Source organism: Micromys minutus (genome assembly GCF_963924665.1).
Source record: "Micromys minutus genome assembly, chromosome: 15".
In the NCBI taxonomy this organism is placed as follows: Eukaryota; Metazoa; Chordata; class Mammalia; order Rodentia; family Muridae; genus Micromys; species Micromys minutus.
In genome coordinates this window covers 14,098,653-14,170,741 of record NC_137984.1, presented here as the reverse complement: position 1 = coordinate 14,170,741, position 72,089 = coordinate 14,098,653, and the positions used below count along the sequence as shown (strand labels likewise).

The 72,089-nt window shown below is 46.5% G+C and overlaps 1 protein-coding gene across 1 annotated transcript; it reads left to right on the top strand.

Moving 5' to 3' along the window:
* Positions 1-16,819: 16,819 nt before the first annotated feature.
* PAG1 (phosphoprotein membrane anchor with glycosphingolipid microdomains 1) lies at positions 16,820-56,738 on the top strand (the record flags this gene model as incomplete). The annotated part of the gene is made up of 7 exons (XM_080929258.1): positions 16,820-16,886; positions 45,758-45,953; positions 47,256-47,307; positions 49,352-49,448; positions 51,902-52,488; positions 54,590-54,649; positions 56,376-56,738. Exons 2-7 carry the CDS (start codon positions 45,823-45,825, stop codon positions 56,736-56,738), a joined length of 1,290 nt encoding a protein of 429 aa, XP_080785384.1. The 5' UTR covers positions 16,820-16,886; positions 45,758-45,822.
* Positions 56,739-72,089: the final 15,351 nt, after the last annotated feature.

Below are 72,089 nucleotides of genomic sequence, written 5' to 3'. Positions count from 1 at the left end.
GAGAAGGCCGTAAGCTTATGAACTAGTACTTATTTTCAGTACTAGTAATCCTTTTCTCATTCGTGATGCTGAATTATGATAGTGGGTACTATCATAAACAACAGAGAAAGTTCCAAAGAAATGAAGTTTTGTTCCTGCTCTAGAAGTATGGTTTGTCCATGCTGCATGAGAAACAGTCAGTGAAGGCTGGAGAGACGGATGGACGGGTGAAACAGGAGGACCTAAGTCTGGGTCCTTGGCACCCAGAGAAAGAGCTGGGCAGCAGCACTGTAGCCCCAGCACTGAAGGCAGGGTGGCAGAGAGTAGACGGGCAGATCCCAGAACTTGCTGGCCGGAAAGACTAGCCTGTCTGCGAGCACCAGCTCCAGTGAAGAGAACTTGCCTCAAAAACTAGAGTGGAAAGCACAGGAAAGAAGGAAGATGGCTGCCATCACCCTCTGACCTCTCACACCCATAAGGAGGAAGACGGTGCCCATCACCCTCTGATCTCTCACACTCATATCCACGGGAACACACTGGCACATACCGTGCACACAAACACAAACACACAAACAGTCGTTGATTTACTGATTATTACCTAGTTCTGGAGTCACTACACTACACCGCACTGCCATGTTTCTCCGCTAACTCTAGGGGAGGTCTTCCCACGTAGCCTCCAGCTTCTTGATACTATACTACAGACAAGACACAGGACTATAATGTTCATTTTCTAGGGTAACCTTCCTCCTCCCACCAGTGTCATCAAAGAGATGACCTGCACTGCTAGGAGCAGAGCTGTAAAGCAGTGCCTAGGACAAACTGAGGGACACAGGGTGCCGTGACTATCTACATCCTTACTACACTCCCTCCAAGGAACCTGCTCCGGAGCCGGTGGGCTCTCTGCTCACAGCACCCCTTTCAAACAACACAAAAGGCCTGATGAAATGGCATAATCAAGTCCGCGGGTGCTCTGGGTCTGAGGTTCATTTTGCTACAATGTACCTTTCTGTAGTGGTTTTATATAGTCTTTCTTACCTTTGCTACTTCTTAACTACAACAGTTGCCATAGTAACACCTGTTGATGCAGACCAAAAGGAGAGTGAATGGCATTTGCAGAAGGAAGCTGCTGCTGTGCTCTTGCCTTTGCCTCAGACCAATGGATGCTTTCGTTTCTTTCTAATCCTGTGCGACACAGCTGTGCATGTTGGCAGGTGGTTGAAATGGTTCTTCACTGTTTCCACTTTACATGCTAAACTGCAACTGTGTCATCCTCCGGAATCCAAACAAGCTTAAAACACATAGTTTCCTTAGAGCTCTTTAGTCCACTTATTTATTGAGCTAATTTTTTCCCCTACAACTTTATTTTAAAAAGAGAGGTACATGTACAGATTTTTAAAAGCATTTTGGCATATCACTATATGAATATATTTTTGTCAGTACTTAATTCTCTTTTTTCTTACAACTTTATTTAAAGGAGAGAGATACATGTACAGATTTTTTAAAGCATTTTGGCAATTCTTTTAGAGGTTTGATAGCTTGCACTGAAATCCCACTAGCTACCATAAGCATAAAGTACATGTAGAACAGAATGTAACATGAAAATAGAGTTTTCTTGGTGTGTATAGATTAAACATAGTGATCTTTGAATACCAAAAATTGCCACAAGGCTATATTCTTAGCTCTTGGATTATTAATGATTGAAGGTCTAGGTGTACCACACTCTGAGAGGGTGCTATACACTTATTTTTTCCTAAGAAGGACTGAGGCTTTTACTTTTTGGCCTTTGTTATTCTTGAGCTTCATGTGGCCTGCGAGTTGTTTCTGGGGTATTCAGAGCTTTTGGAGGCTAGTAATCAATTATCAGTGACTGGATATCATGTCTGCTCTTTTGTTACTGGGTTACCTCACTCAGGATCTCTGACACTATTATGACTGTTGGACAGTCTGTTCCCAGGACAGTGAAAAGCAGTTAGTGGAAAGGAAGGTAGTGGGGAAGGAGCGCCATTACCACACATGACTGGGCAGAAGAGGGCAGGTCCGGTGAGTGTTGTCCCACAGGGCATGGGGAACAAGGATTTTTAAATAGTGGTCCTTTCTCAAGTTTGTAGAACCCAGAATCTGTGACTTTCTTTTTTATATACATTATTTATTTAATGTATATAAGTATACTGTAGCTGTCTTCTGACACACCAGAAGAGGGCATCAAATCTCATTACAGATGGTTGTGAGCTACCATGTGGTTGCTGGGAATTTAACTCAGGACCGCTGAGCCGTCTCTCCAGCCCCAACATGTGACTTTCAAATAAGTTGGGAATATGTGTCAGAGAAATGGACTAATATTCTTCCCGAGGACTTTGTCTGAGGCTAAAATGGACTTCCTGAAATGTCCTGTATGAGCATATTGCTTGTAGCCATCAGTTCTTTGGATCACTTTTTAAACCAAATTCTCTATATAGAACTTTTATTTGTTTTTTAAATTTTTGTTTTTGTCTTTGGGGGGTTGTTTTTGGTTTTGTTTTGGGGGGGATTTTTTGAGACAAGGTTTCACTATGTAGCCCTGACAGTCCTGGGACTTACTATATAAACCAAGGTGCCTTCAAACTCACAGAGATCTACCTGTCTCTGCCTCCTGATTACTGGGATTAAAGGTGTGTGCCACCATGCCAAGCTACAACCTATTTTTAATTTTCCTCTTTTATTCTTTATTTCCTCTGTCCCTTTTCATTTTCCCTCTTCCATGGTCATCTGTGATGGAGTAGCCAGGCACAGGACTGCATATAGTAAAACAATTTCATTTGTCATTTAAAATATCACCAAATAAGAAAATAAAGCTGGGCTTATTTATATGTAGTGGCCATTAGCTCTAAAGATGTAGTAGAAGAAATATGTTTTAGATGTTAAGTAAAATTAAAAATTTTTAACAAAACATTAAAGGGGCAACACATCATTAGAAGCTGAGCCACCTCAGAACCACACCCCACTGAAGTGGGCATTTGGGTGCAGCATTATAGATATCTTCGGGTGACTTTGGATGAGGGTCTCATCTGATTACAGAACAAGACCTCATCACTACCAGAGGTCATGAAACATGGTTGCTGAGATTTTGTTACTGGCTCTGATCCTAAAGTGTTATATGACCTAGGCCTCAGTCTCCTTATCAATAACTGAGTCTGCCCTCAGCTCTAAGATCATCTAACACTCTTGAATAACAGACACAAACACCATCGCACACGGAAGATGAAGAAAACATCAGGAATCTAGGTAGCCACCCTATGTGACTTTTCTGAAATAAGACAGAACGGGAACTAACTGAAAGGGAGCCAGGAAAGTGAGGGAGCCTACCACATGCAAAGCCTGGATTCAGTCCTGGTGCCAAAATAAACAAACAGTGATCCAACAAGGTTATCTTAACGCCGTGCATTCTAAAAGCAAAAGCAATTCTCAGAGAATTTAGTCAGACTTTCACAGCTACCTCACAGCTATAATAATGGGATTTTCTCTTTCCTTCTGCTGAGGTTCTTTTCTTAATGAGTCCTGAAAGCCATTCCTGAAAATTATGGTTGGAAGTGCAAGCTCCAGGAGTTGGAATGATGGCTCAGCAGTTAAGAACACTGGCTGCTCTTCCAGAGGACCCAGGGTCAGTTCTCAGCACTGACATGGCACCCAACAACAGTCTGTAACTCCTGTTCCAGAGGATCCAGCACCCACATGAAGACATACATGGAGGCCAAACACCAGTGAACATACAATAAAAATAATTCTTTTTTTAGAGTACAAGCCCCATCTTTGAAATGGTATAATGCATGGTGTGAGCCTGCCCGTAACTTCTGTGTTCCTTTCAATTCCCATAACTAGGAAATAGCAGTGACTAGGTTGCTCTCTCCACGTCGCTGTGAGAGCCGGATGTCCTGAGCATCCCCTGTCTTACCCTCCTCTCGCTGCCTCAAAGGCAGGATGAGGTAGTATCAAATGTGGCTGGTTTTCCCATGCACTGATTCTGATGGTTTCCCAGGGCCACCATAACAAAGAGGCACTGGGTGTGTAGCTTGAATGACAGCAATAGTTGGTGTCACCTCTCAGTGCTGGAGCTAAGATCCAGGTCTCAGCAAGTCCTGCTGCTGCAGTGGCTCCGAGAAAGTGCACCAGGCGGTGCCCTTGACGTAAGGCAACAAGAGCTCAGTGCTTGAACTGGGTTCTTCCAGGGTGTGTGTGAGTGTGTGTGTGTGTGTGTGTGTGTGTGTGTGTGTGTGTACTTAGACAATTCAACCCCTAATGTCTTAGAAAGCTTGCAGATAAGAGTGTATACTCAACTTAGCAATGTGAGTTACCACTCCGCAGAGGTATAGCTTCCTCTTCAATTTTTCTGACCATATCATGTCATGACACAGCCAGTATGTGCCAAGCTCCCTCTGTTTATTGCATGGTTCTATTGGGGTGCTGGGGCACACATTAGGTCATGCATTGTTTACCTTCAGATGAAGTTTCTTTTTTTCCTCAGAGATACTGATCCTGCCATCTTGCTCAGTGTCTCAGCGTTGGCAAATTCAACTTAGGTCATCAAGTGGTTGTCCCTTGTCAGAGAAAGGCTAGGATGTCCTGTGTGTGGTGGCATCTCATAGAACAAGCCCTCCATATACAGGACACCAATAGCAACATGCTATGTCTTTAAAAAGTATGCTAAGTGTGTGTTTGAAGTGGTCGTGTGTGTGTGTGTGTGTGTCTGTGTGTGTCATACAACTCTCCCTTGTATCTCACTGGGTTGCTTAGAGCACACACAGTCACAATACCAAATCTGCAGATGTTTATTCCTTATATAAAATGGCGTAGTATTTGCATAAAACTTTGCATATCCTCAAGGGTCCTTTAAATCTTCTTTAGGTATAAGACCTAGTGGACCATGAGTGCTCTGTAAGTACATTGTACTGTATTGTTTGGACAACAATAGCAAGGAAACAGTCTGTTCTGTAACAATGCAGTTTTTTAATGTTCTGATACTTAGTTGTCATTTAACAGATGGTAGAAATTGTGCACACACAGGTAGCCCTGCTTGGGCTGGTGAGAGTAGAGAGCTGTAGGAGTGGGTGTGTGGAGGAGGCAGGCAAAAATGACATTCTTTTCTTAGAAGTAGTGCAAGGTCAGGGTCAGGAGCTGGAAATCAGAGCAGGCATCCCTTTGAGAGTGTCAATGCCACGAGTGTCTACACACAAAGTTCCAGGCCAGGCTGTCCTATGACAGTTGGGCCTTGCTGCTTGGTCTTGAGAACCCACAGAGTTAGCTGTGCCAGCCCTTGGGTTTGACAACTGAAAACAGAAATTAAAGAGGTCATTTCTTTTTTGAGATGGTGTTGGTGGTGGTTTTGGTTGGTTTGGTTTGGTGTGGTCTGGTCTGGTGTGGTCTGGTTTGGTTTGGATTGGATTGCATTGGTATTTCAAGACACGGTTTCTCTGGGTAGCCCTGGTCATCTTGGATATTAAGTCTGTAGACTAGGCTGGCCTTAATCTTAGGTCCAACTGCCTCTGCCTCCCAGACGCTAGGATCAAAGTTAGGTACCACCACTCTCAGCTGAGGAGTTACTTCTTATCAGAACACATCTGAGGGCTGACCTGGGGCTATGATAGACAAGTCTATGACAAATGGCCTTTCTGTAAGATGCCCATCACAGTGAGACAGTCAGGGCAAAGCTAGAAGCTTGTAAGTGGCAGCACAAAATGCTGCTTCTATAATGTATGGAGTGGGAGACACTGGGAAATGAGAGATGTTTATATTCGTAAGAAAGATAATAAAAATTGACGGATAGTTGGATTGAGTTTGCCATCTCTGTTGCGCATGTGTTTTCGGGATCTAAAAGAGTAGTCAGTAGTCTTCTGAGTTGGGGTCCTAGGTAAAGCCTCATGACGTAGCCCAGACTGGCCTTGAACTCCCTATCCTCCTGCCTCAGCCTCCTGTATGCCGGCATGCATCATCATGCTCACCTTGAGAATGTCCTTAAACATTTCTTTTTGCTTCCGATTTATAAACTAGTCATGAGCAGAATTATTTTGTGTATTTTTCATTCTCCAAAGCCAGGTGTAACCTCTGAAACTAGTGTTTTCACACCCGTGTTTGAGCCACTCACGGTGTCAGATGCCATGGAAGTGTGCTGTGGGATGTCCTAACTGTCACATGTACATGTAATATGTAATGACTTACGTATTGTGACTAGTCTGTCCTTACCAGCCACGAAGACAGGCTTCCTGTGACACACTCTCTCCCCCATGACTTCTCTTCTGGTGTTAAGACGAGGGCCCATCTTCAAGCCACACTTGTGATACATGGTCATAGACAGGTTTGTACTCATTGGATCACTGTAAGCCTCTGTGCAAGTAACATGCTTATAAGCAGAGAGCGTTTGCTTATAAAATCCCAACTGTCTGTCACTCAGCATCGGTACTAGACTGTCCTCCTTAGGATCTGGAAACAGTATGTGGTTTATGACTATGTATCTAAGGATTCTTGTAATCGACTCCCTAAGATTCAGAGCACCATATTCTTGGAGAGCTTATTTTTTTAGCCAAATCTCCTAATAGGATTTCTGCAGAGAAGTATCTTCCTACTGTTGTCTTTATAATCTTTTTGATAATTTAAAAAAAAAACAAAACCTGACATTCCTAAGGCATACCCAGTCCTGGCAGCCTCAGCACTGTCTCTTTCAGCCATCCTTTTCTTGCGTCTTCCATTAGTTTGTTTGCAACAAGGAAAATAAAATACAGAAAGCCGTCCTCTTAATGGCCCGACACTCTGCATACATCACGGATCTCAGCTGTTCGAGTGCAGGAACAACGACACAGGGACATCAGCTGATGGGGTGAGAGTGGCTGCCAGGGACACCGAGGTGGTGGCTCAGGACTGGGGGAGGGGGAGAGAGCCCCAGAGAGCTGGTGCGAGATGGGGCCCAGGACAGGGAGAGCTTAGTGGGGGAGAAGCCAGCAGGCTGCACCAAGAGTCCTGGGCCTGTGCAGGACACTAGTCTCTCCACACTGTAGCCCCTGGCAGCCAGTCGGTCACTCTGTCTGAAGATGCCGCTGCACTGCTGAGCCACCGGCCAGCCAGGGCTGTGAAGAACTGGATGTTCAAATTTAATGGACAGAAGTATCTGTTCTTTGTGAGGGGTGATCTCTGTGAATTTGTTAAACCCGTCACAGAACGCCAGCGAACTAATGGGAAGTAATAGACAGTCATTTATGAACTCTTTTTTTTTTTAACCAAAAATCTGTCAAATTGCTGACGTTTATCATTTCTGACAAATTGGGGATGTGTATAATTAACTGGACTAATAGCTGACTTAGTAGGCATATCCCAGGGGAGCTGGTTATTAAATTGCTATCTTCCTGGAGAAAGGCTCTTGGGGTTTTATCCTAATCCTTAGTCAACATTAGGCCTCATCTGGGTGAAACTCTGTAAGGAAAGATGGCTGGCTAACATAACACATGCCAGGCAGAGCAGGAGACGGGAACACCCTGGCCTTTGACTGAGCACCCCAAAGCTGAGCCGCAGAACTGTCACAGAAGCTAGGTAAGCCATGTGACACAGGGGGCTCAGAAGAGAGATGGGGCTTAGTCAAGGCGGAGTGGAGGGAAATGCACGTTTCATTTTAGCTGCACGCTGATAGAGCAGGGTAATGACTGCAGGCCACACAAGGCAGGTCAAAAGTCTGTACCACCTTCGACCGGCCACATCCAGTAGAGAACTGCCTTTGAACTACCCAAGGGGGGAGGGGACAGAAAACTTGTGTTGCCTCAGGAAGTCTCTTCCTCTCTTCCTCCTTCACCACTTCTTCTCACACACATCCTCTTGCCTTCGCCAAACTGGATTGGTTGTAACTAAAGCATGAAGTATTTAGGCCGTTAAACATGCTCCACTAAGAACTTCCACCTGTCCCCGTCCACAGTGAAGGTTTGCTCAGCACTGGTGGGATTTGATTGTTCGATGTTTATCTCCCATGCTGAGATGCTACGGTCTCAGTCTGACCACTGGGATGACTTTTCCCTCTGGGCCAGGCAGGTCTCACACCACAAGTACCGGGATCCTGAAAATTAAACCATTCCCATTGCTCTGAGTGGCTTTGGACAGAGCAAGCTTTCGGGTGAGTTTTAAGCATATCATAAAATCCTTCACTCATCAACGTTCAGAACCTATTGCCAGTCATAAGGAAACCTTCGGTAAACATGATGCTGAGCCTCACGTTCCAGTGGCTCGGTAGTCACAGGCGCAGAGGCGCAGAAAGGTGAATAGAAGGCTGGTTTCCGGAGCCCTAAAATCCCCCACGATATAAGATGTTAAGTTGAAAGTATTGCACTGGCTTAACTCAGTCTTCATTTGCCGTGTGCAGATAGTCACACACAGAGCCCGAAGGACCACCAAGACCATGGAGACACCACTGAAGACAGCTCATAGGGATCGTGACAATGTGCCCTGAAGCCAGGTGTCCCAGTGATGCAGCTAGAGTGCCACTGGGGTTTGCCACAGTTCTTTGAGAGCAATCTGGACATCTTTTGGAATGTTCTTTTTTTCTTTAGTAAGAGCTTTACTGAGCTGTCATTTGCTTAAACGATGTTTGTGGGTTTAGCGTAGAGCAGGACACACATGCTTCACAGAACACTTCCATCACCCTCCGTCATAGTCTCTACCTCCCATCTTCCCCAGCTCTAAAAGTGACTCTTTCTCTATGTTTCCAGCTTTCGTTATTGGAGCATTTTTGGGCATTTCTTCTCAATGGGATCCTAAAATATATAGAACCACCAGCTTCTCTCCCTTACCATGTGTTCAAGGTACATCCATGTTGAACCTATGTCAATATGACATTCCAGTCTAGATTGACTAATACTATGAATGAATGTACCATTTTCATTTCCATTCGCCAGTTGATGGATACATGGGCTATTTCTGGTGTTTGGCTTTGTGCTTCTGGCAAGGTTTTGTAGTTGCTTCTCTTGTATTTTTAGGAGTACAACTGTGGTAGCCCTATGGTTAGCACGTCCTGAGAACATCTGGACTATTTGGGAAGTGGATGATCGCCTTACACTCTTAGCAGAGGGTCTGCGAGTTTAGATTTCTTCACTTCCCACCAGCACACAGTAGTTTTAGCTGGAGGATATGAAGCAACATCTCACTGTTTTACACTTGCATGTCTTTGACGATGACATTAGCCACAGGTGGTCCTATTGGCTATTTTCTAAGTTCCTGTTAGAAAAATGCCTATTTAGATGCTTTGCACATTTGGGGTTTGGATATCTTACTGAGTTTTAAGAGGTGTTTATATGTTCAGACTACAGTTTCTTTACCAGGTGGTTTGCACCTATTTCTCTTTTCCTTTGGCATATATCATCTTTAACATGTATAGTGTTTTCTAAGACTTCATCTTTTTGTTTTATGTTTTATTGTGTACTTGGTCCACAATTTTATATTTTATTGGTTGTGGACTTGATTGTGTATCAGTAGATTCCTTGGCCAGATCTGAGCTCATAGAGATTTACCAGTTTTCTTTTTTAGTAGTTTCTGTGGTTTTTGCCTCTTACATTTTTCATTTCAACTTAACTTTAGTGTGATGGGAGTTTTTTTCACTCTCTTCTTTTGTATGTGGCTACTCCCTGTCCAGCTCTGTTTTTTAAAGTAATCATTCTTTCTCCATTGAGTAATACTCACACTTCTGCTGAAAGGTAATTGACTGTGTGGATAAAGGAATATAATCCATGGCTTTGCTTGCATGGGAGGTAAACTTTGCCTGATTCGGTCAGTATGCCTGCCCTCCTTTGTAATGACCCCACACTGTCTTAGTCACCCTGTTCCCTGGAATACCTTAAACACCTGCTCTGCTTACTCTAAAATCATACACTGCTTCAGACTGCTCAGATTTTAGCCAGGCTCTTCTCGCAAGAAAAAATGAATATGGATTTTATTTGACTATGTGTGTCATCCTGAGGACTAAACTTAGACCCCTGGGCATGCCACACAAATGCTCTGCCACAACCTGCATCCCCAACCCTGAAATGCTGTTTCTAATATGACTGATAGAGTTTTACAAAATTCTATCAATCCAAAAACTAAAAAACCTGACCCGAAGCCATTGGCCTTGGATGATGAAATCCTGCTCGTCTCTCTGACTAATTCAAGAGTTCTCTGAGCTTCGGCCTTGACAGAGAAACCAAGGGGTTTATGTTTAGAACTCACATCTAAATAGATGTGAATGCAGGAGCCTGGGAGGAGGCCTGACCTGAAAGGGGAGAAAGGGTAGAACACTGGCATTCACTTACCCAGAGTGCTTCAGGAGCAAAGCCTGCCCCCCCACTCTGTGATTGACACAGAAAGACCTGGAGTTGGGTTAGCACAAGACAACCCATGATTGTGTGTCTCCTGATATTTGTAGACTTATTTTAAAAATAAGAAGATAACAGTGTAGCTGAGTGCATTGCAAACAAAAGGCAGCCATTCTCACTTGACAACTGGCAGGGAAAGAATGCTTGTATCTTAATGTAAAATGCTGAGTCTCCAGCAGAAGAAAGCAACACTCAGGACTGGAGACATGGCTCAGCGGTGAAGAGCACTGACTGCTCTTCCAGACGTCCTGAGTTCAAATACCAGCAGCCACATTGTGGCTCACAACCATCTGTAATGGGATCTGATGCTCTCTTCTAGTGTGTCTGAAGATAGTGACAGTGTACTTATATATAATAAATAAATAAATCTTTTAAAAAAGAAAAGAAAGAAAAACAACACTCAAAAATTATGACATATCCAAAGAGCAACCATAAATATACATCTGCATGGCTCGCCTTCTACTCACAATTGAATGTTAAAAAAACAAAACAATAGAATTTTTACCTCAGTCTGCTAAAATAATTGAGAAGTTCTGGTCTTACTCAGCAGCTATAATTCATTATTCATATTCATTAGAATATGAATAAACTCATCCTCCCCCATCACCATCCTCATCACAGTGTCATGTGTCCAGAAGTATTCAGGGGCTAGAGAGGCAGCTTCTTAATAAAGATGCTTGTTGTTCTAGAGGCCCAGGTCTGGTGCCTCAGACCTCCTCTAACTCCAGCTCCAGAGCCTCTAAGACTTCTTCCAGCCTCCACTGGCACCCACACACGTGACATACAGACGTGCGTGCACACGTGTGCTCTCACACATATCAATTTTTAAAATGCACTAAGTCTTCAGTACAGATGAGATTTGTTGTAGGATGTGAACTGGGGCAGAGAGGAATGTGAGGTGGGAGAAGGGCTGGGCCAGTGGGATGTGGGAGCTCGTGAGTCAGGGAAGATGAGGGGGTTGTCTTCCCTTCAGTTGGCTTCATTTCCATAGTAGGGTGCCGGCGGAATGAGAACCAGATATATCCGCATACCCTTGGGTCCTGATGGTCACAGCACACCACCACAGCCGCCTTTCTATGGGAAAATGTCAGAAGTGAGTTCTGGCCTACCATGCCAAAAGCAGGAATGTTCTTTTCATATAAATACTGAGTTTTTATCTCAAATGCAAGTAGTACTTACTTAACTTTTAATTGAAATACAGTAACTTACAGATTCATCTGTCACGAGCTAGAAAGACTTTGAGGAAAAAACAAGTGAATAGATTTATATCAGATTCAATACTAATGTGGCTGTTAGTTCAGAGGAGAGGGATGTGTATGTTTTGGCTGCTGCCAGAACTTTCACGGGTTTGCGAGTTAAAGCCTCTGTCCCTTTCAAAAGGAATGTGGTGTTCAGTGTCTGCTCCACGGGGCCAGCGTTTCTTACAGTGAGCTGGCAAGTGTCTTTCGCAGCCTGTCCACATGCATTCCCTGCCCCCAGACATTCTTTCTTCCTTTTTGGTTACAGGCCAAGAAGGAAGAGAGAATCTCAGCATATTAACAACTTGAACAGAAGATTTTACAGAACTTAGAAATATTTTTCTGGACAAATTTTTGGACTATTTCTCTAAGGTAAACATGGCCTCTGTAGGAAGGAGGGCTAGCGGTTCAGATGACAGTGGGGCCACACAGAGATCTGATGGTCTGGTCTAGTGCAGCGTGAAGTCTAAGGGTGTGAGTGAAGGGGAGAGATTAAAAAGGGGGCTGTTGCTTCTGTCTGCAGCCTCAGTAAATGTATCACCAAGAGAACACCATCTCACCCTGGGAGGTCGTGGGACTGGTCAGGAAGTGTGTGGGAAAAGAGGGAGGGAAGAGAGACCTTGTGTTTAGACTGAAAATAGCATTCATTCCTTTATGGTGAAATAGTTGAGGGATTCTTACTGGAGGTCAAATAAAACATCTGCTCTATACACGTCATAAAGGTGGCCCTGGACCATTGTGCTTTGCACCAAGACATAAGAAATAAGAGGAAAAAATTAAGAAATCTCTGGATTTTATTTTGAATTTTTCTTTCTGAAAATGTACACTAAGTTAGCCTTTCAATGCTTCATACAAAATGCATTATAAACTTCTCATTTTGGAAGATAATGTCCTAGTACCTCCTCTAAAGAAGAGCTGAGGGGGAGACATAGGCAGACCTCAGGACACGAGTGGATTGGGCCAGCCTTGTCTTGCATACCCACAGGAAGAGCTCCAGGCTGCCCCTTTGTGAATCGTAAGCTTGCCAAGCACGAAGACTTAAAGGCAGCAGCGAGCCCATTGTCAACGTCAGCACTCGTGACTCAACTCCCAGAACCTAACACAAACTGCGAGGTCGTTTCTGTGGAATTCCTCCTTTGCCGTTTAGTTTGCAGCAAAGGGCTATTTTCGGTAGGCCCTGAGACTTTATCTGATAAAGCACTTCCCTTCCCTTACAGAACTGTCTGTGTATTGACATCCACGGGGATGAAACAATACACAACCAGATCTCAAAGCTTCTCGTCCACTTTCTCTGGTTAGATCACACATGGCTGGCATTCTTCCACCCTTGGTGTTCTGGAAAGCGGTTTCAGATTGGCAGGGGGAGAGCCAGCTTCTGTCCTCACCCTCCCTGGCTGTTCTCAGAAGGGTTGGGGGAAGTGTGGGCTGTACATTAGAGGAGAATTTTGTGATACTATTCATTCTGGGCTCTGACAGAGAGGACATTGTTTGCTCTCACTGTAATAGTCTTGGCAGGGATCTCTGCCGTGCATACAGAATGGGAGTGAGCAGAGCAGTAGGAGCCGCTGAATTCTAAGAACCACATCAGCTTCAGGATCTTTTTTAAAATACATTTTAATAGCTTCTCATTACCAAATGCAAGTTATAATTTGGGAAAACGTTTTCCTTGGTTCCTTTCTTCACACTACATTATGCATGTATTACATAAAAGGTCCTTATGAGAGCGGGGTGCCCATCTAAACTGCAGCATCAAGCATTTCAGTCTTAGAAATTCAGAAAGACTTCCCGCGTGTTCCAGACAGACTCGAGTGTTGCCCCTTGTACATCAGCAGCCTGTCAATGCCAGTGGTATGAGCTTGGAGCTCGTGGGAACAATTATCTGCCACCAAATTAGAGACACCGAATATCTGAGATAGCAGAGAATAATCGGTGTGTGGCAGGGGACACAGGGAAGGTGCCACCCATGGTGCGAGGGACACCGAGAGTGCTCACAGCTTTAGAGATGCCAACTTCAGGGGGAGTCTCCACAATCTGGGCTGTGTAAGAGGGGGGCAGGATACGCACCTCACGTGCGTGAGGGTCTGTGTTTTATCCTGACAATTACAAACCACGGTGATAAGGATGATGGTGGGCAGGCTTAGGCAGAAGATAGAGGAGTGCATTGAATGACAGTGGTTGCAGCTCAGTAACAGACAGCAGTGAAAATAACTAAAGCTCTTCAACCTTCCTCTCTGTTTTTATTCCGGTTGATGCATTTACGTCTGTCTTTAATAGAAAAACTTTATATAGATATGCAGGACTGCTGAGGGCGAGATGTAGAAGATGGCATTGTATGAGGGCATCTGAGAGAGACTGGCCAGCCTCTCCTGCCTGTGTCAAGAGTTCTGTGGAGGTGCTGCTTGGGTAGCAGGGATGTCTGCAGAGGACCCATTGGCCCATTACTGACTCTGGCATCCAAGATAAACCCATTTGTTTCTCTTGAATATGAAGCCCTCAGTACCATTGGACTTCAGGCATAACCAGTGTCACTGTCATTGATACCTGGCTTTTCACACCTGAGCACAGCTCATCAAAAGGGACAGGGGTAGGAGCTCACAGGCAGCTAGCTCGGGACTCTTATTAACTGGTTAGATGCAGCTGTCCCGAAGGGAGAGAGTAAGGGTCTTGTGTGAACATCGGTAGAAGTCATCCTTATCCACTGTGAAGAGAAATGCATATGAAGGGAAGCTACCCCAAAGTGGGGTTTTCATGCTTAACAGACACATCATGGCTCCTGGAAAGGGAGAGGCAATCTGCATAACTACCCTGTTGTGATCCTTTTTTTTAACTAAATTATTTATTTATTTATTTATTACCTATAAGTACACTGCAGCTGTCATCAGACACACCAGAAGAGGGCATCAGATCTCATAACAGATGGTTGTGAGCCACCACATGGTTGCTGGGAATTGAACTCAAGACCTCTAGAAGAGCAGTCAGTGCTCTTAACCACTGAGTCATCTCTCCAGCCCCCCTATTGTGATTCTTAGGATGCCTGTTTTACTGGAGATAAAGCAGGAGTTCAGAGTATGTACGGACTTCAGTGGCTGAGCTGGGTCTATAAACATACAGTCACCTCCACAGTGTCATCCCCAGTATGTTACATCATCGTGTTTAAAAACACTGCCTTTGTCTGATTGTGTTTACCTCTGTAGAAAAATAATTTATAATCTTCTTCTGCATAAAGTGGGCACATGATAGTGATCATTAAAAAGCAAAATTCCACACATTTCCTTCATGGCCCTCATGGTACAGTGTACCACAGATGCCTGCAGAGGACGCCCACCAGGCCCAGAGCCCTCTCACTGAGAGACTGGGCTCCTTTCTACAGCGTGACATGCCACCTTCAAGAGCACCCTGAGCTGAGGCTGATGTGTCAGCAGATAACCTGTGGCCATTTCTGTCCCCTACCTGATTCCTGGGGTCTCATCTTAACTGAAATCCTCCCAAAGTGTGTTCAAATGAATCTTAATAGGTGTGGCTCCCCAACCAGGGCCCCAAAAGAGAAGAGAGAACCATTTTTGAATTTGTAATCAAACATGTTTTGCAGATATGAGTTAGAGAGTATCCACCTGCTATGAGACTTCTCATAATTTCCCTATGGCTCTCTAAAGTGAGGTATGAACTACAGGAGAGTCCTTAACCCTGTATTCTTTCTGGTGGGGAGAACAGTTACCAGCATCTCTTAGATGGTGCCATCTTTAGGAACAGAAGAGAAAAGAGACTGTCATGGGGTGGAGACAAACCATATGCTAACGCAGTGATAAACTCCTTTTGGAATCTTTGCTTTCCAGCCAGACTTTGTAATGATAGCCACTGGGACCTGGGGTTTCTCATCTGTAAAATACATCGGGTAGACCTGGATTGTCTCCGAGGTCTTTGCATCTTTACAAACTCGAGACTGTTGATAACCTGCTCTGTTCCAGAAGGACCGTACTCACAACACAGGGGAAAGAGAGCACGGAAGAGTAACTGAGGTACAGGAAATAAGATGAGGGCTGTTAGTACAGAGCTAAATTCTACATGGTCCTTTGTGCTGCATGGAATAGAACCAAATTGTATTCAATGTGTTTTAATGAACAGTTTGAAAAAGGGAATTGTGTTCATTCCTTGCTTTGTGATTAATGATGTTCTAAACCCAAGCAATTAGACATTCCCGGGAGAAGCAACTGTTCCTTGTTTCGAGACCAGAATTTTCCATGATCTTTTAGGCAGTAATTTGGGTTCTGCTTCAAGAAGATAAACGTGTCAGTAGATGTGAGTCATAGGAAGCTGTGTGCACATTGTTCCCATTCTTGAGCCATGCCAGCCTTGCTTGGTGTATGGGATCCTGAGTCTTGCTTGTCTGAGCTCTGAGGTGTTCTACGGAACCTGATTGGCTTTGTGATAGCAAGCCCCAGGTCCCTGGTGCAGTCCCAGTAAATGCCATCAGAGGTAAAGCCTGCTAGCCTGACTTTCCACCTTCCTACGTCCTCAAGACCCGTATCTTCTTTCCCTTCACCCTTATGTAGCGTCTTATAGCGTACCCCAGCCCAGAACAATGAGTTTTTCCTAGCAGCTGCAGCATGAAAGTCACTGGGTCTCAACATGCCCAGGAGTTGTACACATTTTATAGTGGTAAAGGTTCAAACTTCATTTCTGTCTTTACAATATTTGATAAATGAAATGATGAGCTAAATGTTTAAGACAAGAATAATGTGTGACAGAGTGTTTAGGAATGTGCTGAAAGAGAAACTCAGGTGAGCAAGCACACTTAATGCTTAGGATTTGTGTAAACATTTAAACTTCCATCTGAGCTTTCTGTAGTGTTCAGTATTAGTGGTTTCTTCATACATAGAATGGATAGTAGATTGTTGACAGTAATTTAAGAAACATTGCTGTCACCACATTAGTACTTACAGTCATGTGCTCAGAAGTTGTACAGACTAGCCACGTTACAAAGCTATAACCCTGCAAGTCAAAGTAAGCCATCCTTTTAATGAGGTCCAGGAAAGCTGTTGGAATAATGTTTATATTTGTTGCAATTGGAACCTTGTCATTCTCTTTGTCAGATTATTTATTTTTATTTTCTGGATGTGAGTGTTTTGCCTGCACATATATCTGCCCGACGTGTGCACCTGGTTTTCAGGGAAGCCAAATGAGGGGCCGCATGCCCTAGAACTGAAATCACAGGTGGTTCTTTTTCTCCTAACTAGATGCTGGGATTGAACCTGCGTCCTCTGCAAGAGCAGCAAGTGTTCTTAAACCCTGAACCATCTCTCCAGCCCTGAAATCACAGGTGCGTGCTTCTTTGTTGTTTGTACATCAGAACTCAGGTAAGGCAAGTACTCCTCTGCTCAGCTGTGGTGGTCCAGCTCCAGTCTTGCCAGTCCTATACTCCATAGGTGCAGTTGCTTTACTACTGTATACATATTAGTTGACTAAAAGCAGGTAGCCTCGTAAGCACCTGTTGTGGCAAATATTTAAAAGAGAAAACTTTTCATCCCACGCTAGTGCCAGCATCCAGGGGGCCATATGGCACTGCAGGGATCTCTAAGTTGGTGCTCCATGCCACCTCTAAGAACTCAGGTGTGGTTCACTCCACTGCCCCTGCTGCTCTGTCCTGGGTGGATACGACCTCCCCAGCATGTTGTTTTCACTCGCTTTGCTCCACCATTCAGTACAAATATGACTCTATATCCACTAACTTATCAAACAGGTTTATATGTTAAATTCTCAAACCAATGGACAAAGATACAAACTGCCCATATATATGAGATAAATTAAACCCTTAGAAATAATCATAACAACCTCATCAAGCTAGAGATACGCAGAGAGAAACATATACATTGGCTTCCATCCTCTTCCTCCCTCAATCTCTGCCGCCTCCCTTCCACTTTCCTAGATCTTTCCCCACCTACCTCTCTACTGTCCAATCATGCACTGCCTTAACATAAACCTACAGTAATCGGCCATGAGGCCCTGATAATTGCAAAGGAAATCTGGAAGTCTACTGAGAGGGTCATTTTACTAGAAGACAGTGTTGCAAAGCAGGGCTACACCACTCGCCCACCATGGTAGGCCTCCTGGAGCCTTCTGACCCTGGGGATTACCTCTTGAGATGAACGCCAACTTTAAATGTCCCTGCAAATCCCCATACTGTTTGTGTTCTCTTTACACACTGCATGCTAGAGAGCCACACCATTCCCAAACTGTCAGTCAGAAGCCAGTGACATTGTTCCATGTATTGTTCTTTCATATAAAGGAGATTTCTCAAGAATTTCTACTTTCTATTAAAATATCATTCTTCCCTTCCTTGTTTCCCATGGGTGTCGTTGCAATATTCTTATTTGGCACTCTTACAGTTTTGAAGTTCTGCCTTTATCTATTTCTTCCTTCCCAGCAGATAAAAATTACATCAACTGTTACATTCAGAAATCACTACCAACATTCAGAACTACTTAAAGTGAACTCATCGTTTTCCAGGGTTGGTTGGCTCTAATCAATGGTTTCGTTTGGTTTCTGGTGGTTTTGTTTTGTTTTGGGGGTAGCTCTTCTCAATGTTAATTTTAAAACCCACCTGTGACCACAACACTGTTTAACAAAGCTTTAGTAAATATCTAAAGAAGCATTCCCTGAACAGGCGAGCAGCAGACAGACCATTCGGAGACATAGCTCTTACATTGCATTAACTGATGAAAACTACAATATCTCTTGGAATCATAACTGGTTGTTATTTTCAAACTTTGAGAGAACAAGTCGTCTGCACTAGATAAAAAGCTGTCGATGCGCTGTGCTTGGCGACCTAGAGGACATTTTTGGCCTTTGGAGTTACCCATTTATAGTGCAGCTTCAATCAGAATTGAATGCTTGGCATCTCTATACGGGATGCAAATGCTTTAACATCCTCTGTTGTGATCTAACAATTCACTCCGGAGTAAGATGAATCAGCCTTGTTTGGGAAATGTTTCACATAAACATTGGCAGGAAAATGATCAGAGAATCACTGTGGGTTTTAAAAAATAATTTCCCCAAGCCAGTGATGGCAGATTATACAATATTCTCATGGTTGTTTGTGAAATGCCTGTTATTTTTAGCATTCTGTCCTGTCCTTTGCTCTTTAGGATTAATAAATCTGGGGTAAGAATCAGATACCGTGTGCTAGGCCCTTCCAAATGTCATATTCCTTTGAACTTAAGCTTTCTCCTGTGCACAGCATATTTCTCATAATTAAAACCTGAGATTATTTCAGTAACATATGCCCTTTTCCTTCATGCTAGAGAACAGGAGAGCAGTAACTATGGAATATGCCCTCTGAATCCTAGGGAGAAAATCCTGATGTCTGTTCATTTCTCTCTCCCCCCTTCCCTGTGGCTGGCCTTCTAAGAGTATGTGTGCCTCCCACTCCCTGGCCCTTCTCTCTCTCTCCTCCCCATCTCTCAAAGAAAGAAAAAAAGAATGCAACAATTAAATGTAACACACCGTCCTGGGTGGGATCCTAGGATGAAAATGCAATCATCAGAACCCCTGGGTGCTGGCTCATAACTCCCAGCATTTGCAAGGTGGAAGCAGGAAGACAGCTTCCAGTCTAAGACCAACCAGGGCTACAGAATGAGACTGTTGTCTTCAAAAGCAACTAGGTAAAGGCTGAGAAAATATGAATTAAATAATAACTGTGTATCGATACTAGTTTATTAATTATAGCATGTGAACATAAGATGCTAATGATGGCCTAGAAAAACCAGGGCAGATACACGTTACATGGGCACAGTAAATGACCTAATGTAGTTGACCTAAGCCCATTTGTAAGAACTGCTGTAGACAGTGGGCATTTCTCCCCTTACTAAAATCCTGCCCAGAACAGAACCGCATAGAGGTTGACAAAACAAAAGGTTGGAGCCCAGCCCCAGTCCTGCAGCCTGAGTCTGTGTGTGCAATAGAATACATTTTGCCCTTGCCCTCCAGATACCCCAGAGAGAAGATATAGGCTCAGAAATTCAGGGGTAGGTCCAGGCACTTGGAGTGGGTACACTGGTTAGCATGATCTACAGCTCAGATCTTGTTTACCTGTCTACAAAGTCAGGTCCGACCAGGTCTTTCTTTTGGAGAAACCTATGATTTTGAATATTTTCTTAAAAGTACATTTGTAAATATAGTCACAGAATCTATTATGTATGAAATGTTGGCATTAAAGTAATTCCTATATATTATATACTCTATAACAAGATTATTTACAATTTTGACACTTTTGAACTCTTGACCAAAAATAATCATAAGTTTGAAAATAACACTAGTGCCATGTGAGAGTCATTTGCACACTAGGAAAATGAGAGTATGTTCTCTGGCAGCCCCATGTTGAATTTGAAACTGAAATTAAAACCACACTGAAATAACACATTGTACCTTAGTTTGTGATAAAGTGATTTTATTCACACAATAATGTATATTTTCAGAGAAAGAGTTTAGATTAATGTGCCTTTAGACTATACACTTAAGTGATAATTAGCTCTGGCGTGTTATTTAATACAGTCTGAGGTGTTGTTATGTGTTATTTAATTTAGGCCAATAAAATCTTGAATGCCCATTTATGTTGAAGGCTTTTAGAACATTTTGGATTCTGACAAGTGTTCACATTATGCTTAGAGTTAATCATAGGGACATTCCTCATCTAGTAATTATTTTTTAGTTCCTTGGGATCCAGTCATTGCTAGTACAAGAAATTATTTCCTCGCTGCTGTACATCAGCACTGAGTTTTGATTACAAGCATATTAAGAACATTTTGTTATAATTACCTTGAAAGTTAATGACTAGGAGTGAGGGGCCATCTGGGGGAGAGGCCGTCTGGGGGAGGGGCCGTCTGGGGGAGGGGCCATCTGGGAGAGGCTGTTCTCCATTTTGACTCCTCAGTAAGATCACCCACAGGTTCTTAGTGTCCCCACATGCAAGCTGTACCCCAAAACTAATTAACCCAGTCTCTACAGGCGCTTATTCAGAGTTCCCAGGTGTTTGTAGTGTGCTGCTGATACTGAGACCACTGCCTTGGGAGGCAATAGGCCTCCATCACAGGACGCTCCTGCTGTTTGCGGTTGGGTAGACTGAGCCATGGGGAGAAGCATAGTTTCAAAGAGAATGAACAAACAGAGCAGCTTGTGGCTTACCCCCACTCTCCTTCCAACAGGCATAGAGAGAGGTTGTCCCGACAGACACGTCAAGCATGGCTCCTGGGTGATGCTGGCTTTGCCTCGTTCTGCTTGGCACCTTACTTCCCCGCACAGGATCAGTAGCAGCTCACAGTTGTACAGCACCTGCTGAGTACCAGGTCCCACGCAAACGAATGTTGGACTTACTGGCAGCCAGGAAAGATGAATAAAAAAGCCAGAGTTCTTGGCTTTTCTGAGTTTAATCCCCAGAGCCCTCATTATAGGGAGAAATCTGGAGTTCTGTTTTGTTCGGAACAAAAAAAAAAAAAAAAATCTTATTGTTTATTTTGTCATTCTCTCATTTGTTCATTTTATTGATAACTCAAATCAAAACTAAGGCTTAAAACTGCCACAAAAATACAAATGATCTCTTATCCCAGAAGTAAAATAGAAATCCCATATCTATCTCCCAGGGCAAGCTTAGGGCAGCCATTTGTCTGACTCGATCCTGTGAAGAGGTTTTCTGGCCTCTCTGTGTGATACAGGTTAGTGTGGCTTAGCTCGTCTTAGCTGGGTTCTTCTCCCATGCCTGGGTTTCAGCTAAGACACACTTGCTGACAGAACTCTGCTCTGTGATTCCCTCGCAGGGTGTTGTAGTCTTGCTGGAAAGGGCATCAGGTTTCCTCGAGAATTTAAGATTTCTCAGACTTCCCAGAACTGACGCTTTGCCACTTTTGCTGTTTCTTGGCCAAAGCAAGTCAACCAGTCAGTCTGTATTGAGATGGTGGAAAAGCGGGTTTCCTCTCTTGATAAAAGATACTGAGATATCACAAGTGAAGGGCGAGGTTAAAGGAAAGAGTGGGCAATTGTGTTCCTTTACCATCACCCAGAGGATAGAAAAGGTCATCTGTCTTCGAAAATCATGAGATTCCTGAAATGTAGCTACATTTGAGCAGATTTCAAAGGCATGGAATTCATTTCAGGTGGCTAAGAATAGCAAGAGCAAGACTGCCAAATTGCAGTCTCATTAGACATAGAAATGACCCAGGAGGCACCTCTACCCTGACACTAAGGGCACTGTCCAAGGGCTCTGGGGTCAGGACAGTGACATGACCTAAGAACCCCTATGTCAGATGTGATGACCTGAGAGAGGGCTTCACGTACCAGCTGGTGGAACACGGACAAGTGACAGTGGCTGTGTTTAGTACAGACAGGTCAGCACCGTCTCTGTTAGCTTTTACTGTGTATCCAGTCACCCCACAGCTTGGCAGTTTGCTAACAGCCACTTCCTTAGCTTGTGGTTCCAGGTCTTTCCAGGCTGTGCTGGCTTTTACCTGGGCAGCTCTGTTCTCACCAGGGATTATTAGGAGCCCACCACCAACCTGCAGTCAGTAATGTCTTTCTGAGTCCAGAGGCTTACTGGGTCTGAGGAAGCATTGTGGCAGCTGGGCTTTGTAGAGAGAAAAGGATCCAGGTATAAATCATGAAGCATGCACGGCTTGCTGGGAGGTTCAGATGGGTATGCGGCGGCTCCCCCTGCTTCGCATGGGTAGAAGTGAATCAAAAGCCCAGCCCAGAATTAATATAAACAGTTGTTTCTCACTGGAAGGAGCTTATAAAGCTTATAACAGTGAGGATACCGGGAAGACTTGTGGCTGTGAGCTCACCCACCTACCTCACAAACCTATGCAGAAAAAGGAACACAGAGTTTCATTTTTCTACATGAGGTGCCAAGTGCCAAAGTACCTGGAAAACTGTGCCTGTTCAATGCTGTTAACCTTTTCTTGAGTGTATTAAAAGTAAGATTTTCATTCAAATGGATAATTGCTCTCTTTTTTAAAATATCAAAGGAGCCTCTATTAAGCATCACGCAGCCTTCCCAATCCAGCACGATAGCAGATGTGGGGAAGGTTGTCTCTGGGTGCATGTGTAGCTCTAATTCAGGGTCAGGCACTGTCGCTTGATGAGTCTACTAGAGCTCGGAGCCAATGGTGCATCACACATAGAGGGTCAACACAAGGGAAGAACCGTAAACAATAAAATACAGCATTTCATCTCCCAAACAATAGTCTCTCATAATGGGTAAGAATCCATTTCAAAGTATGGGTTCTTAATAAACCTTTATTGATTCATTTCACTAGTGTAAGTATTTTCATCAAACCACTTACGTCCCACACAGTCCAGATTGATCCATAAAGTGCACACAAACCCTATGAATCGCATCGAGTGGAGGTCATTTGTCTGGCAACTAAAATATCTCATTAGTGATGTGGGTGGGAAATACCTGTTTCAAAATGAATAAAGCATCAAAGGTTATTCAAAAATGATGAGAAGGCCAGGGTGTGTCTCCGTGGCTAGAGCATTTGCAGAGGGCCAGAGGTGTGTCTCGGTGGGTAGAGCATTTGCTATACAACTGTAGGCACCTAAGTCTGGATTCCACAGCACCATTTAAACAGTATGGCGTAACTGCATGTTCACCTGTGATCACAGTGCTGGAAGTGGGTTGGAGACAGATCACTGTGGTGTGCTGGCCTTCTGGATAGCCAATGTATCAAGCTCCTAGTCCAGTGAGAAACCTTGCCTCAAGAGAATGAGGCAGAGAGACAAAAGACCTGACTTTATCTTCTGGCCTTTGCACAGATAGGTTCTCCTACACACATGTACATCCACATCCCTGTACATGCCTCACATGGATGTACACTGTAGAATTATGGCAAAGTCATTAAGGGATCTGCCTTTAATGACAATGAACATTCTAAACCCCTAAAACAGATGCCACATGTGGGATCTCTGCCACTGACGCCAGCCTCGCTCACCCAAGCCACCACCTTCGGAAGTGCCAGGAAGGCTAGAGAGCCCAAGTCTTCCTCTTGTGGGCAACTCTGCCAAGCACTGAACACCGAGTCCCCTTCGTAGAGTCCCTGTAGCAGGGTAATTAAGAAATTTAGTGTGTACTCCACCAGGCCTCAGGGGAGACTGAAGCCTTAGACCCCACCTCAGTTCCTCCTTAGGCAACAGCCACATTTCGGCAGCCATGTTTGTGTAGCTAGTCCATCACATTGATGGTTAGTATATGGTCATCGAGGACATGGTCCCTGAAACTCAAAGTATCCGAAAGAAAATGGACTTGGAGTTAGATGTTCAAAGCGACACAGCACAGCGATGTGCTGAGGGTTTGGCATCTGATTTTAAACGCCGCTGGTCTCTTCTACCTCTACGGCTGTTTCTCAGTGAATGCGAGGCTTGCAGGTCAGTCAGCCGTGTCTTGGTGATAGCCTCCTCTGTTCTGAACGTCCAGTGTTTGTTTTTTAAATGTTTTATGGACCATGGAGTGAAGCACCTAACAGTACGGCTCTGTCTGCTCTGCAAGCCTGACAGCGATTCTCTGGTTTGTAAGATCCATCTTGGCAAGGAAGTGCCTCTGTTGATACTGGTAGGCCATCTGGGCTTCGTATTCTAAGCTTGGTAAATCTATTTATATATCCTTAAGGGGAATTCCATATTTTTGACATGTGTTTACAAAACTAGAAGTTGCATATAAATGGATGAGCCAAAGATAAGAAAATTTTACCCTGGTAAGCCCTGCAAACATTTCCAGATGCCACACTAATGGTCAGTAAGTTCTTTATGCAAGTATCTGGGATTAGACCTCCAGGGTCCCTTAACGGTTTCCAGAGTCCACCCTCCCTTCCTCTTCTGCTTCTTCCTTCTCCCTCCCACTCTGAGACAGATTTCATATAGTCTGGATTGGCCTTAAACACACTGTGTAGTCAGGGCTGACCATGAATTCATGATCCTCCTACATCCAACTCTCCTGCACTAGAATCCCAGACATGCACCTCTGCACCAGTCAGCGCCCAGTACAGGTGGTGTGGAAATCGCATTATCTGAGTCATCATCTTCCTCTTACTTTTCCTTTTCTCTTTTTTCCTCCTCCTCCACATTATGATTTTTAATGTTAAAAATGCTACATATAATGAGTTTTGTCTTTAAACAAAAGTGAGAAACATGGTTAACTATTCACTGGCTACGTCATTGTTGCTGTTACCTGCTGGGCACTGGGGTTGTTGTCCAGTCTGTGACACCCTGGCTTATTAATAAGAACTTCTATTTGTAGAATCACATTTTCTAATCTAAATAGACCTTAGAGATTGTCACAAGCAGAGAGTCCTTCCCCTGGGTAAAAGTCTCTGCCACTCCATCTCTCTGTCATATTGAACCCATTTATTAAAACACTCATAGTTTTAAAACAAAAATTAACTAATTTTTGAAATTTTGAATTACTAAGAAAGGAAAATCTATGGAAATGTTTAATAACACTGACATAGTGCACAAAGCTAAGGTCATCGCACTAACATGAGTTGGTGCGTGAGGGATGCAAAGTTGGGTCTTTGAGTGAGTGTGTGAGCTTGTGAGTGTGTGAGCGAGTGTGTAAATGATTATGTGAGTATGTGAGTGTATGAGTGAGTGTGTGAGTGTGTGGATGAGTGTGTTAGTATGTATATGAGTGTGTGAGTGTGTGAATGGGTGTGTGAGTGGGTGTGTGAGTATGTGAGTGTATGAGTGAGTGAGTGTGTGACTGAGTAAATGAGTGTGTGAGTCAGTGTGTGTGTGTGAGTGAGTAAGTGGAGTATGTGAGTATATGTGTGTGCAACTGAGTGTGCAAGTATGTGTATGTGACTGAATGAATGAGTGTATTAGTATGTGAGTGTGTGAATGAATGAATGTGTGAGTGAGTGAGCAAGTGAATGTGTTAGTGCATGAGTGTTGAGGTCTATATGCAGGTGAAGATAGGTACAAGATAAGGCAAGGCCTGTGATTGGCCAGTGAAAAAGATAGGCAGAGACAGAGTTTTAGAAAGGCAGAAGAAATAGGGAAGAAAGAGAAGAAGCCAAGATGGAGGAGGAAGAGGATGATTTACCCCCATGTGGCTTTAATTAGCCACAGGTAGCTATGAATATAAGGGATGTATTATTACAGGACGATTTGTCTGATATAGGTGGGCAGTTTCTATTATTGATTGGCTCTGAGTTTATTGTGTGGTGTTTTCCTTCACGTGGTGACTAAACTGAGCTCCAGAGAAAGATACAGTGGCAGGACACACCAATCCCGCCACGGAATTGGGATGTGTGGGGCTGGTGTGGCAGCGACCCGCCACGGGAACTCGGCAAGTTGGGTGGAGAGGTTTCGAAAGCTCCGGGCCAGAGAGTCTGTCAAGTTTGGCTCACAGATGAAAATACCCCACAGATGCCATGCGACCCTACGGTGCCAGCGATGAGGGTTGGTGATTCCATTTTCTAATATTTGCCGCAACACATGGGTGAGTGTGACAGTGAATCTGAGTGAATGTGGGAGTGTGTGCATGAGTATGTGAGGGTGTGAATGCGTGAGTGAGTGAGCCAGTGAGCGGCTCAGGACACTGGGCTTGGGTCAAGTTCTCACTTCCCTCTGTGCCCCCTTCAGCCCTGTTACACTGGTTCTATGGTGAAGCTGTGACCGTCACTGTCCCCTTATAATCTGCTATAAAATGAAGGAAAGGGGCAGAAAGCTCTTGCTGTGTGAACATGAAAACGTGAGTTTGGATCCCAGCACCCACGTAAAGAACCATGCACGGCCATGGATACTTGTGAGCCCAGGACTGCAAAGAGAAGAGGCAGGGGGATTGCTGAGTTTTTCTGGCCTCCAGCCTTGCTTCAGGTTCAAAGGCAGACTCTGCCTTAAGGAAATAAGGCAGAGAGCATTGGTGCAGAGCCACCAACATTGGCACAGACTTGCACACACTGCACACTTACAGATGCATGGAATCTTAGGTGGTTTTAACTGAACTGTTCTGTTGGCTCTGTGATATTTGGACTTTCGAGTTCTAAGAATGATTGTCTCTTGCTCACCAACCTTTTGGGGAAATTGACTCTATCCTAACCCCCTACTTTCTGAGAAATTGTGCAAACAGAAACTAAAACTAAACCCAAACAAAGGCCCCACAGTCAACAAGATTGGCCACATATGACAGGAGGTGAGGCTCCAGGGTCTCCTAACTTGGGCTTGGTCTCCTGGTAGGGGTGCCACACCTTCTATCTGTGTCCCACATGTGTAGACGTAAGAAAACATGGTGTTGTGAAAGACGGAAACACAGAAGCTATTGGCAGTGACCTTTAATGTAGATTCCAACCCCTGCTATGATGCAATGTGGATCTGAACTGGGGAAAGCCAGTGTGTGCTGACGAAGTCCCGGAGACACAGGAAGTGGTGGGAGCGAACAGGGTGATGGAAGGGAGGTGTGCAAAAGGCGAGGCTTTCAGGAAGCAACGGGGCTGCGTTTGATTTCCTTTGCTTTATCTCTGGAGTGGTGGCAAAACATTAAAGGCCCTAAGCTGTGGTGTGATCAAACTTTCCATTTAAAGATATCTGTCTGTCTGTCTGTCTGTCTGTCTGTCTGTCTGTCTGTCTGAGATTGGGGGCAGCAGTATGAATGCAGGAACCAGTAGGCTCCTTCAGCCCTGGGAATGCACAGTAAGCTGAAGAAACTGACTTTCAAGTAATGTACAAAATGGTGACATTGAGAGGCTTGAAGATGGATTGGATGGGAGGGTAATCCAGGAGGCAGAGCTGAGGTAACTTAGGATTCTGGTGGAGAACCCAGCCTGGAAGACCCCAGGAGACGCTCAGGTGCAAGCTGGACACAGAGCCCTCAGGCGGGTGTCCGTCTCAGAGTCAAGGCAAAATGACGGGAATTAAAGCCATGGTTGTAAATCACACAGAGAAGTAGGTGGTAGAGAGCTAAGTAAGGAAAAGATCCAGGGTTGGGCCTGAAGAGCTTCGATGTCCCATCCATGGAGAGAGGACACAAACTGCAAAGGTAACCAGCTGTTCATTATGTGGTCACTATCAGTATTGGCTACTTTTCTTGTTGCTGCTACCAAATGTCCCACGCAAAGTAACTTGAGGGATGAAGGGTTTGCTCTGGCTCACGGTTGGAGGAGATGAAACTCCTCTGTGCCTAGTGGCTTGAGTCTCTCATGGGCTCGCACAGTTGAACACTTGGGCTCCTGTTGGTGGTCCTGTTAGGGCAGTGTAACCTTGCTGGGGAAGTATGTCCCTTGGGAAGGCTTGGGGAATGTAGACCCTCACCACACTTCAGTTCAGTGTGATCTCGCAGTTTCGTGTCCCAGAGAGTGCGCAGAAACTGTGGAAGTGTAGGTGCTGGGAACCGGGCTATTGGCTGGAGCTAGAGCTTGGCTCAGGTCCGATCTCCATTACAGCTGCACGGCCTAGCTAGGACCCTGTGTCTTCTGTGTCACACAATAGTGTCAGCCTGCGCCTCTTCACCAGGACAGGACTACACCCTGCCTTCAAAAGCTCAGTGTGTAGAGGGCTGACAAGGTCGCTCAGTGGTTAAGACTGAAACTACTCTTGACCCCTGGGACCCACAGGTGGAAATAGGGAACCAAGTCCTACAAGTTTACTTCCACATACCTGCCATGCAAGTCAGAAAATAAAGAAAGGTAATTTTTAGTTCAGCATCTTTAAAGAATCTACACGTGCAGAAATCTGATGGTTTCTCATATTCTCTGTTCATTTCAAATAAATTGTAAATTGTTATCGGAACCAACCGCTTTGAGTGTAATAACATGCAGATTTTTCCTGTAAGCGTGTAAGGTTGTATTAAGTCAGCAAGGGAAGCTAAAGGTAGCTTACTTATTGGGGACCTATTCTGGACAAAGGCACTGAGTTATGCATGCTTCATAAGATACAAATGTGGCTGATTTTGATAATACTATTAAATACTATTAATTTGTCTATGCTTGACAGAAAAGAAAAACAGTGAAAACAGTGATTAGACTCTCAGTGCTTCTCAACTTCCCTAACGCTGCAACCTTTTAATACAGTTCCTCCTACTGGAGTGACCCCCAGCCATAAAATTATTTTTATTGCTGCTTCATAACTGTAATTTTGTTACTGCTATAAATCTGGAAGTAGAGGATTTCCCAAAGGGTCACAACTCACAGTTTGAAACCAGTGTATTAGAGAGACATGCAACAGCCATACACGTGTAGGAAGCTGAAAGCTACCTTATCCATGTGACTGAACATGTGAGGCTAGACCAGACAGACTCTCCTCAAAAGAGGGGACGCACCCCTAAGCCGTGTGCATAAGGTTTGTACTGAAGACCCTGCAGCTGACTTCCTAGATGGTGCCCTCAGTACGTGTTGGTAATAAGGGCACAATTGCAGACAAAAATCCCTGGCTATGAAGAGTCTTCTGACATTTAATAGATAACTTTTGTCCAGAAATTCCCATCAAAAACCAGTCATGCATGGGAATGAACATGACAGCTGAGAACTTTACTTACTATACTGAAGGCCCTTAGCCAAGTATGAATGCTGTACTCCCAATGCAATGCTCTAGAAAAGGACCAACAGAGCGTGGGAAGTACAGTTTGATCTCTGCTTTCTGCTGGGAATCGAAAGAAATGGCCAAGATAGCACGTTACACGTAATGGAAGAGCTCATCCCGGCAGAAGCGGGAGCCAGCTAGAGGTCAGCTAGAGGTCAGGGGGCACAGAATGCAAATTGGCTTCCCTGCAGAAGGAGCTGGCACAATGTCGCTAATTAAAATCCCAACATGTATATATGGCATGGAGAACTATACATTAAAATAGGAACTGATCACGCGCTTTTATTATCAGGCATCAGTAATTTCTGACTCAAAGAACTCAAGACTGTATTTGGCACTACTCTCGGTGAAGCTGCAGGGACAGGCGTTCAGTCCTTACCACTGCTGGTGGTAGTCGGAGCCGCAGAGACAAGCAGGGAGGTTGTATTTTCTAGAACACATATGCAGTGGTAAACATGCAGACACACACATATGTTGCTTTCAGATAGAGATAACAATGAAAACGGTGAGTTCAGCTGAGTTGCAGTCAGCAGGCTGGTCGGGAAAGGCATCTCTGAAAAAAATGTTTAAGCAGATAGAAAAATGAAGAGGAACCAGCTGTATGATATGAAAGGTAATCATTCCAGAAAACAGTATGAAAACCCCAAAGGTCACAGCATGCCCGATGTGGTCAAAATCTAAAAAGAGAAGTCCATGAAATGTATGGACAAAAAAAGAAACTGGCTGAGGACAGACAGACAGCCTGACCTGTCCAGCTGTGAGATCTCGATGGGGTTTATCAAACTGAGCTCAGCAATGTTCCGTGTCCAGAATTGGTGACCAATAGAATAGCTTAGACAACCTGAAGCATAAAGAAAAATTATTTATTATCAAGATAATCTATTGATCTCTACCAGTATAGATCACTTGGCAAGTGAGTAAGTAATGTGTTTTAGTCAGCTTTGGCGCAGCCTCAAATCAGCAGCATTGAGTTTCAAAGCCATAAGAAACCATAAGATTTAATCTTTCCTCAGTGAAAATTTTTATCTTCCAAAATACTTTGTAGTTTATCTAGCACATTATGAGTAGCTTTGAGATTCAATTTCAGAAGATGCACAAACATGTGGAAACAATACGTAGGAAGGGCAGCAATAAATCTAGGCTCAGGAGGACTACGGAGCTGGGTCAGGGTTAAGAGCACTGGTTCGTCCGCCAGAGGCTGCAGGTTTGATTCCCGGCACCTACATGTGGGCTCACATCAGTTAACTCCAGTTCCAAGGGATCTGTCACCCGATTCTGGTCCCAGCCAGCACCAGGCACACACATATATGTGTATATATACATGCAGGCAAAAAACACTCATACATATAAAATTAAAATAAATGTGGAGGGAAATGGCTCAAAACCCCTATGTCACGATTCTGAGTCTTGGGCCATGAGCTTAGACACACTTTCTGGGCCAGGCTTGATGCAGAGTAGTTGGCACTAGACATTAAGCATATGAATGTGCTTTGCTTACCACGGCGTAGCTAAGGACCGTTCCACACGATGCTGCCGTGAAAGCCATATGCATGCAGCGGAACCAGTGCTTCAGATCCTGAATTTGGATTCTTTCCCAGGCTAGCGCTATGCAGTGCAACCCTCTCTCAATGGTGGGCAGCATCACTGAGCCTAGGCAACCAGTCAGGCACTCGATGACGTGGGAACCAACCACCACTGTGTGGAGCAGTGTGTAACAGATCAGAAGTGTCGGGTGTTCTCTCTGCTTAAGATACGTAATTTCATGGGTTTTACTGAGTAACGCCCATTGGGAATCTTGGCTTCAGGCTGACATTTAAGCTCCCTGTGTAGTTCAGGATACAAACCTGCAGAGATTGTCTGGCCTCTGCCTCCAGAGTGTGGGACTACAGGTGTGTACCACCATACCTGGGTGAAACTATTAGTTCCTAGTCACCTTAGCACCTGCATGTCAGACGTACACTTCATTACTTCCCCAGATCATGTTCCCAAGTGTTAATTTGGTAGAACTTTCTCACTCCCTCCTTTCTTCCCCTTCTTCCTTTTGTTCTTTGCTGTTTTCAAATCATATGTTCATCTAAGACTTAACCTATACATTGAAAAAAATGTTAAATATACAAAGCAATAGGTCACTAAGCATTTACACTGGCCGGAATAGCACAATGCCATTCATTAGTTTGTGTGTGTGTGTGTGTGTGTGTGTGTACACACACACACTGCAAATTTTGTTTTTGGCCAAACCTAGTGGCGTGGGCCTTGTAATTCCACCTACTCCAGAAGGTGTATCAAGAGTTCAAAGCTAGAATGAATTCAAGCCAGTGGGCACAATAACAGTCTAGTGAGATCTTGTCTCAAGTCTATAAGGAAGGCTAGGGGCGCAGCTCGGTGACAGAGCACTCCCCCTGCCTGTGGCCCTGCGCTCAAACACCAGTGCTGAAGGGAGTGTTTTTGAAAAGCTGCCACTGGATCTGGTGAGCCAGACTGCGATTCTAGCTACATGGGAGGTTGAGGCAGGAGGATCATAGCTCAGGGCTTGTGGAGCCCACAAGCTCAGTCCTTGGTACCACACACAATGCGTGGAGTTAGCAGTTTGACTCAGAAGAGTGCAGCCATACTGAAGACACGTAAAAGTTTTCCTCAGCAGCGTGAAATAGAAAAACTCGTCATTGGAGTTGCTGCAGAGAGAGGGGAGAAAGAGCCAGACTACGATAATTGCCATAATTGAAGATAATTATACAGTTTGAGCTTACAGCCAGCCATGTGAGGGAAAGGGAAAAAAGGAAATAAAGGCAATATGGCTTCATATGTAGTGTTCAGTTTTTATAAAGAGAAGCAAGCAATTCACGCGATATAAAACCTTCTTCCAGTGAGATCACTAAACATTTATTACACTGGGGCAAAAAAGCTTTCCGGACCCACAAATAGCACAATGCCACTCATGAATAGTTTTACCAAAATGCAGATAAACAAACCGTGTCAGCTCCCTCTTTAAATATGCTACACAAAGCCACCTTTTGTGGCATGAAATACTCATGTCATAAGTTCATAGATTCAGCTGCTACCCCATAGGGTCTGTGGCTCATGGCAATAGAAATGTCCTCGACACAGTACTGAAGGATTGCTAGTGTCCTGCTTAGCAGAGGCAGGATGGTGCCCCCAGCTCCTCTAAAAGCCACCCCAAGTGGTGGGAAGCCAGGTGTCAGGTGACGTGCACTGTTAAGGTGAACATTCTGTTAAGAAAAGTCTGATTATTCACCCTACCCCTAACCTTTTTTGTTCTGACAGCCATAGCACCCTGGCATGGTCTTTGAGGGACCCATGCTGAGATCAGGTGCCTTGGCATCCCGGGTGAATCCCAGCTACAAAATCAGAGGCTCAGAACAGTAGCACGTCTTGCATTATTTTTACCCGTGCTCTCTCTCAGCAAGAGGAAGCAGGACGCCCCCAGGGTGATGGAGTATCTCTCGAGTCGGCTTGCTCCTGGTAGAGTCCAGTCCGCCAACTCACCAGGAAGCAAAATGAGAATTTAGAGCATTTGGAGCAAAGCCTTGGAAATGTGGAAAAGACTGAATCGGTCTTGGTTGTGGAATAATAATGTGCTTGCCGTACAATAATCATAAAATATTCTGTAAAGAGACTTTACAAACCAGCAGGATACAGTGTCTTAGGGTTAACCTATTTAACCCATCAGGTCAAGCTGATCAATAGCCTCCTTTCCCAGCAGGACTCACTAAGTGTCAATAATACCTTGCTTTCACAGGTGAGTCTTGTTTTTTGAGTGAGGTTTGTTTTTGAGAAGAGTCTCACTGTGTTGTTCAAACTGGTTGTAAAATCTTAGAGTCAAGCTGTTTGGAATTTGATATCAAGAATAACGTATCCTCAAACTCACATAAGTCTGCCAGCCTGGGCTCCATTGGTGCTGGAATTAAAGGCACACACCACCACAGCTGACTTAAGTTCTTCTTTTATTTGCTATTATGTGCATGTACACGGGTGCACGGGTGAGAGTCTAGGTTCTCTCAAAAGTTCTGATGCCCTGGAGCTGGAGACACGGGTGGGTATGAGCTACCACGTGTGGGTGCTGGAAACCAAATCTACAAAGATCAACAAGTTCTCGTAACCCCTGAGCCACTCTGTGGGCCTCTGACTTAGAGGTCTCAATAATAATTTACGTTCCAATAATATCCACTTCTTTATTGTGAAATTAATAGAACTACCTTGGACACTGGGAAGATATGGCCGTCTCCGTTCTTCTCAGCCTACTTAGGGCATCTTAGGACTTGCCTTTCCCAGTCTGAGTTCTCCTCTTTACTGTCTGCCACCCCCAGTTTCTCCGTGTGATACAATAATATTCTCCTTCCAGGAAAAAAAAAAAAAAAGAGCAACGAGGGCCAGGGATGTCAGGACTGTTCTTCATATTAGCTCTCAGTGTAGGAGACTAGAGGATGCTTCTGTTCTTCCTTCCGAAAGACACTGAGCGTTGTGGGTAGTGGCCATGTTGACTATCTGGGTACAAAGTGCTTTAAATTCAGTGAAGGGAAAGAGCTCTCCTTAGCTTTTCAGGTCAGTGGTGCTTTCCTTTGCAAACCAGCACTAACAGTGACGCAGACATTTCAAACTCAGTCCCTGCATTTGGGAGTGACTGGGACATCCAGCCAGAAAGAATGTCCGTATAACAGTCCTAAGAGTTCATAAGCGCAGCCTTAACTCATCACCTCCATTTTCCTCTTCATTGACAGAGACAATGGAACATCTTGGGAGGAAAGATATGATTTTCATTAGCTAGGAAGATACTCACAATTGGATTTGCTTCCGCTCATTAGGTATCATAATCACATTAGTTATGTGGCTTTTATGAGGGGCACAGTTGGCCTTCAGAATCTCCCTGTGCAGTCCCTAGGAGCTTCCTGCTCTCTGCCCAGGGGACACGCAGTGGAATTACACTCTTCCTCTGTCAAGATAAACCAAGAAGGAGAATGCTATATCTAGAAACCCTGCTCCCATAAACCCTCTCCCACCCTGATGACAGTGGTTCTCAACCTTCCTAATGTCACAACCCTTTAACACAGTTCCTTACGTTGCGGTGACCCCAGCCGTGACATTATTTTCATTGCTACTTCATGACTAATTTTCTACTGTTACAAATCCTAATGTAAATATCTGATTTCCAGTAGCAGCCCCTGTGAAAGGGTTCTTTAGCCCAAGGCTAAGAACCAGTGCTGTGTAGTGAGCTCCCTGCCTAATGCTGTGTCGACATGAAGTAATTGTGAACTTGTAAAAGTTCGAAGAGTGACTGCCATCTCCCAGGGTCCCCACTGGGGAGATAAACATCCAGTGGCATTGGTTCAGAATCTGAGGGTGTATGTATGTGACATCGTATTCCTGTCCTTCCCCCACAACCTAAATACCTGGAATGGAAGTGACCATGTCAGCTTCACAAGAGGGTGTGCACCGCACAGCAAGGCTGTCAGGAAGCCGTGAGGTGTGAGGAAGCGGAGACAGTGGGGACACTGTAAAACTCGGGTGCTCTAGGCTTTATTGCTGACTTCCATATTCAGTCAGATTGGACCTAGTACCACAGGCCCTCAGCAGAAGACCTGAGGGTTGGGTTGGGTTGGGTCTGGGCATCAGGTGTCACAAATGCCCCAGGTGTGGATTGGAAAGGGGAAAGGGAAGAGATTCTGGAGGGTACCTTCAGGTGCCATTATTCTTGCTCTATTCCTGTATTCTACATCTAGCAAAAAAAGAGAGGAAAATCAAAATACTAAAGTATGTAGACACATAACTGTGTGCATATATGCGCCATTCTTCACTGGCCATGGGCAGGGTGCTTGAGCAGGAAAAACTGCCCTAAGAAGTCCCTAGTTCAGTGAAGTGCTGAGTTTGGATGTGCAGTACCCAACACAAACAGCCAGGTGTGACAGAGTGTGTCTGCAATCCCACAGCTCTCCCTGGAACTCCCGGCCAGCCAAATCCTTTAGCTTTCTCAGTCCCAGGATGTCCCTGTGCTGCAGCCTTAGAGACAGCCCTCCTATCCTCTCCCCCTCCAGTTTCTTCCCCAGGTGACCGTGGTTGGCCACCAGTCACACATGCTTCCCTGAGATTTTCAGAACTCATGCCACCCCCACGTAAGCCATTATTACACTTTTAATCTCTGGTCTTAAATATAAAACAGAAGCACTTTTCTTCCCGTCTATGTTGGCACCTCCTGTCCTTGGAAGCTGGCCCATTCTCAGAGGGCAGCTGACCCTGCTGGGAGGTGGCACACATGTGGGCGGTGGGCCTTTCCACCCTGCGAACATGCAAAGGATGCCTTTGGAATTCACTCGACACATTGAGGACAGTTCTCAGCTTGAGACCACAGCAGTCCAAGGCAGCTGCGTGAATCCTGTGGGGCCTCTGCAGAGGCTGCACAGAGCCAAGCTGCTGTCTCAGATGTAACACAGTGAAGGGGAGGACCTCACAGCCTTCTGCTCTCGTTTTGCATGCTTGAAATATAATGCTAAGTTGTTTTTTTATTATTATTCTTATTCTTAACTTGTGGCCAAAAATATATCTTTGATTGAGAAAGTTTCCTCTTACAAAGTTGACCTATTTCTCAGCTCAAGATTGGATGTGTCCTGCTTCCAGTTGGTAGTTAGGGAATGAGAGTATGAAAGAGAGGTGTGAGTCCAGAAGCCAGTGGGACCAAGCCAAGAAGCTACTTCTTGGCCAACAGGGGCGGTCTCTGGGATGTAATAACTTCAGGACACCACAGGCTTAGCACACACGAGAGGGATGCCTCTCAGACCTGCCTTCTGTAGGGCGCTGCAAGCAACAAGCATTTGCCTTTTGAGAGCTTCAACCCCTATCCAGCAGGGCCTCTGCATTAGTTATGCAGGAATATCGAATTCCCGGTCTTTGCCCTGATCTGACATTTTTGTTAAAGGCTGTCGGGTATCTCAGAAATGCGTGCACATGCTCAGGACATGCTTTCTGTCTCGAGGGGACACCTTTTCACTACAGAGCTCAAGCTGGACCTTACTTGTCAACTTTCCTGCCTTGACCTACTAGGCTGGAATTACAAGCCTGTGCCTGTAATGAGTCATGGAATGTGACGCTCATGGGTTAATGAGGACTTGAAGTCACCATAGGCCATGGCTGAAGTTCTGGAAGGAGTGTGGGGGAGTCCTGGTACGACACGCTGGCTACAAAGACTTCCTGTGGTTTGTTTTTTTTCCTCGTGGCCTCTGCTCAACTATTTGGGCTCGCTAATACTTCTCATGAATCTTAGGCCACGCTTTCTGGGACTCTCAAACACTCCTTACAAACCAACCAGCAGCGCAGCATTTGTGCCTACAGACACAGTTCCAGGTTGTCAGTCCTAACCACAGCCATACTCATAAAACAGAAGAAGCTAGAAGCTGGGAAGGACTCTAAAATAACCACATTTCTCAACGGGGGAAACTGAGGGAGGCCGGGGAGGTTTAGATTCAGGCCGTACAGCAGCTTAGCGGACATGCATGGAGCAGAGGCTGCACAAGGCACAGTGTTTGTACAATCTGCACTTTTCCCGGTCATTGGATGGACAGGACTGCCTTGTGGTTAGCGCTGTGGTGAGAATGAAGGCTCTCACACTCATGGTCCCATGCTCTTCAAGGAAGGTGATGGCCAAATGTCAGCTGACCACGTAGCCTCCAGCTCTGTATCTTGTGTATTATATGGATGTAGCACCTGTTAATTTACAAACCTATGGCCTATAGGAAAGGGTAGAAGGTGGGATATCTGGGAGGTAGGAAGAATTCTGGGATAGAGCCAGGCGTGGGAGATTTCAAGGTTTGACAAGATGAACACATGGTACCTGAGCACAGGTAACCAGCCAGTTGGCAGGATGTAGATATTTTAAGTTCTCTCTAATCAGAAACTATTCTAGCTATATGGCCAAGATACTGTAAATATGTTTTGAGAATGAGCCTTATTTCTGGAAGCACAGGAACGGGAGGAAGATTCAGACCCAACTTCTACAGATGTCAGGTTCTACTGACAAGACTCAAGAATGGCACTGGCATGAGTTGAGGTGAAGGTCGTGCGTTACCCTCTAGGCAGTACCTAGAGATGGAGAGCCTTTGTTTAGCTGAACTAGACCCTAATTCATCAGTGAGTAGCTAAGATTACAAGCCTGTGCAAGCAAGCCAGACCAGAAGGGTACGTTTTCAACCCACTCCCAGGAGGTAACGTGCGGGACCACAGTTCCAGACACTGCTACACAAACCACGCTCCAGGCAGCAGCTGGGGAGATGGTCTCCTGTGCCCTGTGCCTGCACTGTCCACGTCTGTCTGCACTGTGGCCATGAATTGCTGTGGCCCGGTGAGAGGGTATCTGCTGTCCTCTGTTCTGTGGCTTAAATCATTCTTTGTTCTTAAGTTTTGCTTTTCCAGTCATGAGGGTTGAGCATTTTTGGAAGTACAGTGCAATCAGGAATGCAACAGAGTGAGCACTGTCTTTGTGCGTGCATGGCAGCGTGGGTGCGTGCGTGCGTACGTGGTACGTGCGTACGTGGTACGTGCGTACGTGGTACGTGCGTACGTGGTACGTGCGTACGTGGTACGTGCGTACGTGGCGCATGCGTAAACACATGTTCCATGCACTTGTAGCTGCAGAGGCCCCAGGTCAATGGCAGGCGTTTTCTTACTCTCCATCTTACTTTTTGAGGCAGGAGCTCTCGCTGAAGTCGGAGCTTACCATTTGTGCTAGACTAGCTCTGAGATTACAGACTCCAAGGACAGAATTTTACATCGATGACAGGGATCCACACCCAGGTCCTCATACTTGTGCGTCAAGCACTTTACTTGACTGAGCCATCCCCGTAGCCACAAATCTGAGCTTTTAAATTCTGTGAGCAGCTATAAGAGGGGGATGTGGCTGGGAGACATTTATGTGCAAGAGTTCATTTTTCAAAACAAAGGAGCAGAAGTTTATTTTTGTTGTCTTGTATTACTCTGAAAACAAAGGCTGAGTCAGTGAGCCTCAGAAGCCAAATAAAGGGGGCGTGAAGCCGTGCTCGGCTGACAGGAAATAGTGCCGGGCTTAGGAAGCCGTGTGCATGCGAACAGCACATCCATCACAGCCTAGCTGCTCACGAGGCCCGCAAAGCACTCTGGCTAACACGGATGACAGCCCGTGATTAATGCACCATGACAATGAGCAGTGGACAAACTAGTCGTCGTGGCAAATGGAGGCTCCAGGGGACAGATGATGGCTACAGCTACCTCATCCTCGCTGGGGTACACAGCTCTGGATGGCCTGAGAGTGGCGGAGTGCTGGTGGAGTGGGGAGCCCTACTCCGACAAGGGCATTAAGGTGACGGCCACGGGATTAAATACAACGTACTATGGATGGGCTGGAAAGATGGCTCAATGACTACGAGTGCACAGTGCGTCACAGAGTTTGGCCTAGCACCCACGTCAGACGTCCCGCAGCTTCCTGGAACTCCATTCTAGGGCGTCTGACACCCCCGGTCTCCATGACACAAACCACACTTACACACATTATTAGTATAAATCTGTTCTTAATCACAGGGTAAGATGCAGTGTAGACTCATCTCGGGTTCTGATGGGTTCGATTTGAAGCCTGGAGTCACAGCTGGTTGGGGTATAGCTTCCTCCTCGGGTTCTAGAGGAGCCTCAGTAAAGGAATATAACCGTTGCAGTATACAGAACACATGGAGAATCAGCTTGCTGTGCCCCAGTGGCCTGGCGAGCAAACCTCCATCGCTCTGCTCCCCACAGAAAGTCAGCCTGAAAGCTGAGAAAAGCAGCTTCGTACCCAGGGCTTCTCAGGAACCCCGCGGCTCTGCCACCTTGGAACTCCTTGCGAAGATGCGTTCTGAATGCCCACTGGGACACACAGAGAGGCCCATGGAAGAGATGCTGAAGTGCTTTGTCATTCCAATTTTGAATAATGGTAGACAGGAAAATCCCTTCTAAGACAGGGGCCTTAACTAAATTTGGAGGGGGAGAGGGCTGTAAGAAGAGGGGACCTGTCCCAAAGACTGGCCTTAAAACTAAAGGACAGGACGGTGTCAGATGAGGCTGTAGATGAGGCTGTGAATCTGCAGAACCCTCTTTCCTTTGAAAGGAGTAATGTCCAGCCTCCTCAAAGGAGGGGGACAGGAATCGGCCATCTGTGAGAGGGGGTGAAAAGACAGTAAGCCAGTAAGTGTGGTGACGGTGGGGACTGCTGGCTCTGAGAGTCATGCTCGGGTGGTTGGAATATGGCTGTCCCCAGAATGATCCGCTTTGCTGGTCCCAGAGTGAGGGTCTGGCCCCAGGACACCCTGGGTGTCTTAAACTGCGAGTGCTCAGCCCTCCTTCAGCTTCTCTCCCTTGCCATGTAGGACACACCTGCATTGGAGAGGCTCCGTTCTAGTCCTCACACAGAGCAGCCAGCAGGCAAACCTCTGAGCAGAACCTATCTTTCAGATTATGAAGATGCTAAGGTTTTAAGGGGAAAGGGCATGAATGCATCCCCCTGCCTCAGAGACCTTTTCATCTAGGTCAAGAAAGCAAACATGCAGCTTCCCAAGAAAGATTCCCAAGCCCAGCCGCACGCTTGCTGAGATGTCCCACACGGCCAGAGGCAAGCAAAGCCTCTTTCCCTGCCACCCTGTGGTCATGTGTCACCTTGACCCAGATGCTCAGTGAATCTCAGAGCTCTGTGTGGAGTATGTGCCACACAGGCTTCTAGAAATAACAAACCTCTCTCCTCTTGCTCTCTTCTCCTTCCCTCCCCCCTGCAAGTCTACACGAAACCAAAATGAGGAAAAGCAGTTAAAAAGTTACTCCCCTTCCAATCTAACCCCTGCCCAGTGCTCATCACCACCATCATCATCACCATCATCACCATCATCATCACCATCACCATCACCATCATCATCATCACCATCACCATCATCATCATCACCATCACCATCACCATCACCATCATCATCACCATCACCATCATCAACATCATCACCATCACCATCATCATCATCATCATCATCATCATCATCCTGGTATCTCACCACAGTGACAGAAGTGAAGTCAGGATAGAGGACATGAGAGTTCTGCCCTTGAGGTTCCTCCCCTGGCCTACACATTCATCATTTTATGCAGAACAGGGATTCTGTGAGAATGTGGCTCCTCGTGACTGTTAACTTGTCTGGTTCATTTGTAACCCACAGTGTATCCTTTCACCACACAGTTCACACACCTGGTACTGACCAGCAGGAGCCATTCCCACGGGGCTGGCAACCCTGCCCTCCCTAGTCCCTAGGAGAAGGGTCATAAACCAAGATGGTTTCTGTCACTCTTAATTGCAGGTCCACGGGACAGCTGAGAAACCGTAATAACTATCATTACTGACCTGAACCTGCTTCAAAGGGGCAACAAGCACTGGCCTCCTTAGATAATCTAATCTGGCTGGCTGTGATCTGAGCACCTTCCTGCTTCGAGTGTTGCTAGAGAAGTAACACCGAGCATGCTCTGTGTTACTGATGAAGGCAAACAGCAAACGTGACCAACCACAATTAGTCAGGGCCTCCAAACTGGGGCTGAACGTAAAGTTCTGCTGCCACCTTGTGGCTGAAAACAGCACCTGCTTTATCGATAAGAGGCCAATAGTACTAATGACGGAAATTGCTGACTAGTCAGTGGAATGAATCATAGAATCTGTGCGTTTGACAGGACGACAATAGGCTGTGACGTTTCAGCATATAATACACTATCTTGGCTACTTAGCCTGTTCAAGACCAGCACACACAGTATATAAAGTAAGTAGACCACATTCTGAATGAATTTCCAGCAGAAGTTCACAACCTGAAGTGCCCACCTTTCTTAAGTCATGGAGCTGTGAGCCTGCAGTCAGCAGAATTGAATTGGCATGCTTGAGGGATGCAGGAAGCACCACTGCCCTTTGTCGGGAGTGCAATGTGCTCTTATCACGTGGCTGTCTGCAACTTGGTTGTCCCCAGCCAGCGTATGCAATAACGAAGTGCAACATAAGCAAAAAGATGCTGTGCACAGCTGGGCACTGCTCCTCTAGCTTTGCTAGCACTACCACCTTCTGCTGCTCAGCTTGGTGGGGGCAAGGGTGTCATAGGAAGTGTCACTTGGGGTAAGTAAAGGCCAGCAGGACTCCTTTGTCCTGTGTCAGATAATCTCAGGGATGAGCTAGAAACCCGGGACAGTGGAAGCTTCCAGGAACCTACACGAGTAACCCCAGCAAAGACTCTCATAGCCATCTCCTGTAAGCAGATGACTTCCTTCCAGTGGAGAGATTGGAACAGCAACCCAGCCATAAAACCTTTGGCTCACCATTTGTCCCGCCTACGCGATGCTCTGGAGTAAAGTTGGCACAGAGAAATTGTAGGAGTGACCAACCAGTGTCCAGCCTTAGATCCACGCCATGACGGAATCCGTCCCCAACACCGCCCAGAGGTGCAGGCACCAGAGCTACATAGCCCAGAGACTTAGGATAGAACCAACCATCACAGGTCCCAATAAATAAATAATAAATAAATAAATAAATAAATAAAGCCAGTGGAATGACTCCTGACAATATTCTGCCATACTCAGAGACAGGCCTCACATAATCACCATCAGAGACTCAGAGACAGGCCTCACATAATCACCATCAGAGACTCAGAGACAGGTCTCACATAATCACCATCAGAGACTCAGAGACAGGCCTCACATAATCACCATCGGAGAGACTTCAGCAGCAGCAGATGAAAACAGCCGCGGAGCCCCACAGCCGAACAGTAGGTGTGGCTCTAGAGACCCTGTGGAAGAGGGGGAGGAAGGATGGTAGGAGCCAGAGGGGTCAAGGACACCATAAGGAAACCCACAGAACTGACTAACGTGGGCGTGAACTGACAACCAGGGAGCTTGCACAGAACAGACCTTCTGCATAGATGTTACAATTGTGTAGCTTGGTCTTCTTGTGGGTCACCCGCCACGGGCAGGGATTGTCTCTGACTCTTCTGCCTGCTTATGGGACCCCTTTCCTCCTACTGGGTCAGCTTACCCAGCCTTGACGTGGGGGTCTATGTATTGTTGAATGTTCAGTTGATATCAGACAGGAGGCCTGCTCTTGTCTAAAGAGAAAGGGGGGGGGTGGATGGGGAGAGGGGGGAGGGAAGGGGAAGGGACTGAGAGGAGGAGGTCAGGATGAAGGAGAGAATAAATTTTTTTAATTTTTAATTAAATATTTATATGTGCAGTCCAAAGCCAAATATTCCTTGTTTTTGCTAAGGTTGTTTGCTTGTTTGTTTGTGACAGGATCTATCTTCATGGCCTTGGCTGACATGCAGCTGACTCTGTAGACCAGGCTGGCCAGGTTGCAGAGGTCCACTTGCCTATGCCTCCCAGGTTGCTGAGATTAAAAGCATGCACCACCATGCCTAACCTCCAAAATCAGTTATTCACCATGAGTCTTTTTCCAGAAATGTAACATACACTTCACACAAGGACCCCCCCCAGCCCCATCCCTGCCAAGAAGGCAAAGAGCACAAAAGTCACACCGTACACATGAAGGGAGTGTGTTCACACACGGAAGGTACATGGCATCTCCACCTATGGGATGACAGTGCATCTGCACACATGGACAAGGGAGCAGCAGGAAGCATGGTTCAGTTGTAAAGGAGCCCGGGAAAATTTAAGGCGATATCCAGGGGAGAGGCTGGGGGCAGAATTATGGGGGCAGATCCAGAAAGAGATGGGGGAGGAAATGAGTATAAGATCTCTAGAACAGGAAAAATCCACTCCAGCAGTCAGAATTGTGATGATCCCACGTACCCTGGCACCACGTGCACCCATGCACACCCTTGATGCCACGCTCCTCCAGGGACCTAGTAGAGGGCCACTGCTGCTACCGTTTTGTCTCATGCCTCTGCCAGACCCCTGCTGTAAGCTCAGTCCTCCAATAAAGTAGCAGTAGGGGCCCCTGGGTGAAAGCTCCCTGTGACTCCCCAGAAGTGGTACCAGACAACCACTCTTCTCATTGTGAGGTTTTTGTACAGGGCAGGAACCGGGGAGGATTTCTCTCTGTGGCTTCTCATGAAGTTCTAATTGAAGGGGGTAAGCCAGGAATTTTGACACTTGTTCAGTAAGCTCCATCTTTTACTCTGTAGCTTGTAAAGGTCCCTTTCGTCCTCCCTCCCTGGGCTGTCCTGTTAGGCTGGTACCTCACACACTTCACTGTATTCTGTCAGCCCCCTCCTGCTAAGGGAACAAGAAAGAGGAGAGATGAGGCATGTTCAGAAATGGTGGGGGCACTGGGTGGCCCCTGCGTGCGGGCTGCTCGTACTCCGCTCTGCCTTTCAGCAGTTCCACAGCCAGCTGTCTAGGAAGCTTGCCCCTTATAAGTAGCATTGATTAAGCAGGTGTGTGAGTGAAGAAACAAAACTCTGTGTGTGTGTGTGTGTGTGTGTGTGTGTGTATGCGCAAGAGATAGGTCCTGTCTGCTTCTGAAAGTTTTTTCATGATTTTCAGCTACACATAAAAGTTATCTCAGAGGTCACCGTGATTTAAATCTCTCTCTCTCTCGTAATTTAGAAACCGATCACCGTTGCAATTTGTTAGGCACGCATGGTTTAAAGTGAGTTGTTCTTTGTCTGCTGAAATTTGGTGGTTACTTTATTCATGCAGAAGCAATTTGTCCGTGTGTTCCACTGGTCCCGTCCTGTTTGCAGACATAATATATAACCAAGAAAAGTCCCACATTATTCGAGAGACCCAATGCATCATGAAGCATTAGAGGGGTTTTCACGCGCACTCGCAGACTGGGAAGTAGGGTTTCCCTGGCTGTACTGTACCTCAGCTACCTACGATTCTTATCCTTGAATTTGCAGGCAAATGTACAATAGAACAATCTGCCTTTGTTGAAATGCCTTCAACTTACCCATTTGGTTACACTCTGGTTTGTCGCTGACACCCCAGAGGTTCCAGCATGTGAAGACCCTCGGGTGGCCACACATAACTACAGTAATGTCCCTGAGTCAAGTGAAAATGTAAAAATTAATGGTCTTTCTGCAAGAAAAATTCAGCTATGATTCATTATCCCAACACAGAAGTTATGTTTTTTTTTTTTCCTTTTCTGCTTACTTGAGCATGAATTTCAGACTGTTCCTCTTAATTAGAATGTTCTGGAGCTAACCAAATGGGTGTAGTTTAAATAAGGGCTCTCTTAACCACAGATAATGTTAGCCTGGTGTGCTCCGGTATTCTCAGCCTGACTCTAATATGGAAATGTTTGACAATATTTACAAATGACAGAATAACAGGGGATGAGCACTAATCTGGGCACTGTCAGACACATCATGGTGGGGACAGAGAGACGGTCCAAGCAGACCTGAGCTTCCTCTATGGCTCTGCGTGGAGACCGGGACCAAGTTCTTTCCCATCTTGAGTCCAACTTCTGGCCTTTAAAGAGGAGGTGAACAGAGCTTCCCATCGAGTGCTGGGGTGGCCATGCGGGGGCATCTGGTAGCATCCCTGAGAACTGAGTACAGGCCTTACACCTCCTCTGTGGTTCTTACGTGGATCTCACTTTCTGCTGAGGGGGTATCCTCAGCACATGCCTCCCCTCTGAAAATGACTCGCTGGGTACCCAGTATCAGCTCAGTGGAGACTCTTTGAAAGCAACGCTACACCCTCAGTAGATGGCGGTACGTGAGTGTAGACATGCACTCTGTTTGATCAGCAACACTGGCATAGCTCTGAGAGAAACAGGCTTGAGGAGCTAGGGGGATAATCGGGAACGTGGGAAGGAAATAGCAGTTCTGTGTCTAGGAAACCAGTGAGAGGGCTGAGATGTAAAGACACTCACCACCACACCTGACAACCTGAGTTCTCTCCCCGGGACCCACAGTAGAAGAGAGAACCGACTCTTGCAAGTTGTCTAGTGACCTCCACATTGCCCCATAGGGCACATGCATAGGTATATATGCACATATACATGCCTGATAAATAAAAAATTAATTTAAAATTTAAAGTTAGGTATGATGTACACACATATACATTTATAGTAAATATTTTAGACTGCCCTGTCTAGGGCATATTAATCCAAATAAGCATATGTCTTCTTGCTTTGGGGTGCTTGAAATCTTTATTGATGATTTTTAAGAACCTCCTTTGAAATAAGTCCATCCTCATACCAAGGTGATAAACTACCCATTGCTTCGGGCGCTCTGCTATACACTGGCACAGGCCCAGTTAAACTCCATGTGAGGAAATCAAGCATCAGGCCACACAGACTTGGAGAGAGCCAGGTTCCAGGCATGCCCGCCGTCTGCACACAACCGCCTGGCTGCTGTGAAGCCTCACTCCTCGTGGCTGTGTGTTTCTTACTTGAGGTGCTGAAACCTTTCGTATTCTGAAGTAAAGGTCTGACCATGACATCCATGTGTATTTTTGTGGTTTCTTCATACCCAAGCGCAAGGTCATTTCACACGGTTTCAGTGCACGTGCATTTCCATGTTGTGTGCAAAAGTTCCTGGTGTGGCATCATGTCAACACTCAAATCAGATTTGAGGACCTTTCTGGTTTGGGAACGTGACCCCGGGAATGCTCGGCCTCTCCAGGGAAGGTATTCTTAAGGTGTTGTTCTCTCTGCAGGGGGACAAAGCCCTCTAGACCCATGTGATCTCCTGTGAAGAACTGACCCCACCCCAGCTCCCACCATGGGGCCTGCAGGAAGCGCCCTGAGCAGTGGGCAGATGCAGATGCAGATGGTGCTGTGGGGAAGTCTGGCGGCCGTGGCCATGTTCTTCCTCATCACCCTCCTCATCCTACTGTGCTCCAGTTGTGACAGGTTAGAACAAGCATCCTGTTGTTTTCCCCGTGCCCGGCGGGGCCTCGGTAGTCAAAGCCGCCCTGGCCCATGCTCATTGGTTGGTTACAAAGGGCATTCTCCATCAGTCAGTTAAAAATCCTTATCTGTCTTTCTAGAGAGCAAAGCAAAGGGCCCCTTCTATTTTAAATGTTCGGAATGAGTTCTCGCTGTTCTCGAAGCACAGTCTCTGTGTTGTCTTTTTTGGCAGGGGGCATATTGAAGTCTGAGTGTACAGCCTGTTACCACGGTGGGCAGTTAACTGAGTATCTCACTGTTGTGTGGCATGGGAGAGCTCATGTATTATTAAAACTGTGTGTCATGAACTGCCCTTTATGGAGAGCCAGGTTTGTCTTGCCTACAAGAGAGAAAAAACCCCTTTTTTTAAACATTACACTTGCCTCCCTCTGCTCAGGGAGAAGTGGGGTTCTTTGTAACTGACTTCCCAGATGCTCAGAGATGGTACCAAGTGTGCAGCCTTCTGCTATTGCTGGGAGCCACTGCGGACCAGCTTAGCGAGGTCGATACTCAGCTCTCTCAGCCTGGGAAGAAACCTGATGATATTTAAAATTCTGATATGGATCCCACTCTAAGATCTATCAAGAAGAGAAAATCATTCTCTCTGGCCTTATGCTGCCTCTCCTAGTCCCTGGCAAAATGGACCCAGGCCTTTAAGGACTAGAAGCCTAGAAACACTAGTCCTAGCTCCCATGAGCTTAGATTCTGCTGCTGTAATGACTCACTCACCCACTAGGTGTCACCCTCTCCTCAACACAAATAGAAATGTCATCTTTACAACCAATGGCTTTCTTTAGACTGTTCTGTGTAAAACACATTCTATTTTTACTCAACAGACTTTTTGGTAGACTGGAAGTACATATTACTCATCCTGAGAGCACATCGCCTTCCTGATGTGCCAAAGTAGTATCTCCTGTATTTTCTCTCATCCCTTACAGAACAGTGACTCCAGAGATGAGATCACCCTGAGGATTTGCTAAAGAAAAAAGGCAGTGTCTGTCATCTGAGCATTCTAGGCACAGACAGACCCTGCTTGCGGCCTGGCATCCTCCCGGCCTCCGGTTGTGAGCCTCTGGGAAGGGGTGTGCCGGAAGAGGGCTCAGCCTTTGCAGTCGGTTACAATGTTTCCTGCTCTCTTAGCAAAATAAACCTAGTTAATAAAACCAGAGAGGAGGAGCTGACAAACCTTAGGCTAGGGGAACGTGGTGTGCGCTTCACTTTAAGGACACGTTTGACATCAGAATGGCGTTTTCGTTTCCGTTTCAGAGAGAAGAAGCCACGGCAGCATAGTGCAGACCATGAGAACCTGATGAATGTGGTAAGCCTCGCTCAGGGTGTCTTGTCTGTCCGCCTCCCCAGGAACGGTGCGCCAGAGGCAGCTGGCACTCGGACGTACGTGGGGGTTTGCCGCAGCTTTCTGTATTGTGTACATACGGCTGGGAGCCCGGCTGGACCAGTGTTCAGGGAAACTTCTGAAGCGAACAGTTGCTGGACCGCCTAAATTGCTAAGTGTCCCCAGCCTGCTGCAGAGATGTCTCCTAGTCCGGTAGGGCTGTCCCAAGGAGCAACGGGATGACTCAGATACAAGTTCTTGTTTCTCCAGCATTCAATGTTGTTACTTGAGCTCCTTCCAGAGCTAGATGTGTTCCCACACTCAGCTCCTTAGTGCGCACCCGGTCCTTGCTGTCACCCCCCCACACACAGCCTTCTCCTCTACCCCTCATGTCACCTTCCCTCTCTGAATGTATGTCCTCAGGGCCACGCCCCCGCTTTCATAAAGATAGCAAATATACTCCTCTGACTCAAGTCTTAATTAGTGCCCTCTGAAACGGCCCTGGGTTCTGACAAGGTTAGTGTGTGGCACTGGGGACTGAGATTTTGGCACACACTGGGTGGTACTGCTGACATTTATTTATCAGGGCCTGGGCTCCGCAGCGTAGCTTGGCCTTGGTGCATTGGTGGATCCTCCACATTTGATGGGATCCTGATGCAGGATCAAGGAGCGATCCATCCACCTGGGTGAGGACCAGCCTCTGTCTTTTGTTGAGCCCTTAAGTGCAGCACAGGCTCAGCAGCTCTGTCTCCAGGGCTGTGTTGCGTCCCCTCCGAACCCCAGGGCAGTTCTAGGCAAGAAAGTACTTCTTGCTCAGAGTCACAGCATGTAAGCATTAGACTCTGAGGAGAGGTTCTGTGCTATTTGCACCCTGCAGGCATGTTCAGAGCACGTGCATGAGGCACCAGGATTCCTGAACCCCCACTTTCCAATGTGCCTGTAGCCCAAGCTGCCAGGATTCCCAGCTCCTCCTGGACCCCAGGGCTCTCCCTTCCTATATCTGAGACCACCACCCTCACCCAACACAGCCACCCTGGCCCTCAGCATCTCTCCTGCCCTGACTGGCATTCTCAGTGTTTTCACCCTCTTACATTGTCCCCACTCCCTGTCCCCAGCGTCTCCGTTCTCTCCAGTGATTGCTGATGTGACAGGAGGGGAGATGGAAGGGTGGACCCTGTCTTTCTTCACCTCCCACCTTCCCCAGTCAGGGAGATAGAAAGCTGTGGCTGAACTTGGAGCTCGCTTCCTCCTAGAACAGGGGTTCTCTGGTACGGCTAGACCCGTGCACTGTATGAAGCTGGTGTTCAGGGCTGGGACCACGCTTCCCTGGTCACCATGATATGGGCACCAAAGTGAATGCCATTGTTCTTGATCTTCTGACCCAGTTACTCTGCCCAAGGGCAGGAAAGCAGAGGAGAGAGCCGCCTCCCCATTCTCCCCCACATAGGCTGTCCTCCACATTCCTCCAGGACAGGACGCCTGCACACAGCTGCCCACCCAGCCCCCGAGTTCCCCGGGCCAGTCACAGTTTGCCAACTTGTTTCTCATAGGAGCTGAGGTGGGACATAGGGTTCAAAAGGACATTACAGAAGTTTGGCTGCGACATGTGATGCAGGAAGCCTTCCCTTGATCTCCACTTTTGTCCCCAATACCAGCATCTGTATCTCAGAGTCCTGGCAAACCGCTGTGTTGGCCATGTTTGAGTCTCTGCCCATCAGGGGACAGCAGCAATATTTTGCTGTTTGTTTGGCAACACCTGTGTTTCAGGGATGACATTGGTCCCTGCTGAACTCTGTCCTGACACACGTAATGATCTGTGGTGTCCTTGTCCCTTGAGCTAGGGAAACACCAGGTCCCTGAGCCACCAGTAACGGCGCTGCCTGGAGCCGCGCTCGAGTGTGACTACCCACGGGATTCCGTCTCCCTGATTTAGTCAATGGACTCTGGCATTTCTTTGGCTGCTTTGGTTTTCATAGTGTCGTCTGGTGCCCAGGAGATTCTCAGCAAAAGATGTGTTTGGATTTTTCAGCCTTCCGACAAGGAGATGTTCAGCCACTCGGCGACCAGCCTGACAACAGACGCGCTGGCTAGCAGTGAACAGAACGGGGTGCTCACCGCCGGCGACAGTAAGTTCTGCAGGGAAGCACCTGGAAGGACTAGGCTTCGAACGAGGCAGCTCACATCTGCGGTGATGACTCCACACACACCAGGCAGGCAAGGGATGCACAGACAGACATGCGGACAGAACACTAGCGACGTATCCTATCCCAGTCTTTATTATTAACCAGCCAGAGGTCTCATTTGCATAATGACACCTAATCGGTTTGTTGGCTGCTGGGTGCCAGGAACCCTCTTGGAGTGAAGGGCCATTCCCTTCCCTGTGCCCACGCACCGTTGGCACAAAGCCCCCAGTTTAAAACTGAGAGGGCACTAGCACAGGGCCTTTGGATCAAATTACCACAGGCTAATGCAGGAGCGGCTGCGACCCTCCCGGCACCCCTGCTGGAGGCTGATGGAGAGTCACTTCTTTACCTCCTGCGCCCTCCTGCATCCCTTCATGTTTGCTTCTCCCGAATCTCTTGCTGGCCTTACTCTTTCACGCTTCAGGACCTAGGTAACCCAGGTCTCTACCCATCCCACCGTTAGCTGATGACACGTGGGGGCACACGCAAGCACACACAGAGAGTTGCTGTGTCACTACAGCATGCAGTTCAGAGACTGGGCTGTCGGCATCTTTGGGAAACTAAATCCTTGTCACCCAGTCATTAGTGATCTGACTGACGCTTGTTATCACAGATTGTGAGGATCTGCAACTTGAAGCTGGGAACCCAATACTAGGGCAGACAGTCCAGGGCAGGCTCACCGTCTCGCTCGGTGTGCACCGACTGGCAGGTGGAGTTGCAAAGACGGCTTCCTGCTTTGCAGCGTGTGGCATGAGTTCACCCAAGGGGGTTATCAGCAATGGCACCCAAGGCACACAGCAGGAGCCACTCCTGCAGAAGAAGCTAGAACCCTAGGGCTGCTCATCTCTAGGCTAAGGATAGTATGTTTCTTTTTCCTTTCTTCTCCCTAACAGATGACTGTTTTACACTTCCACACAAGTATATGATATACTTTGCTCACACTCACCCTCACTGCCCTCACACCTCCACACACTCCTGCTAACCCCCTTCCTCTTCCCAGGTGTCCCCTCCTCCTGTTTGGGCTTTCTTGGATTGTTGTTGTATTGGAGGGTTTTATTTCATTTTGTGGGTTTGGTGAAGAGCCTCATGAGCCCGTCCCAGATGACACACTGCCTCTAATTCCCGTACGGTGAGATTCGGTTGGGTGTTTTGATGGAAGCACCCTGAGAACAAACTTCCATTCCACTCACATATGACTGAACAGTCAAACTCCGTGTGATAATAACTGACCAGAATCATGGTCACCATTTTATAGGCAATCCCAGGATGTCCTGGCTGGACTCCTCCTATGAGGGGGTCTCTCAGTCAGGGTTTCTATTCCTGCACAAAACATCATGACCAAGAAGCAAGTTGGGGAGGAAAGGGTTTGTTCAGCTTACACTTCCACACTGCTGTTCATCACCAGAGGAAGTCAGGACTGGAACTCAAGCAGGTCAGGAAGCAGGAGCTGATGCAGAGGCCATGGAGGGATGTCACTTACTGACTTGCTTCCCCTGGCTTGCTCAGCCTGCTTTCTTATAGAACCCAGGTCTACCAGCCCAGGGATGGCTCCACCCACAATGGGCTGGGCCAGGGATGGCTCCACCCACAATGGACTGGGCCCTCCCCCCTTGATCACTAGTTGAGAAAATGCCTTACAGCTGGATCTCATGGAGGCATTTCCCCAATTGAGGCTCCTTTGTGATAACTCCAGCTTGTGTCAAGTTGACACAAAACCAGCCAGTACAGGAGGCAAGGATGTGGGGCGAAGGCGATGTGGGAAGAGAACACGGTGTTTCCCGGCTCTTTCAATGCTGGCTAAGGGTCTATCATCGAGTCTCAGCTTATGTCTGCCAGATGAAAGAGATGGTAGCGATGGGAAAAGAGACTACTTCCCTCACATAGGCAGAGATTAATTACAGTAAGGTGAAGAGCCAACACCCACGCCCCGAGTGTTGTTGGTTTTGTCTGCTACACTGGGGGAGAAACCCAGGACCCAAGAGTGAGGCAAATACTCTACCACCGAGTTAGGGCCACAGCCCACCCTTTACTTTTTATTTTGAGCCAGGTTACCCAGCCCGGTCTTGAATTTAGTCTTCCTGCCTCAGCCTCTTTAGGCGGCCCCAACCCAACTAGCACTTTCACCTGGTACCTCTGCCTGCGTGAGTTTCAGCAGGAGTAATACGTAATGAAGGAACCAAAAGTCAAAGTATAGCGCACATCATTTATTAAATTATGTCCTGGTCAAGATACAGGGCATAGCTTCCCTTTCCGTGTGATGGGAGTAAGGCTGTTCGTTGGCACTAAAGTCTGCAACTGAGCATCAGGTAAAACCAGGTTTGTAGGTGTGACACAGGGGTCCACGCACTGGTTTTTAGGGATGGCTCCCTCCGCTGTTAACACCCCTGCCCCTTCAGTTCTTTCAGAAGACAGCACGCTGACCTGCATGCAGCCTTATGAGGAAGTCCAGACCTCGGCTTCAGATCTGCTGGACTCCCAGGACAGCACAGGAAAGACCAAGTGCCACCAGAGCCGGGAGCTGCCCAGGATCCCGCCTGAGAACGCCGTGGACGCGATGCTCACAGCCAGGGCGGTGGACGGGGACTCCGGCCCCGGCGTGGAGGGGCCCTACGAGGTGCTCAAGGATAGCTCCTCCCAGGAGAACATGGTGGAGGACTGCTTGTATGAGACAGTGAAGGAAATCAAGGAGGTAGCAGACAAAGGCCAGGGTGGCAAGTCCAAGTCCACTTCTGCCTTGAAGGAGCTTCAGGGGGCCCACGCAGAAGGCAAGGCCGACTTCGCTGAATACGCCTCTGTGGACAGAAACAAAAAGTGCCGCTACAGCACGAACGCAGAGAGCATTCTGGGAACTTCCAGTGACCTGGACGAGGAAACCCCACCGCCTGTCCCAGTTAAACTTCTGGATGAGAATGCCAACGTTCCAGAGAAGGGAGAGAGGGGGGAAGAAGAGCAAGCTCCAGACGCAACCGGTGGACACAGCAAGGTGGGCTTTTGCTATGACAACGTTACCAGACTGAGAGGTGTGTGTGCGTGTGCATGCGTGTGTGTGTGTGTGTGTGTGTGTGTGTGTGTGTGTGTGCGCGCGCGCGTGCGCGCGTGCCTGTGGCATCAGCTGTGCTTGGATTTTTTTTTTTTTTACCCTCTGAACCTTAACTGACAAAAGATTTATGTTTATAAACCTTTCTCAGCATCTCATTTAGTTTCCAGATTTTTTTATATCTAATTAGACCAATATCATTGCCTTCATTTTGAAGCCTGGGAACTAAATTGGCAAGATCCTTTTCCGGACATCCCCCCTCTTCTGTTCCTCGGGCGGCACGGTAACCTTGAACCTTTCAGAATCCCACAGCCCAAAGCACAGTGGCCTTTACAGAGGCTGGGTGTCAGGGGTGCCTGCTCGCAGCTGACTGTGGATTTTCCTGTACACCAGCTAACGGCTCTCACTTTTCCCCGGTTCCTAAACAGTGTTTTTAAGTGATTTCTAAGATTTTAGTCAGCAGAGGTCTAAACCGGTGCATGTGTCCTAGTGTCTGAACCACGGTGAGCCTCACGTCTGCATGCCGGCTTGCCCTCGCAGGTTAACTAGGCCTGCATTACTTCAGTCGGCTAACATCAGACTTCCGGTACCTAGTGAGAACGACGAAAATCATCTTCCAGCGAGACACTGCCGACGGCCACCCCTCCCATGGCTGCACTGGTTGTGCTATGACACCATTCTTTGCACTGTTCTGAGTTTATCTCAACAGTTCACATTATCTGTGAAATCGGCTGCTGCAAGCGCCATAAAAGTATCTGTAAACATTTCCATGAAGTGCAGAAGTTTCCACCCTTCATATGACCAAAGACAGATGGAGCCGATAGGAGTTTACAAGGCCTACAGCTTTTGGTTGGCAAACATATGGAAGATAAGAGGGTTGCTTGTTAATAAGCAGTTTTCCAGATTTCACATTAAAAGCTGGAAATACACATCTAAGGATCAAGTCGTCCCTTCACATTATAAAAACGACTAACCCTCTTCTGTGGAAACAGTCCCAATTTTATGTGAATTAAGAATTTCAAATATTTAATGTTTATGAAAACAAAAATTTTTATCAAGCACCTATCGCATGCCATAAGGCCTTCTAGGTATTAATTAATAGACCAGTGAACGAACAAATTAATGAGAATCCCAGGTCATTGTGGGACTTCACCTTTAAATCATCATACAGTTTAAAGGGGAAAAGAAGGAAATAAGGGAGATTGGGAGTAAGTGGGGGTGGGGTGCAGAGTTAAGGGGCTGGCCGAGACCACAGTGAGAAGACAGAGCTGCAAGTCCAGTTGAGTTCGTCTTGTTTTGAATGTGACATGTGTGTAAGTGAAGATAATCCCACCAAGAAGAGGATCTGCTGATGTGGACGGAGCGAGAGAGAGGTAGTCATCACATTAGCGTGGGAAGGCAGCCTCTCCGAGGACGCAGCCACTGGGAAGGAGGGAAGGACAGAGGGCAGAAGAGAAATGAAGGGGGAAAGGAACAGATAGTTGCATCACAACTAAGTGCTGACGATCTGTTGGAATTAATGAGAGGAGATGAGTAAGGAAAGCGGTGTGGACAGAGAGGGACAGGGAGATACTTAAGGCCACTGGGAGACAGAGAAGCTTCAGTCAGTGTGGGAGACAGGTGGTTCGCATGGATCTGCTTTTGTCGGAATCAAGAATTAAGATCAAAAACATGTTAGAAATAGTTAATAAACCAGAGCCAAAATCACAGAAGAACCAGAAACCAAACTCACCGAGAAACAAGTCAAGGGGAGACTGCGAGAGCTGCGGGGTTCTTCCTGGTGATACCCGCAGGCTTTCGGAAGTAAACACTGCTATGCCGTGTAGAACCATCAATCAGCCCTTCCTCAGGGACAGTTAGGAACCAAATGCTAACACATCGGAAGCCACTGGGTGACCAAGGCCATGGGAGCAGGTGACGCAGGACACATACTGTCAGTATCCTGTAGAAATCGCGTGAAAGCATTAGTGTAGACGTGTGTCCTAGGTTAAACTATTCACTTCAAACTGCTTTACTTTGGTTTGCTTTTTTTTTTTTTTTTTGACAGAGATTTAGTTCCTTGTCATACAAGTCTCGGGAAGAAGATCCAACTCTTACAGAAGAGGAGGTAAATTTCAATTCTTCTCAAATGACCGAATAAGTCTGTTAGAGAAATGCAGCCATTGAGGCCTAGAGAGATGGTTTAGCAGTTAACGGTATGTGCCACGCTTGCACAAGAGTTCACTTGCCAGAACCTAGCTGGGCTGGGCAGCTCCCAACCAGCTGCCTCGCCGGCTCCAGAAGAATCCAGCGCCTCTGCTGTCCACAGGCCTTTGTGCTCACATGCGCATGCAAGTTTAAAAACAAATGTTAAAAGAAAATGGGAGCTAAGTCTGTAACCCCAGTTATCATAAATCCAATCTGGTGTGAACAACTACAGTCCCGTGATCCGGGAGGTAGAGGCAGGAGGATCAAGAGTTCAAGGCTAGCTCTGGCTATGTCAGGCTAGCCTGGGCTACATAAGACTTAAAACTTCATTACTGAAAGATGTCAGGGCAGGAGCTTAAAGGCAGGGACTGAATGAAGCAGAGGCCATGGAGTACTAATATAAGAAAGCCTGTTTTCTTATATAAACCAGTCACCGACCTAGGGGTGGAGCCAGCCACAGTGGGCTGGGCTCTCCCACACAAGTCATTATTTAAAAATGGCCTACCGGCTTGTCTACAATTGACTGTACAAAGGTCCCTTTTCAACTGAGGTCCTCTCCGGTCTGGTGATTCTACTTCTTCACGTTGAAACAGAACAAAACAACCTAGCCCACAGTCATGGTTTTCCTCAGAGTCTCAGTGCCTGCTTGGGAGGCTGGAGAAAGTCTAGTTCAGTGAAGCTGAGACTGCATACCAAGACCCTGCCCACCACCCTCCCCCACCACAAAAAGTAGTGCTTCTTCCCAAGAATAAACGTTCTAGTCAGGGCGGCCTTTAGAGAGAATACAGCGGTAGGCTGGAAATTTCTGAAAGTCAGGATGGGCGGGAGATGGGAAATGTCTCCGTGAGGAATGCTGGTCACCTCCAGAAAGACGAACCGAGCTAAGGTGAGCATCGTGAGGCAGCCCGTGAGAACCGTTCCGAGGACCAGGGTAAAGAGTCGGTCGATTTTCAGCACGCGACTGTGGCACACGGCGTGCTAGGTTCAGACAGCAGCGGACATCTCCCCTGCTCTAGCTGCACACAGCTGGAGGGGAAGGCCCAGTGTGTGTCCTGTGCGCCTGTGGGAACCCACACGCATGAGCAGGAGTGTTGCCTTGTACAGAGAACCCTTGAGTGTGGTGCAGGAAGGAGAAGCATGTCGGAGTTCAAGGCCCTATTTCCTCAGGATACTTCCCAATCCCGTCTGCTCTTTTCCCACGGACAGGAGCTTTCTTTCATCTACCTGTTTCCCTAACCGCACAGGGTAAAACCTGGCATTCATCTGTGGGGCCTGTTACTTTACTATCCCAGGGACAGCCCGTTGCTGAGGTCTTTCCGAGGCCTCCCAACCTCCACTCTCTGGCTTGCATCTCTGGGGTACCCTCACTGGCTCACACACTGCTTCCTCCTGAGTCCTCTGAGTCCTGCAGCCACAAGGGCGCCACCTGTCCCCACGTGAACGCCGCAAAACATGGTTTATAGAGAGTTAATCAAATATGACTCAGCTACAGAAAGGAAATAGTGTAATTATTATTCTCTAGCAACATACGACACTTACAGGGGGTGGAACATGTTCCTAAGTGCCAAGTGTCTAGCTTGTCACCGGGCAGGGGAGGAGGGAGTAACAGCCTGCAGATGTCTTGTTCACATCTCTCTGTCCCCTAGATCTCAGCAATGTATTCCTCGGTGAATAAGCCTGGGCAGTCGGCACACAAGCCTGGACCATCTATGAAAGGACCAGAATCTAGCTGCCACCCCGTGCGGGATGCCCCTCAGAGGTCGTCATCTTCCTGTAACGACCTCTATGCCACTGTGAAAGACTTCGAGAAAGCTCCCAACAGCACCAGCACAATGCCACCAGCAAGGAGACCCAGTGAGGAACCAGAACCTGACTATGAAGCCATACAGACTCTAAACAGAGAGGACGAAAAGGTCCATCTGGGGGCCAACGGCCACCTGGTCCCCAAGGAGAATGACTACGAGAGCATCGGAGACTTGCAGCACTGCAGGGATGTTACCAGACTCTAGCCAGCCTGGGATCAGCAGCTCCGCTGTGGAGAGGCGGCAGCAGTCTCCTGCTGCTTCACTTAACTGAAGTCACGCAGGCTCACAGTTTCCGACACCGTAAGGTACGACCCACCTGCCAGGACAGCCACCCTCCCGTGCTCCCAAGAAACCGGTACCCCTGACCGCCACCTCCCACTAAAGAAGGCTGCAGCTGCCTGGAATTCTTCCTGCCCACCGTGGACGAGCCAGGCTTTCTTCCCTCGGGCTCCTTTCCTCTAAACTTGTGCTCAAACGCTGGCCTTTCACTCCTGGAGACCTCCCATGTGTGGTTCATCCCAAGGGCGGTCTCCCTCTGGCCTGCAAAGGCCTTCAGCTAATATCATGGAGAGAAACTGGTTCCCATTAACCCGCCCTCTGGGAATCTGGATGTACAGGCTGAGCGGTATTGGGGGAGGGGTGGCCCCTGGAGTCTCTGGGGTCTTTGCTCCTAATTTGGATACAGCATCTGCAGTCTTCACAAGGTACATGAGGGTCAGTTCAGACAAAGTTCAGTGTTTTATGTTCAAACCCTTCCCCAACAGTGTTTGAATGTCTCGTAACCACTGCGGTACTTCTATAGTTTTCTATACCCGGCGCTCTTCCTCCCAAACAGAGCCTTAATGTTTATGCGTGGACGGCATGCCATGGTGTCCAGCCCCAAAGAGCTGCGGACATAAATGTGTGTTTCCGGTGACCTTTGCTGCCCACACGTGTGACTTTCCTGTAATCCGATGGTGATCTGAGTAAAATGTAAACATTTATTTTATTATATAAATTTATAAGATGTTTTGTTTAATGCCTAATTTCTAGAAAGTGCCAGAAAATATATATATTAACTATTTGGATTTTATGTACAATGATTTATACTCTCCTTTTTGAAAAGATACCATAAAGCACATAAGCTAGATAATTATGGTCAGTTTTTATTCTTTTCTCTAACAAGTAATAAAACATTGAAGACTTGCTAAGACTCAGCTTCTCAGTCGGCACTGGGAGTTCTAGCTCCCAAACACCAAGGTCGCTGGTGGCGAAATGCAATGGGCACGAATAGCCACTGTCGCTGCTGAAATACTCTGCGTTAAAACTAAAACGGAACCTGACTGGGGAATCGTGAACGTCCTGGGCGTATGAGACTCTCACTGAAGTCTGGCGGCACCTCTAAGCACTCCAGCAGCGGTGTCCGCTGTGCAGTATCTGCCGATGCAAAGCGCCCCGGTTTTCATCGCTTCCCAAAAACTTGGTGGCTGAAGCAGCTCAGAGTGGAAGTTCAGTCGTCTCTCTAGATCTTCCAAGGCCAGCATTGGAAAACGTGTTCACTTTTCATTTTGAAAGGCGCCAAACTGTCGTGCAGGATACACACACAGAGAGAGAGAGGCCCTTACCTCCCACTGCCGTGTGACATCTTCTAATGACTTAATAATCATGCTGTTTTCCTTCCCTGTGACAAAGAGTGTGCCTGGGAGGGTGAAGTGACCAGCTGTGGCCTGTGTTTCCATCCTTGTACTCGATATCGTGGGTCTCATGGGTGGAGCTGCAAACTCTCTTAGATGTTGTTGAGATTAGCCTAATCATCCATGAGGACGCCATGTAGATAAGCATAACCTCTGCTGGTCTCTCAGTAACGGGGGAGGGAGGTGCCCTGGGAGCACTATCCCGGGAGCACTAAAGGGCAAGGCTTGCGGCAGCCACTGATTTTCACTGCTGTGTATTAATGAGTTTGGCCCAACCATCTCTCAGGCCACGAGGGTCCCTTTATCACATGGCACTAACCATGCCACAGGGCACTCCTACCATGGAATTTCTTACAGTCACCTTACAGCTCAGGAGTCTGACTGGGTTTTATAAAGAGTCTTAGCAGGGCAGCTGGTATGGTCTCTAAAGTATAAGACTCTTTCTTTAGAGATAAGTTCATTATCAGTAATCATGTCATCTTGAAAACCTGTTGTCCGAATGTCCCCAGGGTTTCCAAACATGGTATATAATCACAAAATGTGCCCTGACATTCTTCTCCTGGTCTAAGAACCTCCCAGTGGTAAGAGTGTGACAGACGATCTCGGGGTGTTCTGTACAAGGAACCAGAAGGCCCTTCCTCCAACACAAATTACAAGAGTAAACAATAGCTTGTGAGGACCGGAAGAAGAGAGGGACACAGCTCTGCTCAGCTAAGCTTCCAGCGCGTGGTTGTCGTGCATTTCCTGGTGTGCAGTCATCTTTGGCTCAGTTTTCCAGGTTCTTGTTTTCCTGTGAGCTTTTATTCTTTTCCTTGGCTCAAAACGTGCGTTCCCATCTTTGAGCTGGACGGAGCCTGTAGTTTACTTTAAAGTCTGAATGTTACAGAGTTTAAACGTGTGAAAAATCATCGTCAAAGGAGGCGAGACTGTACGCATAAACTGTGTCTGCGCTGCATGTCCGATTTTACCCCGCCCACGTGAACTTATCCACAAAGATAAAAAGAAATTGTTTTTCCTCAGAGTTATAATTCTATCTAGATTAGAAGTAGTTATTTCTTTTCGTTTAAATACTTTTAAAAACTTGAAAGCACTTTCTGCTGCTTTACGCACTTCCCAAACGGAAACCATGAGAAACCATAGACTATCTTCTATGAAAGGTTTCTGAAATTCTAAAAGAGAGTCGGTTTCATAAATGTGTTGGTCGCATATTTTTGACTCGTCCTTACCTAAATCACATCACTGAGTCTGCAAAGCTTCTAAATAATACCAATATTCTTTGTGAGAAAAGGGTTACTGATTGATCTACAGAAAATTTAATAGAATCGATTCTCCCACAGTAAATTCTAACTGAATGTAAAAGAGCAGGAGGCACCCAACCCAGAGAACTAACATTTCCCCAGCTTACCGGCTTCCTTGATCTTCACCTGTAGAGTTTGAATATGCCCTGCCTTCAGCAGTGATGAGCTGTATGTATGCGCGTGTGTGTGTGTGTGTGTGTGTGTGTGTGTGTGTGTGTGTGTGTGTATGAAGTGTTGCCTTGGCACAGCCCTGACACTAATTGGGCTGTGTTGTTGTATTACAGACTTGGAAATTTTATCCCACTAGTATGAGGAACCTGTGTCATAGCCACATAATGAAAAGAAACTGTTCTCCCATTGTTTCACTGGGTAATTAGGAGATGCCTTCTGGAGCTAGCTTCATTTAGTCTTCAGCAGTGGCTGATGCCAGGCTGAAGCAGGGTTTTGGAAATGGGAACTGTGAGGTCAGTGCCCCTTGGGTCAGTCCCTGTGATCTGGGTGCCATTCTTCTGACAGTGTTTCTGGTACCCAGACAGCTTAGGAGATAGGCATCTATGGCAATCGCAGGCTATGCTGAGAGCAACTTCCTGGATGCTCTAAGAGGTGTAGCATGCTGTGCCAAGAGGACATTGAAAGTGTAATGTTTGCCGTTAGTGACTGGCCCGTGTGGAAATAGGAGGGTGTGACGGTAAGGAATGTGGATCCATTTATAGTGACACCTGCATCATCCTCCTTCCTTGCTGTGGACACATTTATGCAGCAAGTGCTTCACTTAAAGTACGGAACCCAGAAAGAAATAGAATTTGTGTCTACAATTAGGAAATAAAATGTTAAAAGTCAGAATTAAAAAGAACATCTGCATGGTGTTTTTAATCCTGTGCTTTGCTCATTTTAGGGTCTTCTGTTATCCTCACATCTGACCTCTAAATATTTGTGTTTTATTGCCTTCAGGTTCTTTCATTTAACCGAGAGATGTTTGCTCAGATTTTTACTCTCAGATGAAAATGGAAGCGTGGTTTTCTTTAAAAGGCAGTACTAAAGATCATTCCATTTAATATTTATTTTATCTCAGTGCAGACTTTCCCCTTGGATTGGCACTGGTATTCTGTAGGGCTGGTTTGGTTTGGTTTGGTTTGGTTTGGCAGCCCGTGCCTGTTATCTTATGGCGAGGGAGAGCCGGAGAGAAGGAAGGTCTTCAGAGCCAACCTGGGCTACCAGGCCAGACCCTATTCTAAGAAAATGTTCTGGTCATCTCAAATCACCTTATATGTGTTGTAAAGGTTGGTGACTGTCCCTCCTCAGGCTTCTGCGTTAAACAGGCACAGGAAAATGCTGCCGTGTTGTCTGCCTATTGGAGAATCCTGTTGCACTGATAAGCCTTGTGATGTGTGGGGGCGTCTGAAATACAGCCAGCTAAATACACTGTTACAAACAGAGGTTGCGGTTCTCGGTCTGGAAAGTTTCCTCATAGTCTGGAAAGTTCCCTCATAAGGATGGTTGAATGCGATGCATCTCTTAGGTTCCCGACCTCTTTAAAGGTGCTCCTCTTATTCAAGGGAGGAACAAAGTCATTGAGGACACAAAGCAGTTACTAATTATCTCCACAGATATTTGTGCCCATCTGATCATCTAGTTCATGAAAGAGTAAAGAGTGTTTTTGTTGTTGTTGTTAGATGTGAAGATACTTATTAAACCTTTGTTTTATACATTCAGAAATATCTGCACTAGCCTCAGAAGCTTATCCCCTTGATGCTCTTATGGAGGCAAACGGACTGGGATATGAAGTCAGTGTTTCCTTCTCCTCACTTAGCCTGCTCCCACACAAATGGCCTAACTGTCCCTCTTTCCATTTGCCACATCACCCCCACTGATGAGTGTCTCCCTAACTATCACCTCTGTGCCGTATCTACAGGACGTCCTGATTCTTGTCCAGTTCCAATCACCAGCCCACGAGAACCACTGCCTTCGAGTCTGGGGTGGGAAGTCCCCTTCCCTGCTTCTCAGGCTCCAAGAGAAGGTCACCCGCTAACCTGCAAGCCGAGGCTGGTGACTTTTCCATTCCTAGCGCGCTTCCATGTGTTTTCCCTGGCACTGAGTTCCCCTTTGCTCTGCAGTGTGTGGCTGTGGCTGGCTCTAGCTCTCTCGCTCTCCACATTACTCCACAGAGACCTGCCAACTACCCAGAAATGTGAAACCACTCACAGTATTTGTCTAGTAGAGATTCTGTATGAAAAATGCTGAGAGAGAGAGAGAGAGAGAGAGAGAGAGAGAGAGAGAGATGAAGGATGGGTGCCTAGAGAGTTGAGTCTGGAATTCCAATCATTCTGTGTCTTTTAGTATTTTTTTAAGTGTCACATACACAGTTGACTCTGAAGGAGGACAAAAAGCAAAATTTGAACCAAGTGTTGTAGGTAGCTCCTGACTCTGTCTCTCAAAACTACACTGTCCCCACTTCCCACCTGCCACTTAAGCTGGTGGCTCTCAACCTTCCCAGTGCTGTGTGACCTTTTAGTACAGTTGTGGTGACCGCCAACCATTAAATGTTTTGTTTCTCCTTCAAAACTGTAACTTTGCTACTGTTGTGAATTACGATATAAATGTCTGATCTTCAGGGTGTCTGGTAAAGAACCCAAAAGGGGTCTCAACCCACAGGTTGAGAACCACCGTGTTGACATGTTAACTGTAAATGGGTACAAGGTGGGGGGGGGCGCTCTTTAACTCAAAGGTTAAACTTTTTATTTAGGTATTTTCTTTGTAACTCAAGAATAAGCCAAGTTTGTGGAAAATGTAGTGTGGTCGTTAAAGCTGTAATCTGTAAGCCAGGAGAAGCAACCTTCCCAGTATATTTTTTTCTACAGACTTTAGACTGTTTCCGCTAGGAAGATCAACTCCCAGAATAAAAGAACAAGACTCCCATGGCCTTTCCAGTGGAGCATAGATCTGTCTGCCATTGTCCCAGAGTGTTTGTTCTTGCCTATAGTGTTCCAACTATGTGTACTGGTGAAGGGGGGGGGGGAGCACATTTTAAATGTCCTTGGAACCGTGAAATGATGTGTTAAATTAGATCATACGGTTTTGTCTAAAGAGAGTGATTGCTTTGGAGACACAAGCACGGGGCTATGGTCCCTGCTCCACCATCAGCTTTACTGTGTGACCTCAAACAAATGATTGATCTTCTCTGTGCCTCAGTTTCTCCATATTACAAGATGGGGATAATGATTACCAACCATTGCCTACCTCATAGGGATGTTTTGGGAACACGTAGGATAATGTAAGGACAAAGGCTTTGATCTCCTTAACAGGTGCTATGTAAATTGTGGTTACATTGACAATGATCCTGTGCATTGTATTTAGGGTTAGATGATAGCAATACTTGTACCATTCAGTCCACGCATGCTTCTACTCTGTGGTCAGCCCACAGGTTTTCCCTCGGTACCGGTACTTAAGGAACTGAAGGAACTGACACGGGTGTTTGTTTTCTGTCTCTAATGCTAATGTCTCAGTTCAGAATAGTCACAAAAGGGTGGGGTTGAACTTGTGATGGTTTCACTACGGTGTGTCTGTTCACATGGACCGAACCTTATCCAAGCTGTATATTAAAAGTATAATTACTTGTAAATAGCAGGTACATTGTAATTAATGGCACTTATTAACCTGTCCTTGTTCTTTTTCGATTGTAATAAAGCTCAGTTTTTATATAAAAGCTCGTTGATGGTCGTTTGATATTTGGCAAGGTCAGAAATGGCTAATTTCTATGCTTCCACATGGGATCTGGAAGGGTGCTCCCCACCAACTGCCACCATGGCAAGAATATGCCTGAGGATCGCACCAAAGAGGGTTATGGTTAGAGTCAGAATTTGGCAGGAAAAGCATTGGTGCATGAATCCAGGCTGACTCGTCTGTGACAGTGGGGATTGGAGGGTACCGCCCACTGAGAAGTTTGTCTTGGGGATTAAATGAGGGGCTGGGAATATCCCTGGGCTTTGCAATTGCTAATAAACTTCACAGGGAGCCTGAGCTACTTAGGCTGGCATTACCCACCTTTCCAAGGGAGCCTGTAAATACCTCTTCCGGGCCCAGAGAAAAGTCAGCTTGTCCGAGATGAAAGGCTTACGGAATTTACTTACTCCGTGTGTAGCTTTGAATGCTAGACCTTTCTTCCTAAGACTGGCGGGAGGGCCAGAAGGTGAATTGGTAAGGGTCATCTGTAGGCCCAAGGTCATTCTACCTGGGGTAAGCTCAGAGCTATGGGACTGATTCCTTAAGTCACAGAATACACCCATACCACCCAGGGAGTCTCACAGCTCAGCAATTCGGTCTGTGTCCTGTCTCCTAGGGAACAGGACTGAAGGTCCACCAGAAGTCCCCCGCCAATTCCCACACAGAGTAGGCATTTATCAAAGGGAAAGAGAGGTCTGGCACCTAATGAAAGTCAGTGGAACACATTCCACGTGTACTGTCATTAAAAAAAAAAAAGCTCATTCACTGGGATCGTAATATCTGCACACGTGACCGGCTCTGAGTGTGAGTTTATGCAGACCTCAGTGAGCATGTGTTCTTTGTAATTCCTTTGTTCACCCTGGAGGACGATGAATTGGAACCTTGACCTCAGATTGTGTGGCGCCGACTGTGGACCAGGCATCACCTCCATCTGTGTGTCCCAGTGGTTGCAGTAACCCCAAGAACATACTGCACGTGTCCTGTGCTCACAGGCTGCTAGTAAAGGTTCGGTTTGCCTCACGTTCTCCCACTTCCCAGTCCCCTATGGCTCAGTGAGTCTGGCTTGGACTGGCTCAGGCCTCAGAATTTTGTACTAGGGATGTCCCTCTCCCTAAAGCTGTTTGGTGGCCACTAGTCTGAAGAAATGGCAGTGGGCCAAGGCAGAGATGTCCTCCAAGTTAAGCCAGCCCCAAAAGTGCTGGCGAAGTAGGGAGGGCAGAGCAGCTAACATGGAAATAAACAGTCTCGCCACCTGACAGAGCAGGCCGACAGGCGGACAGACGGGTGATCCAAACAGTGTTTCTGTGCTTGGACACAAAGGGAAAAAGGAAACAATCCTGGTAATATCAAAGTGGGGTGGGGGAGGTGGGAAGAAACCACAGGAAAGACTCTTCACTGATCGGTCTGTGCCTTGTGCCACCTGGAAGCCAGCAGGTCAATGGAGCTTTTATTCTCAGTCTTCCGGCCTTTTAAAAGTTTGGTGTGCATGGTTAAATTCCCAGAATATCTCATCCCCACAGTAGATAACAGTCTCAGAAGACCTCTTCGGGGAAGCCAGCGACAGAGCAAGCCAGGTGAGGGGCACATGAAGGATGATTGGTCAAAGTCCATATCCTAAGTGAGCAACATAAGGCAGGAGAATGAGGAGGGTCTCTGCTTTGCCCGGGACAAGAAGAACAGGGCTGCTCCTGTTGGATGGATAAGGGGGAGGGTGTGTCCTCAAACTACATGAGACAGCTCTGTAAAACAGAAGAAGAAAAATACTGAAAGAAAAGAAGATAGAGGACGGGAGAGATGGCTCAGTGGTTAAGAGCATTGACTGCTCTTCCAGAGGTCCTGAGCTCAGTTCCCAGCAACCACATGGTGGCTCACAGCCATCTGTAATGGGATCTGATGCCTTCTTATGGTGTGTCTGAAGACAGCTGCAGTGTATTCATATAAATATAATAAGTCTTAAAAAAAAAAAAAAGCAAAGAAGATAGAAATCCAAAGGAGCCAAGGAAGAAGAGACTGGTGTGTTTGGGAATCTCAAAGGAACTAGATGATAGTGTTTAAAAGAAATATCTAGAAGGTAGGCAGAGAGCAGGGCCATGGGGAGGGAAAACTGGAGGGAGTCACCTTGTGTCTCTGGAAGCAGAAATACTGTGGGAAGACTTACGTCAGGTCTGCAGCGATTGTCTTTCAAGGCTAAAAACACATATAACTGGATTCACAACTGGAACTATAAATAAAGTCAGATTCTCAAGGTAGCACCCACTTGTCATCTCAGCCCCAAGGAAGAGGAGACAGGCTCTCGGGGTCCCAGTGTACCTTACGGGGAGACTTCCAGGTGAGCAAGAGATCGTATCTAAAAAAGGGGGTGACTATACAGGTGGAATAACACCTTAGATTAACATGCCTTAGCTACTACAGAGGTTTAATCAAGAATGGCCACTGTAGGCTCCTGTATCTGGGGTGGGCTTTGAGGTTCCAAAAACCCAAGCCAAGCCCATTGTCTCTTACTTGTCCTGCTGCCTGTGGGTCCTGCTGAGAGATTACAAGCCACCATGCCTGGCTTGTTTGATCTTTGGGATCCTCCCACCCCCGTCATGTAAAGTGTGTAAGTATGCACACAGAAATGAACGTGTGGGGCGAGAGATAAACAGTGTTAAGGCCATGAAAGACTATGCAGACCTCTGAAGTTGAACTAAGTGGATTTTACATTATAATATAAAATTATCGTAGAGTGTGTTGCTTTAAATGAGAATGGTCCCCATAGTCTGTCTGAATACTTGGCTGAAGGTTGTCTTACTTTGGATTGTATTGCTGTGACCAAATAACACAATGACCAAAGCAACTCATTAAAGGAACCATTTCACCGTGCCTGGCTTATAGTTCAGAGACTCAGTTTTTCTCAACATGGCAGGAAGCATGGCAGCGTGCAGGCAGACACAGTGCTGGCAAAGGGGCTGGGAGTTCTGCATCCTGATGCACAGGCAGCAGAAGGGGACTGGCTCGAGAGTCTGAGACCTCCAACCCCTGATGAACCTCCTCCACCAAAGCCACACCACTCCAAGTGATTGGCTTGCTATTGACTGACAGCCAAGAGCAGAGGAAGGAAAGAGGCAGTGAGACTTGGGACTGTGGGGAGCAGAATCCTGGCGGGATGGGTCACCGGCATGACACAGAGGAGGCCAGACACACTGAGAGTGAGAGGTAACAAGGAGCAGATGTGGACTAATATATATGGAAAAGTTAGGTGAGCTAGCTGTGGGGTAGCCTAAGCTAAGACCTGAGCTATAATAAAAATAAGTCATTGTGTCATTATTTGGTGACTGACGGGTCCGAGAAAAGTCCTGCATGTTGTGGCTGGCACCCGTAATCCCTATACCTGAGGGGCTGATATTGGAGGATTGCAAGTTCAAGACCAGCCTGTTCTACCTGGACAACCTCCGTCTCAACCAAGCTATTATTAAGTGAGCGTGTACTTGTGCAGGAGTGGCCACATTTCTGAAGACAGTGAAATATGTTCTGTCCTCTGTCGTGCACACAGCAGGAGCTCCTTACATGGTTGCAGCAAATGACAGCAGTGGAGCGTTTGTGCAGACGCTAAGGCAGATAGATCATCAGGCAGATGCTGCCCTCTCTCCATACCTCCAGTGGGTGAGATGGCGTTTGCGGGAGATGGGGGCACGGAAAGGGGGACGGGAGACTAGAGACACAGAAACTACTTAAGATGATGAAGTAGGCTGGATCTGACGGTAGGAATAAGAAAGGAAAAAAAGATGCATATTCTAGACATAAATTGGTTTTAGAACAGAAGGGATCTGATGCTTGGCACAGTGCAGATGATTTGTTTCCTTTGTTCTTTGGGGGTTTGTTTGTTCGTTTAGACAGGGTTCTCCGTGTAGCCCTGGCTGACCTGGAATTTGCTCTGTAGACCAGGCTGGCTTCGAACTCAAAGATCCACCTGCCTCTGCTTCTTGAGTCCTGGGACTAAAAGTGTGTGACACTTTGTCAGGCTGAGATGAAAAAAATTAAGGTGCTTCCCCAGTATACATAAGTCCCAAGGTTCAATCCCCATCACTTACCTATACCCTCCCCCTTCCCCTAAAGAAGACCACTGGGGGTGTTTGTTACTGCTCGGGAGGGCACCTGCCTCCATGCAGAAGACCTTGCTTTCGAGTCCCAAAGAGCCAAGCACAATGGTAAGTGCCTATAATTCCAGCACTCGGGAGGCAGAGTTGAAGCCAGCCTGAATGAGCCCTGTCTCAGATAGATGGATGGATAGATAGATAGATAGATAGATAGGTAGGTAGGTAGGTAGGTAGGTAGATAGATAGATAGATAGATAGATAGATAGATAGATAGATAGATAGATGATAGATATGTAGGTAGGTAGGTAGGTAGACAGACAGACAGACAGACAGACAGACAGATAGACAGAGAGATAGGTAGGTAGGTAGGTAGGTAGGTAGATAGATAGATAGATGATAGGTAGGTAGGTAGGTAGGTAGGTAGATAGATAGATAGATAGATAGATGGATGGATGGGTGGGTGGGTGGGTGGGTGGGTGGGTGGGTGGATGGATGGATGGATGGATAGATAGATAGATAGATAGATAGATAGATGATAGGTAGGTAGGTAGGTAGGTAGGTAGGTAGGTAGGTAGATAGATAGATAGATGATAGGTAGGTAGGTAGGTAGATAGATAGATAGATAGATAGATAGATAGATAGGTAGGTAGGTAGGTGGGTGGGTGGATGGATGGATGGATGGATGGATAGATAGATAGATAGATAGATAGATAGATAGATAGATAGATAGATGATAGGTAGGTAGGTAGGTAGATAGATAGATAGATGATAGATAGATAAATAGACAGATAGATGATAGATAGATAGGTAGGTAGGTAGGTAGATAGATAGATGGATGGATGGATGGATGGATAGATAGATAGATAGATAGATAGATGATAGATACGTAGGTAGGTAGGTAGGTAGGTAGATAGATAGATAGATGATAGATAGGTAGGTAGGTAGGTAGGTAGACAGACAGACAGGCAGACAGATAGACAGAGAGATAGGTAGGTAGGTAGGTAGGTAGGTAGATAGATAGATAGATAGATAGATAGGTGGATGGATGGATAGATAATGACTGATAGATAGATGATAGATAGATAAATGATTAATAGATAATAGATAGATAGATAGGTGATAGATGACAGATAGATAGATGATAGATAGATGATAAATAGATGATAGATAGGTAGGTAGGTAGGTAGGTAGATAGATAGATAGATAGATAGATAGATAGATAGATGATAGCAGAAGGCTGAGATGCAATAGTAAGTAGGTGTCTGGGAAGATGGAGATGATATCAATGAATTTGATATCAATGAATTGATAGGAAAGAAGACCGGAAAGGGGTAACAATGGTTTCAGTTTCCACAGCTAATAATATAGTAATTATGGACTTCTCTTTGGTTCTAAAATTATTCAATCACAGTGCCTTACATTCCCCGTGAAGGAGATCATGTGTTGTCATGCAGTTGGGGGAGAGATACAAACTGGTTGGCCAGTTAGAACAAATTGGAAAACTATCATTTCTGCTGACGCATGATTAACCAGACCTGAAACAAATCAAAGGGTCTTTCCATGGGAGGCCTCACTGCTGGTGGTGTGGTCCAGGAGCTGACTCACAAACCACATGAAAACGGATCTCAGTCAGACAGGAATTATTTAGCATACGCCCCAGGACTGATCAATCAGGGCCACAGTGAAGACTCAGGAGCTGAACCTCAATCCTGGGTCAAGATCCTGCAGAGCTTTTTAAACCAGAGATCTATAAACACCTGTGTCAAGTTATTCCACCAATCAGGATTCAGGGATAGGGGATGTCTTAGAACAGGTCTTTTTTTTGTTGTTGTTGTTGTTGTTGTTGTTGTTGTACATTTATCCTGTTCCTGTTGGTTGGGATTTTCAACTATGTCAAGAAACTTGTCTTGTCAGGTCTTAACGTGCCAACCAGATGTCACTTCCCCATGTACACGTCTGTTTCTGCCTAGTAGGATGTCAGTTCCCAGGGAGGTCTTGGGAACTTAAACTTTATTTAACCTCTACTCAAAATGGAGTCTTATTCCAAATACTTTCTTATACCGGTGCAGGTGTCTCTCTTATGTTGGGGTCCACCCCAGCAGCGTCTGATAAAGGCAACACCATAAAGGCTCATACTCTGGTGCAGGAAGTACTGTCTGGCAGTTGGTTTGGGTCCAAGCTTACTGTGGATAACTACACAAAGCTGTTCTAACTGGTTTCTGTTGTGATTGGTTTCCAAGAACACCAAAGCACAGAACATCCTAGTAACAGCTGTAACAGCACGTGAGAAAGTTTCCTTACGGCATTAGTAACAGCACAAAATGGCAGGCTGGACAGGTAACAGTTATCTGGGCCTTAACATCTTACCTAGGCCTTAGCACCTGAGGTCCCCAAAGGCCTAACTCAGTCAACCTCATCTTAGCTGCCCCACCCCCGTAACGTTCATAATAGTTTGAGCACATCAGTGCTAGATGAAGGGACCTATAGCTGTGTGAATGAAGGCTAGCTAAAGAAGACTAGCACAGAAAACAGTCTGGTAAACAGCTACAAAGAAGTCAGAATGTTCTAGAAGCAAACTATCCTGATCAGTCTAGTGACACCCAACTTGCATTTTTAGGAAGGGAGGTTAACGGCTTGTTTTCCCGTTTTAACAACACATCCTGCGCTACCTGCTCTTACTAATTAAATACAGGGAAGGTTCTGAAAAACAATAGTGGTCTGGTCCGAGACTGGTCAGTGACCAATAGTGTAAGCGCGGTTTTCCTCCCCTGTGTTTCTCCTGTTTCATTACTGATCACGACTACTGAGGCCAGCGACCTTGAATTGCCCTGGGTGTCTTCCACTTGCTTTCTCTTCCTCATATACAGAAGGATAAAATGAACAGACGGACGGATCCTTGGGAAATATTAAATATTCATCTCCTTCAGTAGCAGCACGTTCCCACTGAGTCCTCAAATAACATCCTGTGTGCTTGGCCCACGCTCTGTTTCGCCACATAGAGCTAATGCAATGCCCCCCACCTTGGTGTCAGTGCACACCTTACTGGGCCACGCCCCACACTCAGAAGCACTCTACAGCAAAAGTCACACACCGGAAATGGAAGCAAAACCATCACTCTGCACAGTGAGTATCTCCATTGCTCAAAGTTGCCCTCAGGTCTCTGGGAAGTGCCAGGGACCTTTCAAGGAACCTGCCTTGACCTTGCTAAGGCACACTTCTCCTTCCTCTCTTGGCAGCTAGAGGTTTTCTGCTTGTTTACAAACCCAGGGCTGTAGGGAACAGAGGAGGCCCAGAACAAAGTTGTGAGTGATTGTGTGTTGTTGTGATTGTGTGCTGTTGGCAGGGGCTTGGCTAACAAGTACAAGGTCCTGAGCTTATGGGAAACTGACGTAGCCTTTCCCCATACCTAGGTCAGGCCTGAAATTGCCAAAGCCTTCCTCCCGACCAAATTCTAGTGTTTAACAACAATTGGTCAGTGTGTGCAACAACTAGGACCTTCAGCCTCTTCTTCCTCCTCCTCCAGAGAGTTTACAACCTGAGGCTGCTTCCTACAGGCACCTCCTGCAGAAACTAGCTAGCCCCTCCCTGAGGCTCTGTGGTGGGAACTGTCTCTGTCTCTCTCTCTCTCTCTCTGTCTCTCTCTCTCTCTCTTTCTCTCTCTCTCTCTCTGTGTGTGTGTGTGTGTGTGTGTGTGTGTGTGTGTGTTCACAATGCCCTGAGGCCAGCTTTTCTGTCTGTCTTTTCTTCACAACGTCACACCCCTAGTCAGGTTTCCAATTCCAACCCTCAGTGCGTTTCTTTTCTCTCTTGAGACAGGGTCTCGTGTGTCCCAAGCTGGCCTCAAACCCACTGTGTGGCTCAGGACTGATCCCCTTCCCATGCCTCACGGCTAAAATCATAGGTGTGTGCCACCATGCATAGATGTCGTTCTGGGAATCAAACTCAGAGCTCACTCTACAGACTCAGCTACACCTCCAGCCCCACACCCTCCTTTTACATCACCTTCAAAATCATTCACCCAAAGCCCCAAGGCCTCTCTGGCTGCTGTCACTGAAACTAGATGTTGGAAAGGAGCGCAGGGCACTGGGCTGAGCTGCACACCTCCCCTGTGCCCTCACTTCCTACCCCCCCACCAGTCTAGTTGGCTGCTAGGCTCGGGACTCCATGAGTCACCATCCTCCAATACAAAAAATTGGGGTTCCCTCTGAGTCCACAAAGACATTCAAGCAGTAACTTTCAAGTTTCTCTTTGCGTATCTTCTACAAAATGCCAACACAGTGGCCTCATAAAGTAAATCATCTAACCCACCCACGGGAACTAGTCTTTGCAAAACAAAAATACCAAAAACCAAAACCGAGCAAATGAAAAACCATCAACAACAACCACAAAGAAAAGTAGGCATCATTCATCACAAGGGCCTGATAATAAGCATCCATTGCTAAAATTCCTTGGCAACCGGTGGGAGAATGGCATGGCGGATTCATGGCACTTCTAAGACTCTAGCCACAAACCAAGGTAGGATCCCAGCAAAGTTCATTCTAGGGAACCAATTAGCTTGCAGAGCTTTCTCGCAAAGCATAAGTGAGGGGTTACTTACAGGAGCGTGGGTGCTCCACAGACAAGGTGCAACAGACCACAGAAAAGTCTTTTACCAACAGAGATGGTTTTCTCATAGCTGCGTAGGTGGAGCCCCTTCTCCTAATCTTCCTCCTGAGGCCGTGTGGAACTAGGAAAGGGTTGGACACCACAGGTGGTACACAGTAGCTGGAGGCTGTGATGGCCCCTCCC